General features: G+C 36.6%; 2 protein-coding genes across 3 annotated transcripts; both read left to right on the plus strand.

The window, feature by feature from the left end:
• Window positions 1-8,147: 8,147 nt before the first annotated feature.
• Window positions 8,148-38,039, plus strand: LOC148879543 (ER lumen protein-retaining receptor-like). The gene is made up of 6 exons (XM_088961101.1): window positions 8,148-8,969; window positions 14,616-14,881; window positions 18,199-18,314; window positions 37,438-37,511; window positions 37,620-37,683; window positions 37,768-38,039. Exons 1-6 carry the CDS (start codon window positions 8,879-8,881, stop codon window positions 37,802-37,804), a joined length of 648 nt encoding a protein of 215 aa, XP_088817227.1. The 5' UTR covers window positions 8,148-8,878; the 3' UTR covers window positions 37,805-38,039.
• Window positions 38,040-48,140: 10,101 nt separating this feature from the next.
• Window positions 48,141-62,798, plus strand: LOC148879544 (short-chain dehydrogenase TIC 32, chloroplastic-like). 2 transcript variants are annotated; one of them, XM_088961103.1, is made up of 9 exons: window positions 48,144-48,805; window positions 51,606-51,837; window positions 52,003-52,082; window positions 52,532-52,685; window positions 53,621-53,699; window positions 60,212-60,296; window positions 61,176-61,222; window positions 62,309-62,497; window positions 62,586-62,798. In XM_088961103.1, the coding sequence occupies exons 1-8, from the start codon at window positions 48,700-48,702 to the stop codon at window positions 62,465-62,467; spliced, it is 942 nt and encodes a 313-aa protein (XP_088817229.1). In that variant the 5' UTR covers window positions 48,144-48,699; the 3' UTR covers window positions 62,468-62,497; window positions 62,586-62,798. The 2 variants fall into 2 exon arrangements, with proteins under 2 accessions (XP_088817228.1, XP_088817229.1); XM_088961102.1 differs by having other exon boundaries at window positions 48,141-48,805; window positions 62,309-62,798.
• Window positions 62,799-72,089: the final 9,291 nt, after the last annotated feature.

Raw genomic sequence — 72,089 nt, forward strand, 5'->3', positions numbered from 1 at the left:
TTCTCTTCATGGGGGTTACAATTTGAGGTTCAAAATTTCAAGAGAGTTATTTTCTTCCAAAGCAAAGAGTATATTCAAAATTAAGGTAAGGAATAAAAAATATGAAAATAAGGGAATCAGTTCGTAAAATTTATGAAAAATGTCGACTGATCCGTAGGCGGTGACGAATTATAGTAAATTGTTTCGACCCGGGACATAAACAAAGACAAGGATAATTTTTCTAAAAAGGGACTCTCTAAAGAATTCGATGTACAAATAAAGAATTTGTTTTGACATGAAATGGATAATCCGCATATCTCTAACTCATATTTATGAGATGATAAAATATGGCAAAACCTATACCAAGAATTGGTTCATGTAGAAACAGACGTATTGATTTACGTAAGAGTGGACGTAGAATACCAAAGAGAATTATTCATGTTCAAGCAAATTTCAACAATACCATTGTGATTATTACAAATGTACGAGGTCGAGTGGTTTGTTGGTCTTCTGCTGGTACTTGTGGATTCCGGGGTACAAGAAGAGGGACACCATTTGCTGCTCAAACCGCATCAAGAAATGCTATTCATACATTAGTGGATCAGGGTATGCAACGAGCAGAAGTCATTATAAAAGGTCCTGGCCTCGCAAGAGATGCAACATTACAAGCTATTCGTAGAAGTGGTTTACAATTAAGTTTTGTACGGGACAAAACCCCTATGCCACATAATGGATGTAGACCTCCTAAAAAAAGACGTGTGTAGAAATAAGAATTGAACAGATTTCAAGAAAAATAAATGATTCAATAAGTGTGTTGAATCAAGAGTAGACAATAAGCATATTTATTATGGACGTTTTATTTTGTCTTCGCTTATGAAAGGTCAAGCCGATACGATAGGCATCGCAATGCAAAGGGCTTTGCTTGGAGAAATAGAAGGAACATGTATCACACATGCAAAATCTGAGAAGATACCACACGAATATTCTACCATTGTAGGTATTGAAGAATCAGTACATGAAATTTTAATGAATTTGAAAGAAATTGTCTTGAAAAGTTATTTGTATGGAACTCCCGATGCATTTATTTGCGTAAGGGGTCCTGAATACGTAACTAATCAAGACATCATCTCACCACCTTTTGTGGAAATCATTGATAGTACATAAAATATAGCTAGCCTGACAGAACCAATTGATTTGTGTATTGGATTACAAATCGAGAAGAATTGCGAATATCATATGAAAACACCAAATAACTCTCAAGATGGAAGTTATCCTATAGATAAATAGACTTCTTCTTTTCTTTTTCTTCTAGTTCATTGATTTTCTTAGAGGTGTTTTTATTTTTAAAACACTTATTGGCACAATGACCTTTTTGCCCGCATTTGAAATATGTTGGGGTTGAAGGTTTTCTTGTTTTAGAAAACCTTTTAGATTTATTGTATTTTTTATTTTCCTTTTTCCTATAGAAATTAGTTTTCTTTTTCTTATGGGTCGGTCTGGAAGCGGAAGATTCAGGAGCCATTCCAAACTGATAACAGAAATCTCCCAACTTTCTTTTAGAGTTAAAATTTCCTTTTTAACTTGTCTCTATAGACGTAGATCATTACATAATTCTAATCCTATCTGATTTACTATTTGGACTAGATATCCATATGAATAATTAGAGTAAGAATTCTATCACCTCCTATTTGTCTAATGTAGGTCATAACCTTTTTAGCAAATACTGGTGGGAGTCTATAAATGAATTGTTCTCTCCATAAATCCTGTATGGAGTTGGTTAGCTTATGAACTTTAGACAATAATACATCCTTATACAATCTAAAATCAGATAGGGTTTTACATTTAATATTTATTAATTGTTCTTTTATCCTCTAAGCCATGTCGTAGGAATTTCGTACAAACTAATTTAATATATTAAGGATTAGAGTCATAACCGCATCAGGTATTGGTTAGCCCTGACTAAGGATTCTGTCACCATCTTCATCTCCTTTAACAACATTAAGGATATAATCTCTTTTTGCCTCGGTGAGATAATTGATCCACCAACCTTTTAATTGCCCTGTAAAAGATTCTGTGACAACTGCAATGTTCTAGTTATATCCAACTTGGGGTTTCATTGGCTCTTTGAATAAAAGATCAACTGGGGTATGCCTATGGTAATAAGGATTCTTACTATAATATGAGAGTTTATTTATCTCAAAGATTTTTATCATCATCTGCTGCTGATTCATCATTTGATTTTTCACCAATAAAATTAATTGAATGGGAATCTGATAGATTGTCATCTTTCTTAATTTTAGAGGATCTTAAAGTTTCTCCCTTTTCCCAAATTGATGGGGATATCAGTTTGGCAAATAGTTCTTGATAACTTACTTTTGATAAGTCTAATGGGGGTGTTTCTATTTTCGTATTTTATGAGAAACATGGCATTGTCTACTGATTCATCATTTGATTTTTCACCCATAAAATTCACTGAGTGGGAATCTAATAGATCGTCATCTTTCTTAATTTTAGAGGATTTTGAAGTTTCTCCCTTTTCCCAATTTGATGGGGATATCAGTTTGGCAGATATTTCTTGATAACTTACTTTTGATAAATCTAATGGGGTTGTTTCTATTTTCATATTTTATGGGAAACATGGCATTATTGCCATTGGTTTTCCTTTTTATTTATGGTTCTAGATTTAGAAATTTCTAAGGAGATTTATAAGGACTCTATCCTAATAGTTTATTTACCTAAATCATTTAGGCATATATTTGTATAGTTATTTTGTTCTATAAGTTGAAAATAATGTTCTAGAGAAATTTTTTCAGATTCTTTTACTAGTGTCGAATTTTTTATTGGGCTAACTACAAGTTCATCTTTTCCTATTTTTATTGCTTCCAAAGGTGGATGTATGGATTCCACAAAATTTCTAGTGACTTTTGTCTTCCAGGCTTTAGACAACCTTTTAGTAATGCACAAATCTAATTCTTCAGAGAGGTTTTATTTTTTTGAACTATTTTTGTTTTGCAAACCATTCCCAAAATGGGATATTTTCTTTTAATTCCCTTATATCTTTGTATCATAACTCTCTGATATGATCTCTTTCTTCTTTAGAGAATTTTCCAAAGAACCATTTCTTCTTTAAAGGTTGTGAATTAAAGTCTAACCTTTATAGGCTCATAGGATTTAACTGATTGATTTTTTCTTTGAGTTGTATGATAGTCCGAAGAAGGGGTATACATCATTGGTGTTTCATAAGTGGCATAAATGATGCCTAGAGGAGGGCATGTTAAATCTTTCGATCTTCTCGATCTTGTATCTATTAATTCGGCGTACAATGACTGCGATGATGTCGAGGCTCTTCTAAACCTTAATTTTACCGATCCATCTTGTTCCCTGAATATAGATGCTAATTCAGTAGATTCAATAGGGTTGGGAGGTTCTGCTTTAGTAAGTGACCAATTTTTCGGTAATTTATTTCATTCCAAGTGATTTGCCTAGGAATTGTAACATTATTCCTAGCATTGGTCTAGAATATGGTCTTAAAGTAGACTCTATACACTCCTGTTATCCTGGTTTCATGTTGAACCCTTGGGTTTGAAGCCTGAGGGTTAAGGTTTCATGAATCCCTGAATCTATTAGTGACACAGAGAAGTTTGGGAAGGCATTGAAGTAAATTGGTCCTTGGTGAAAGCTACCTTCTATCACCCCTAATAAGGAGTCACTAAAACTATTATGTCTAGAATCTGTCAAATAGGCTAAAGCGGTTGTTTGTAATCACAGTCTAGTTAATGGTTTAATGGCTACTTGTATTAAGCCAAAGTGTATGAAATTACAGTCAAACGGCCCATGTGCTAGCACAGTATGGCCTGCGAGGCCTTTAGCAGGCCATGCTCGGCCCACCCAGAATTGGGCCCCTTTTTGGGTTTTTTTTTACAGAAATACCCCCGTAATAGCTATAAATAGCCATATTAGGGGGGTGTTTGTGTTTTTTGCTTAAAGGGCTTGAAAAATGACATAAATGCACCCAACAGCTATATAATAACTAGTTTAAATGAGCTTTTTGGGTAATGTTATAAATAACTTTACAATAACCAAAATATCCCTCCTAGCAACTAAATAACAACTAGTTTTTTGGGTATTTTGGGCAATTGAATTATGTTCAATTCCTATAAATAGCCATATGCTCCACCATTGTCATTACACCAATTCAACAATTCTCTTAATCTCTCTCCTCTCTCTCTCTCTCATACTCATACGTTCTCAATTCTTTGCAATCTGAGTAATTCTGATTAGTTGATTGTTTGATTCTGCATTCTCCAATTCTCAAGTCTCAACTTTAAAGAAGTTTTGACTTTCAACAAGAATAATGCTTGATCAACCAGTTCAAGTATCTCAATTTGGGAGGCTTGGACGTTGAAAGGCTTAAACCATTGAAATCAAGTTGGGATTTTGAATCGGTAATCCAGGTATGTCGAATTAGATTAATTTTTATCTTTTTAGAATTAAAAAAATGGTCGGCTCTTTTGAGAATCAATTCCCCAACATGTTCACCATTGATGATATTCAATCGCATCATGATAGTGTTAGCATTGATGTGATTGATGTCGATGGAAGTGGAACTTTCAACCCCGGTACTGATACTATGGGAAAAATGAGGGCCTCTAAGTTGAGTAGCATGGTTTGGAAAATTTTCAAAGTATAGGATATTAAGGGGAAGGGGAAATGGTCCATTTGCCAAAAATGTATGAAGGACTTTAGTTATTATAGCAATGGTGGTACAGGTCATTTGGGTAAACATCATCTGTTCACACATGAGAAAGAAGAAAATGAAGGGAGAGGAACAACCCCAACACAATTTGGGATAGGGGTAGCTTTGGTACTTTCAAATATTCACAAGGAAAAATGAGACAAGAACTTGCTAAGCACATTGTACATGCAAAACAACCATTTATATTAGCTGAAGATCCAAAGCTAGAAAAATGGTTGTGTAGTTCTATAAACCCACAATATAAAAAAGTTTATAGGAATACTACAATAATTTATGCTTTAAAATTTTTTTATTCTTATAAACAAAATTTAATTTATCTATTAGCAAATCTTAATTCTAAAGTTGCAATTATTTTGGATGTTTGAGCATCCAAATTTAATATTAGTTATATTTGTGTTATCGGCCATTTCATTGATGAAAATTGGCTTTTGAATAAAAGAATTTTAAGTTTTTCTCGGCTTGAAGGGCCACATAGTGGCCTAGTTATTGCTGCAAGTTTTTATTAGTTTTGATAATGCTATCAATAATGGTTCTCCAATAAATATTTTAAAATCTCAATTATGACCATGCTTAAATGGTAAATTATTTAATATTAGATGTGCATGTCACATCTTAAATTTATTTATTCAAGATGCCTTTAATATTATTTATACTCATATTTCAAAAATTACAAATTCTATTTTATATATATATATATATATTAAGGGGCAATAAAACAAGAATTTAAATATTTATGTCAAAATTATGATTTAAAATATAAACATTTTATATTAGATGTAAAGCATAGGTGGAATTCTATTTATGCTATGTTAGAAAGTTGTATTTCTCATAAACAAAATCGAATGACGTAACCGTGGATATATGTTAATATTTTATATTTTAATTATAATTTTTAATATTAAAAATTGTGAAATTCCCCATATTTCTTAGTCTAAAATATTTTATATCATAAATCTAAAATTTAAAGTTATTTTTAATAATTGCAATGTATTTTTTAAAATTAAATTAAATTTTTAAGTTTAAATCTTTTAAACTGACTAACCAAAACAAAAAAGTCGACCCAAACTGATACAACTTAAGTGGGTTGGATTTCACAAAAGGTCAATCGGTTTTAGCTGATCAACTCCCCAACCTAACTAAGTCAATTTGGTTGGCCAAATGGCCTACGATCAAACCGAACCAACTCACAAACACTCATAATTTCAACTAAATTAATAGTCACATCTTTGATAAATTAGAATAGTTTAATCTCCAATAATTATTGAAAATTTATAGCAAAAATACAATTATTGAAAATATACTTGATGTAGCGCGATCTGGTCACTCCTAACTAGCACTCACGTGGCTCCTGAGAGGTACCTGAAACGAAGAGGAAGAAGAAGAATTCCCAGGGGGTTTGCCTGGCGGGAACGCTCCGACGATTAAGTCAGTATTCTGTATGAGAAGCAAAAGGAAGGCGAAGGCTAAGAGTGCAGATTGCGTCGATGGTTCGAAGATACCTTGTTCCTTGAGAATGAGCCCCTTATAATAGAATTCTGTCGCATCAGGCCCTCTCGCTTCTGACAGGGCAGGTATAATTGCCACTATCAGTCTGCCATAGCCGTTACAGACAAGGCTAAGGTGGCACGCGCGGGGCCATTGTCGCAGGGTACATGCCTATCAGGTGTAAGACACCTTCTAAAGGTGGCAGGCGCGACGATGCCTGACGAGGGACATGGCTGCTGCCCCTAGATTTATCGGGTACGGGTTGTCGAGCAGGAGATCTTTTGGCAGTAGGCTGAACTACCCTTTCGCGGGTTACCCTGCGCCGGGCTGCCTCTGAGGTGACGAGCTGCCCGTGGCAAGTTATGCCGAGCTGGCCGACCCGAGGTGTCTATGCCTCAGGGTATCCAGAGGTGGATCGGTGCGTTCCCGTCTGGGAGGGGCTCGAGGTCCATTGGGAGGAGCTCGGGCCTTAAGAGAGGTTAGGGCACCCCGAACTCGAGATGCCCCGAAGTGCCTTAACCCCGGGGCGGAGGTGCGGGTAAGGCAGCTTCTGACAAGTAGTTTATCCTTCCAGTTTCCGAGCTGAACTCGATGGGACCTTCCCTCCGAGTTGTGGTCACGTCCGTTGCGTTTTCATGCTGAGTCATTGTTTGAGCAAGGTCACGCCCACGTGTACCCGTGCTGCGAGGTCGGGCCGAATCACCCCCATCAATACTAATAATGAAAAATACACAATTATTGTAATAATTACAATAATTAAAAAAATACAATAAGTAGTAAAAATATATTAACTTAGTCAATAAATAGTATAATCTTTAATAAAAAGTAATCAATAAGTTATAAAAAATATATAATAAATACAATTAATTAAATTTAAAAATTTCAATAAAGGTAGTTTAATATCCAATAATTATTAAAAGTTTTTTGTTAAATAGAAAATAAAATAAATGTTTACATAATCATTAAAAATACATTTATCACAAAAAATAATAAATAATTACTGAAATACAATAAATATTAATTTTAGTATATATAATTATATAATAAATACAGTTTAAGAGTTTAAAATTATTATAAATAAATATTATCTTTTGAAAGTTATTTTCTTGAATTCTTATTCGATATAATTGAAATTAGTTATTTACAATATCATGTAAAAATTTTAAATTATTATTAATTTCAATATTATGTTATAATTATTTTTCTAATATTTAGTTTTTTTTTATATTTATTACATAATATCTTTATTTTAACTATTTTAAATCTAGTTATGCTAAATATTTTGTTATTTAAAATATTTAATTATTTAAATACTTAAATAATATGTAAAATATTTAAAATTTAAAATATGAATTATTTGTTGAATTTAATTATCCATTAAATCACAATTTATACTATTGTTACATAATTTCATTTTTTAATTTTTAATATATTAAATTTTTATTAATTTCAATATTATGTTATAGATATTTTTCTACTTTGAAGAAAATTTTTAAATTTATTACCTAATTTCTTTATTTTAACTATTTAAAATCTAGTTATGATAAATATTTAAATAATCTATAAAATCTTTTTTATTTGAATTTTGTTTATTTAAAGATATTACATATTATTAAATATTCAACAAACATTTAAATTGATAGTCTAGAAAAACATAATTTAAATTGTTAGTACATAATTTCGTGATATATTTTGTAAAAATTATAGAAATATTTTTTTTGTTTTTAATAAATATTTTAAAATTTTTATATATCTTTGTTAGAATACTTAAATAATTTTAAAATTTTTTAGTCTAAACTTTATTTAGATTGATATAGATAAAAAGTGGGGGAGATAATATATAGGAATTAGAGATAATTTAGGAGGGACTCTTCTAAATTAGAGATTGTTTTTGAGATAAATAGGCATTAGAGATAATTTATAAGATAAATAGGAATTAGAGATAATTATGGAGAAAATAGGGATAGTGGGGGAGATAGTTTAAGAGAGATTGAGTACAATTGGCAAAAGGGAGTGGAGAAACTGGGGCCACTTGGAGACCAAACCATATACAATCCAATTATAGTTATGTCAGAGATTCAATAAGTATGGTCGGGTTGAGGTTGGTTCTAACTGGACATAACCCAACCTGATTAGCAACCCCGAATAAAGGCTCAATTTGAAAGTAGTACAAATGCAAATATGTACAATGCAACTACATACAAAATAATGCAAATTACAAGATTTTGCACTCTACGTTTTTTGCATTTGTACTAATTCCAAAATAAATGATCCTTATGCTTATAAAATATAAATACATACAAAATACAATGTTTTGGGCTCTATATATTTGCATTTATAATCCGAGGAGTAATATTTGTCGAGAATGAAAATGATTACAAACAGGTTCCGAAAACTACCACGTTGGAAAACGGGTAATGGGTGTTATTGAAAAATGCCGTTTTTACAAATCGCGTCCGTGTTGTCGGAAACCCTGCAGACTGATGTCGAATGGGATGGGCGTGTCGGGTCAAGGCAGACCACCCGCAGGATCGAATTTAATGAGAGTTCCATCCATTGGAAACGAGTCAAGGAAACCGAAAGTCTGAGAGAGCTTCCGCAGAGCAACTCAGGAGGGAAGGAGCCAGAGAGAGAGAGAGAGAAAGAGAGACACCAAAGATGAACGTTTTCAGATTAGCCGGGGATATGACCCATCTCCTCAGCATCATCATACTTCTCCTTAAGATCCGAGCGACGAAATCCTGCACAGGTATATTCTCTGTCCACCTTTGTCGGTCTTTCTTTCCTTGTTGTTCCCATTGATTATGCGGTTTTTCCTGTTCCTTAAATTCCATTGTTGGGTAGCGATAGAAATTAAGAAAAGGACAAATAATTATTGGGTTTTCCCTTGGTTAGTGCTTCTAAATAATGGATAATTGAGAAGTAGTAACAATGAGGAAATGAGGCTTTTTTTTTTTTTTGAGAAAAAATTGATATCATTCTTGGTTATCAATTCATGTCTTTCTAGTTAAACAGGGAGGTTTCATATAAAATTTCCCATCCGTATCCATAAATAAAATTCAAACAGTTGTAGGCAGTTTCATTGAGCTCTTGACATACAAGGGTTGACACGAATTGCTCATGGATCCAGCTAACTCCCGTGCCCCTGTCATGATATTTCTAGTTCATTGCGTCAAGTAACCTTTTTTTTCCTGTTTAACTGTTTGTTTTTTTCGTGCATATCCATTGTCCAGTTATGTCGATTTAGTAGTGTTTTTGTTGTTGGCTAATATCTGTACCTCCATCGTTGTCTTTTTATTGTTTTGTTTTTCAGCAGTTTGGCTCTTCTGTGCTCTAACTTTAGATTTGGTGAGATTAGTTTTATGTACTCGTTGCATGGGAAAGGCTGCTCATCTATTCTCATTGTTTTTTTTTTTTTTTTTGTAAGCACCGTCATGGTTAATTTTCACCCACCCTTGAATAGGGGCTGAAAACATTGCATTTCTGAAATTGTATCATGCATTGTTTCTCTGGGCTGTCTGCTAACCTGACTAATTTAAATTGCATTTGGATAAGCTTCAGGATTTGTGCTTTTGACGCCCAGAAGCACAAAATCTAGTCCCAATTTTAGCCATATATGTAATTCTTGACAGAGGCTTCTATTACAAAATATTTTAATTTTGTAATAAGGGGTTTTCAGTTTGTATTCAGTTCTGTTGTCTTGCACATTTGTAACGTCTATGGGTTTTAGTAAAGGTAGCCAAAGATGGACCAACCCCAAAAATTTATTCTGCTTTGATAAAAAAAAAGGTTCTGCTGAGTGGTATAACTGTGTGCAACTGTATCAGGCTATGTCTGGAGGGGAAGTTGGGGAGTTAGGTCTTGATTCTATTCCCTACCACACTACTGGGGCTTATAAGGTTCTCAACTTACTGGTCTCTTTCTAATTCTCCATCACATTCCCTTCAGAGCTGGTTCCTAAGTTTTGGTCCATGTGAATGATGCCCCTTTAAATATGGCATTTCTGTAAAATACTATTGGCTCAAGTTAAAATACACAAGGAACACAGTTGCATCGAATTTCAAAATACTTTGAGAGAATCAATGGGTGCTAAGATCATCAAACTGCATGGCTGATACACTTGCAAAACAAGAGAGCAAACGTACTATGCGTCACAAATGAAAGTAATTATTTGTACATAATTACTAGCCCTAAAGAGGAAGCAATTATTTGTACATAAATCATTTGAATACTACATATTTTACCATTAACAAAGTAGTGCTGTTTTTTTTTTTTGATCAGTAACATTAACGAAGTAATGTTACCAATTAAAAGAAAAAAAGAAAAAAGAAACATAAACATAACATTTAAAACACGTTCAAAGTGAAAGTGTGGAAGTGTGGAAGTGAAAACAAATGCATGCTCATTGTTCGAAAGTCCAAAGTGCTTAAAGCAATCAACAATTCAAGCATGTGAAACCTTCAATATGTTTATTTACCTCCTAGCTGCATTACTTAAAGTAGGTAGTATGACATATTTGGATGAGGTGTTTATGCAATCAGGTTTGGATTTTGCAATTCGCATCTGAATAATAATAACTAAACAAAAAATAAAAAAATATATAAAGTTTATAAAAATTTCGGATATATTATTATTATTATAATTATCATCATCTAGAATTGTCATGTGCGAAGCACGTGCATACTTATTAGTCATCACAAAGGTGTAAAACACATTAGATTATACAAAAAAAGTTATATTTAAAATGTGTGTACTTGGGCTGTGGTGAAAAGGCACACCGAGTGTATGTCTTTTGAAAGGGGCTGCACCTGGGTTTAGGTAAGGTATATGCCGTAAAACGTGCCTCATCTATATGCCTAGGTGTGCCTTTTTAAAACACACTAATAGCATTTATTTTCTTTATATGGTGTTAGGTGGAAATCTCTATATAGTGTTGAATTATTGTTCTAGATGGAGTTTTATCCCCAAAGACAAAAAGAAAGAAGGTGCCACCAAGATGCATGTGGGAAGCCATTTTATGGATGACTTGGGAAAAAAGGAAACACGAGAGTTTCCTTAAATACAGATAAGCCTAAGGAGGACCTAATTGACTTGACAAAATCAGGGTTGTACATTGGGCAAAGAAGAGTTCTCACACTTTATTGTTGATGATATTCTTAGAGGATGACAACTGCTAGTGCTAGCTACATTATCCTCCAGAAGGGATAGAGTTATGGTAGATTGGACCCCACCTCACACAACTGAAAAGAAATAAACTTTTGATTGTTGTAAATTGGGCAATCCAGGTGAATCGAGAGTAGAAGGAGCTCATAGAGATCATAGAGGAGATATTCTATTTGCTTTTTCAAGCTTGATAACTTTGGAGAACTCAATAAAGGCTGGACTCCAAGCAGTGGTTCAAGGGCTAAGACCAGTTGGCACTTTGAGCTTCAAGGATCTGCTTATGGAAGGAGATTGATAAATGGTCATTGGATGTTTAAAATCAGAATGTAAAGGATCATGGCACCTTAGGCACTAGATTAAGGATTCAAGACATTTAGCTGATGAAATGAAAGCTGTTTTTAGTTAGACCCATACACCTAGGCGATGGATTTTTTTAAGTAAAACCATACATCCTAGGGTAGTTCCCTAGGTTCCATAACCATCTTTCCATAATAATTATCCATAATTTTGATAAGGGAAGTATAAATTTCATGTTTTAAGTTTAGAAAATCAACATTTTATGAGAAGAAAAGGAACAAAGGAAAGAAAATTCAAAAAATATAGGGGCTGAACCCCTACGTTTGTTATAGGAAAATAAAAGGTGGAAGAAGAAGATCTGTAAGAAGAAAATGTATTAATTAGACAAAATTTTAAGTTCTTCCCTTGCTTATTGGTTCAGGTTCTGAAATCTTTAAGGATTCAATCAAGGATCAAAACGTCGTTACAATACGCCCCATATCGGGTGTATTGTATTGTATCTTTGGCACCCAATACACATGTTTACAGGTGTTTTCGGGAACCCATTTTTTTAAAATAATATATATATATATATATATATATTTTAAATGAAATTGAAAACTAAAGAAATAAAAAAATAGGGGGAGTATCGTTATAAGTACTGATACACCTCTGCTGATACACAGAGGTGTATCAATACTTTGAACCATGGGTTCAATATAGCAGTTAGCAATGCTTGTGTTGATTAAACCCTAACAAATAAGAAAATAATAAAAAGAAATTAGTACATAAACACACAAAATGAATATTCTAGTTTAATAATGCCTATTTTATAATTATAGTGTCAAAAAATAAAAAATCTAAAAGTATTTTATGACATATTGCACAAAACTACTTGGCGACTGGGCGAGGCAAGCCTCCAAGGGCGCCTTGTTGCCTAGGCGTCGCCTTGACGACTATGGTTAGACCCTCCATTCTGCCAACTCTCTAGCTTGACAAGGAGCAAGCAGACAGCACCTGGTTTGGTTGAATACCCTTTTGGTGGAAGCTGTAAGAGGCTGGGAGCCTGGCTCTATATAGACATATACTGCTTGTATGATAAAGGGCAGCCCAGTGCACGAGGCTCCTGCCAATGCGGAGATTAGAAGGGACAGATATACGCTGCCTTACTCCTGCAGATACACAGAGAGGCTATTTCCAAGATTGGAACCCTTCTTGTATGATCCTACATACAAATTCACTATCATTAATAAAATTTTAAGTTTTTTTTTTTTGATCAGAAAAAATTATATTATTATATTAATTGGAAGTGAATAAGTACAAAAATGTCTTCACAGTACATAAGCTGATTTACAAAGAAGCCCAGTACAAATGCTGTCTTACAGCACTTTGTTTTGCTAGGGAGTCAGCTAGCTCATTTGCGCTCCCTCTAACCCATTTCAATTCAGCATTTAGGTCCTTCTCCATCCTTTCTACTTCCTGAAAACATGTTTGAGGGTCCATGGGATATGTCTATTACATCTTGTCCATCATATAATGACTTTTGAGCCCCCTTCCACCTCCACTCGTCTGAAGCCCAATTGTTTTGCAACCTGAGCCCCTGTAGTAGTGCCAAAATTTCTGCCTTCACCAAATTTGCAGTACCAATTTTCCCTGAATATTAAGCCAGTATCCTACTCTCTGAGTTTCTAATTGCACCCCCTATTCCTGCCAACCCCAGGTTACCCAATGAGCTCCCATCAAAGTTATGTTTTATTTTAGCACCTACTGGGGGTTTCCACTCCATTCTTATCTCATCTCTTTCCTTAGAGGAAAGTGCTATCACCCTCCAATTCCTTATAATGTCAGACAGTGAAAAGTTGTGGAAACTGTTCATGGTTTTTACCCAAAAGGCTACCTTCACTTTAATACCATCTAGCATCTCCTCCAGAGATCTGCTCTTTGCCAAAATAATTCTATACTTAAGGTGATAAGGTCTCATTCAGCCAGTGATTCAAAAGGTGTACCTCAGGCATACCTAGGTAAATGGGCGAGGTGCATTTGAGGGCCTGCACCTCGCCTATGCCCAGGCACAGCCCCTTTAAAAAGGTGCGTGCCTGGTGTATATGCCTTGCACCTCAGCCCAGGTGTGCACCTTTTTTTTTTTAATTTTTTTTGTGCATTTTGCGTTTTATATGCTATTTATTTTATTCTATTCTTGCATTTCACTTTAAATATGTTTTATATGTTATGTCTATGTGTTTTAGTTTTAGATAATAGGCTTTTTAAAATATTTAGTTTAAAATTAAAGTTGTATTTTTTAATTAATACCATTTTTATATTTTCTTAATTAGTTTTTAATTTTTTTACATTTTTTGAAAATTTTAAAAATTTTGTGCCTTGCTTCAAAAAGGCACGCACCTTGCCTTGCGCCTTTTGCCTTGGGTGCAAAATACCCTCTGTGATTTTTTTACGTCTTGCGCTTTTAAAACACTGCATTCAACTCAAGGGATGCGGGTTCATTCACTCAATTTGGGGAGTTCTCACTTGCTTGGCCTGACCGGGGGAATTGCTCAACTTTGTAATGGAGGCTTCATGTCCTCGCATGCAAGGATTGCTTAGTCTAGAAACTTTTCTTTACAGGATATGTATTGTATATCACCACATGCATTATGTTTGTCTCAGTTATTTTGTAGCTGTTCTGGTCGTGATTATAGTTTGCTATTATCTGTTTGTGCATATTTTTGTTTTTGTATCCTTTTTTGGTCTCACCAGTCTTCTCTAGAGGGAGTGGATTGTATCTTCCTTTGTTATATTGTTCCCTCCAATGGAATTCTTTTCTGGCTTTCCCATCTCAAATTAAAACATTTTTCCTTGGTTGTAGTTTCAATAACCTTAAGTTGTGATATATTATGCCTTTTAAAATTTAATATTTGCATTTCATTACTAATTATGATTTATTTCTATTTTGCCTCAGGAATATCACTCAAGACACAAGAGCTATATGTTATAGTATTCCTCACTCGATACCTTGACTTGTTCATAAAGTACATCTCCTTCTACAATACTACAATGAAGCTGGTCTTTCTGGGCACTTCAATTAGTATTGTGTGGTACATGAGGTACCACAAAGTGGTCAAACAGACATATAACAAGGACCAAGATTCCTTCCGGCATTACTTTCTTGCTATTCCTTGCTTCTTGCTTGCTCTTTTGATTCACCACGAGTTTACCGTTATTGAGGTATAACATATTATCTTTTTCTTTTGGAATTAGTTTGAATTTTCTTCTTGCAGTCTATAGTTCCTGAAACATTAATTCATTTCTCAGCTTAGCTACTGAAACATTTTAAGGTCCAAATCTAGTCCATGGCAATACGAGGATATTGTCCTTGGATGACTTCACTGTGTTTATTATAATCATTTACATATCTATCCTTTTGTTCTGTACAATCCATCAATAAAGCTTCATCCCAACTTAAGGTCTAATATTTAATTTATTTGCATTATCATGTCTATTTGTGTTTTTAGTAGTTCTACCGTAATGCTATGATCTGTTTGGATACCTTCTCCCATGATCTAGTTCTTTGGGAAGATATTTTTGACAAATGGGGGACTCTGAATTCTTAATCTCAAAATATGCTACTTAGGCGAAGAGTTTGATTTTAAACCAAAAGATGGAGAAAGATAGGTACATTGTTTTTGGGTTAGATGAACATGATTGTGTACTTTTTAATCCTATGTTCTCTATTTGGCCAAAAGGAAGGAAAAAAAGCCTGACCATTGTACCTCCACAAGGCCACAAATTTGGTGCCTGATGGGTTGATATTAACATGAGGTGCTTCATACAAGGAACTTCAGAAAGCCGTAAATGGAGAGTCATCTAGACTGTACCAGTATGAGGGGGCAGGGGGTTCTAGTAGAGGCCAAAAGTCCTCAGGGAAGCTAGAATAAGTGGTGGGAACTCTAAATGCAGTTAGAAGATGCAGAACTCAAAATGGCGTTGGGCCTAACAAGTTGCTCAAAAAACCTAAATGATCTTTCAGAAGACGTCAAGAACAAAAAATTAAATAAATAGTTAATGTGTTGGAATTCCTTTTAGGATTTGGGTGCTTTGTGGGATTTTTGTGAGTTCAGTTAGTTTCTTTTGTTTAGTTTTAGGCGTTGGTGCTTTTGTGCATGCTTTGTTTTGTTTTGTTTGGGTGTTTTTTTTTTCCCGGTTAGTTTGTTGGTTTCGGTTGGTTGGGTCTTTTATCATCTGTTTGCAGGCTTTTGCATTGGGTTGCCACCACCGAGGTGATTGCTTATCACCTTCCTTGTAATTTCTTTTTTGTTTAATAAAATTTTATTTTTTCTTAAAAAAATCTACTGTTCCAATAGTAGGAGGATCTTCTTCAGAAAAACCTAAATGAGGAGCTCCTCTTTGTAGCACCTCAGGGAGATGGAACTAATGGAAGTTCGCTTGGAAACCTGGGTTGACCTATTATTCACGGTGGTTTTTTCATTAACATAGATGGTCATACTGTTTAGGCCTTCATTGGTTCCATTGGGATGTACATTCCAAGGTAGAGGTGGTGGCTCTTCTTATAGGATTGAGAATCACCTCAAAATTCAAGTCTCCTTCCTTGTCCATTGAAGGATACTCAACAAAGGTATTGGATGCCACAGGGGAACAGGTGGCAAATGAAGGATTTTTTTTTTTGATCGGCAACACAAAAGATTTCATTAATGAGAAAAATCAGGTTACAACAAGAAGTAGTGAAAAGAAAAAACCAGCTTTAGGTCAGGATTACATTTGAGCCCAAAACATATGTGTTCTATGTATCCCTTGTTTGGCTAAGCTATCTTCCAAACTGTTGGCAGTTCTCCTCACCCATCTCACTTGGATTTCCATGTCCTCTGGTAGCCATTTAAATCTCCTGAATTCATTCCTTAAATGCCATATCACCCCCTTCCCCTTATGCAGACATTTTACCACAGTTTTTGAGTCTCCCTCAATAATCAGTTTACTAATACCCAGTTCTTTCACCTTCTCAACCCCATATACTGCAGCCAAAAACTCTGACCTTGCCACATCATCTTGCTCAACAGGACTTGAGTATAAAGCAAGTATGTTCCCATCTTCATCCCTAATGGCCCTCCCATACCTGAAGGGCCCAGATTACCCAAACAACTCCCATTAAAGTTCAGTTTCTTCCAGCCATTTATTGGTGGAGACCATGTCTCAACAAATCTCTGTCTTGTAGATGAGGTGGCAAATGGAGGCTTAATGAAATGAGATATGACATTTGTAACCTGACTGTTCATAAACCATTGCATTTCTAGATAGTTGAATGCAGCAGAGAATGGATTATCTAGGTCAGCTGTTGGATGGGTTATTTTTGTACTGACTATTCTATGTCTGTACAGTTTTTCTTCTGAGCATAGAGCTGCAGAATAATTCCTGTAAGAGCATTGGACATCCTCTAATGTGTGTGTGCTGCTCTCATTGGAGGGAGGGAGGGGAAAAGGAAAACCATGTGTCTGGATTCGGTTTACAATTTTCTTATGTTTACATATGAATCTTAGTTGAAATAAGTTTTCAAAATCTTATTTATTATTTTCCTTTGTTAATTTGTGTATAATGATTTGACACAGGATAGGAAGACCATAATTTGTACGCCATTTTAAATAAGGGAACAGGGCATTTACTGATAGGAAGACCAAAATTGCACAAAGAATCCTATAAAATCAAGTTCAACCAGAGAAAACTTGTATCTTCTCAGTCACTTGCCAATCATATGGCCTGCTAACGTCAGCTGCTGGTGATGATGATGTCAGCAGATGGCAGGTATCCTTGTGACCAGAGCCTTGAGCTCTGATACCAACTTGGTAGATTTATTGAAGAAACACAGAAAAAGATGTGGAATAAAAGAATATTGGAAAGGGCAAAAAAGAAGAGAAATAAAAGAGAGTTTGTGAGAAAAGGTGTCTTTCTTGTGTTTAAGACCCCGTTTTATTTTCTTATATAAGAAGCACCATAACTAAAATACCCCTGATTACTCAATGGTCCTCAGATTGTTCAAGGACTTCTTTATGCCACTTTGTATGAGTAGCTAGATCCTTGGCATACAAAATGAATAGAACATTTGGACGAAGTCGGGCCAGTGACGTTGCTTGCTGACTAGCAAGAGGGGGAGTAAGGAGTTCATTGTATTAGGTGCAACCATCCTGTGTTGGTTTGGTTGTTGTACTTTATGATTTAATCCTATCATTAATAAATTCTTTTGGTCTTGTCATTGATATTTGTTTTTAGTTTCTAATATTGTATTAAAACATAGTTTCTGTTTTTAGCATCATTGTTTCTCCTCCAGTTCATTTAACACATAATTTTTCTTTCATTTTCTGCACTATTCAGATTATTTTTTCACTCTGCTATTTCCCCTTCCATATGGCATGTGCACATTGTGAATTAATTCTTATTATCTGTTTTCAATTCCATTTATTGAAGATTTAGTATCATTAATATTATATAATATATTCTGTTATGGACTCTAATAGAAACACAAATTAATGTGATAGGTTTTATGGACATTTTCAATATATCTTGAGGCCGTTGCAATTTTACCTCAATTGGTGTTACTACAAAGGTCAAGAAACATAGACAACTTAACTGGAAATTATGTTTTTCTACTTGGGTAAGGCTGGCATCCTTCCAAATATTAAGTTGTGTTGGTTTAATTTTTTGGTTCATTTCTCACATATATTCTTCATTAGAACTCTGCTAGAGAAACCCTTTTGATATATATACTAATGGTTAACTGATAACTTTATTGTTAAGAAAAAGAATGAGATGATTACAGCTGTTCCCTATAGTTGGGATAAGGCTTGGATGATGATGATGAATGAGATATTTACATAAGTGCCTTGAAGACCCTCTATGGGGGCCCCTATCCCCATCCTACACTCATCCATCATTTTTTATCAGCAACAAACTGACAGAGAAAAATTTTATTAATTAGAAGAAATATAGATACAACAAGAAGTTGTTCAACCCAGCTTTAGAAAGTTACAATTGTGCCCAAAACAGTTGTGTTCTTTGTACCCCTTGCTTAGCTAAGCTATCCGCCAAGCTATTGGCAGTTCTTTTCACCCATCTCACTCAGATTGACATATCCTTTGAGAGCCATTTAAGTTTTCTGAGTTCGTTTCTCATCTGCCATGTCACCCCTTCACCCTTCTGCATCCAGTTTATCACTATTTTTGAGTTTCCCTCAATAACCAGTTTGTTAATACCCAGTTCTTTTGCTTTTTCCACCCTAAATACTGCATCCATGAATTCTGATCTCACCACATCACCCTGTCCCACTGGACTGGAGTAGAGAGGAATGATATTTCCATCTTCATCTCTAATAACCCCTCCTATGCCTGAGGGGCCCGGATTCCCCACACAGCTCCCGTCAGAGTTTGGCTTCTTCCAACCGTCTATTGGGGGAGACCAATTCTCAACAAATTTCTGTTTTGTTGATGAGGAGGCGACAATAACACCCCAAACCCTGAAAAAATCTTCTACCTTGAAATTTGAGAACAACTTCATGCTTTTTGCCCAGTGTGCTACTCTCAAGGTCTTTGTTTCAATCAATGCTTCCTTGCTTTTTTCTCTTCAAATATTCTTGTATTTCTTTTCTCCCAAACAGTTCACAATATTGCTGCTCTAGTCACTTCCACATGATCTTACCCCTCCTTTTAGTGCAACTAATGCTGGTGGAGCTAAATAAGCCGTCCAATCTGTCCAGGAAGACCACCTGCAACCAAAGAGGTATGCAAACCAATACCATATAAAACTAACAAAAGGGCAAGAGATTAGAAGATGAGTTGCAGTTTCACCATTCAACTTACACAGGACACACCAGTTAGGGGACAAAGACCTGTTTGGACTTCCTTTGAAGTAGGTCATAGGTATTAATACAACCATGAAACACTTTCCAACAGAAAGCATCGACTTTAGGGGGAATGGGAGAGCACCAATACATCTGTTCATTAGGGGGAAGTATGTAAAACTCGTACATAGTTCATTATAACATGCATTAATCACCCCCAATACATCTGTTCCCAGTTTATCCCATGTTTTGCAAGTGGGTCAGCCATGCTGTTTGCTGATCTAGGTACCCAGTGAACCGAGATGACCATCTCCCTTATGCATGCTTAATTTCTCTCAAGGTGTGTTGGTACTGCCAGGCTTCCTGATTACCTTTCTGTAGCCAGCTCATTATGTTCTTCGAATCTCCATCTACCACTGTGTTTCTCATATTCAGCCTATTCCCTAATCTTAGTCCAAATAAGACTGCTAGAATCTAAGCTCTTGAGGAATCCCCAAAGTCAATAGGTCCTGAAAACAATGCTAACACAAACCCATGGTTATCTCTAAAAACTCCTCCAATTCCTGACATTCTTGGGTTGCTCATGCTGCACTCGTGAAAATTAACCCCTTTGATATTTAGCCTTATAATCACGTAAAATAACAAATAAATACTCCGATATTGGTGCTGATACTTTTAAAGATGCTCTATGATTTTGTTTTTGCAATGGAGGTGAGGAGATCCTATACTTATTCTCATCAAATCATTAGGTATTGAGCAACTGGAGATGGAAAATAAAATCTGATATTTTGAGAAAATTTCTGTTGAAGGAGCTCATGAAGTACCAAAGTTTGTAAGCGTAATGATTGTTTGTATCCTTGTATATCATACTGATCTCCACATGGAAGGATGGTTGTGTGATCCAAAATTAAAGTGTGACCATCGTATCAATCTCCATATGATTGTTTGCATCCTTTCCTTCTCTTATTTTTCTATTTAACTTTGTTGGGTATTTAATTGGGAATTAAGTACTAAAAATATAGGAGGCTTAATTAAGACTAAATAAGTTTTTTTTTTTTTATAATAAAGAATGATTTTATTAAAAGAAAAGGAAATGGGGAACAAAAGAAGATGTTACAAGTAATCACCTTCAACACACACAACCAAACCATACCTTCCCCCTACTCCTAGTGAAACTTCACCAAGTTGAACACATAACCCCATGGAATTCCCAAACACTACATCCCTACACATTTTATTTAGTCCACTACTCATCCCTCTTCTGCCCACATAACCAACAGCCAGAAATCTCATGCAAACAATCACTTCTCAAAATATCTTTAAAAAAAACCACCTCTCAAAATGATGAACAACCAAAGTGGTGTTTCAGTAATGAACACCCCTACAGCCATGTCAAAAGCTCTTCGAATCAGCATGTATGGTGAGTATAACCCAATGCTCCACTTCTTTCTCAAACTAAAAGGACTCAAAGGCCAATGCATCCGTACAGCTGAAGATGATGTCTTGAGGTGTCAACACAATCTTGAATTGGGCTGGTCAGAAGATAGAAAAATCACCCTTGAAGAGGCAAAGGCTAAACTTGAGAGATGTCTTCTCATGGAAGAATCATTCTGGTGGCGATCTTCTCTGGTGAATGGCTTAATGAAGGTGAAAAAAGCCAAGTTCTTCCACGTTTCCTTTAAAGGAAAATATGGAAAAACTACATATTCCGAGTCAAAAACAGCTATGGACTTTTGGTGCCTTAACATCTCTTATTTTACTATCACCCATCCATATGGGGCTGTGAAGCTGCATTACTCAATTAGAATACAAGGGGGAAGGTGGTGAAGACGATCTTGTACATATTCTTCTCTTTAATTTTTTAACAATTCTTTTATTGACAAGTAAAAGATTTTTTGTTTTAAATTTTTAATATTGAGAGAGAGAGAGAAGAAATGAGAGTACAAGTAGAGTCTGCTGACTGCCTCCAGAGGGAAGGCAATATATAACACAGAAGATTAGGTCCTATTTGGTAATAAATTATTTGGTGACCTGCAAACCTGTTTTGTCAAAGTTTTGACTAGTTAATTGAGGACTGTTTATACATCTGTAGTGAGAATGGGCCCTAGTGTTCTTTATTTCTTTTAAGTAGTGTTTAAAAGTTATTCTTCTTAGTTATGGGCCTTCTTTTATTTTCTTTAATTATTTCTTTAGTGCTGGCTGCCCCATTAAGGGCATCCAAGTAATTGTACTCAGACTTAGAATTATTAATAGAAGTGATGAAAGGGGGCTAGAGAGAGGTTCGAATTCTTCTTTTCTCTCTTCCCTTCTCTTCTTCTTCCACAACCTATTGCTGAAACTTCTTTTCTTCTTCTTCTTCTTCTTCTTCTTCGTTCTCTCTTTGCTTCTTTTCTTGCATTATCTGAATTACTGTAGGTGTAATTTTCAAATACATCATTTATCAATTGTTCTGTAATCAATATTCATGATGTTGCTAGAATGACCAAGTTTCAACTAGGTTGACTGGGTTAACCAATGATTAGTTAGAATAAGAACTTTTAATCCTTCGATTCCAAGGGGTTGAGGCATAGAGGAACATGTGTTTAAGAAGAAACTGTTTGGTATTTACTTTTACATTTCTCATTCTCATGAGGTATGAAACCATCTTCTAATCAACAAGGGGCTATAATCCAAGAGGTTGGATCTTTGGAGTTTCTTGCTGTTCTCCCCATGCTTGGGCCTGTAGGAGGAATGAAACCATTTAGCAACATTTGGTTATTTTGGTGTCTGTTGACTCTGTTCTTAAGAATTTCCAAAGCCTGAAATATGATCACTTTTGTAATAATTATCAAAAAATTTTTGTAATAATGGGATGTTAAGGGGAGTATTATATGCTTTATTGCGTTCTTATTATGTTTCTTATTCTATTCAGTTATTGGGCCAGCCTAGGCCCAACTCAACTTTATTTTATTATTCATTATAGTATAGCCGACCTATTAAGGGCATTATTATCTTTTTGCTTTTTATTGTACTCCAATCGAATATAACAAAGATTAGGGTGCAATCAGCTCAAGATTTGCATTTTCTCACTCAAACACTTGTGTGTTCTCTCTTTCTCCCTCAACCGCTGAACACTTTTCTTCCTTTTTTTTTTCTTCTCTAAATCTTTCATTAATCTTTAATTTTTTTTGTCTTTGATTTCCATACTAAACATGCATGCGTTGTATATAGTTTTATATCATTAACCATGTAAAGTTCTATATGGACTGATGCCTTTTTTTTTTTTTACTAAACTTAATACAATACAAATGTGTAATTATAAAAATGATTAGTTTATCACCAATATATTTTAAACTTTTACTTGCTTGTGTTTGTTTCTTACCATTTAAAATAGTATTATATTTGCATTTGTTTTGTTGTATGACGTGGGTTGGTGATGCAAGCATTGGGTAAAAGAACATAAATCATGGAGGAAGAAATCACCTTTCTCCAACCCCAATGGTAGTTATGTAATTTATGAATTTCTTTTCTCTGTTTAGGTCATTGTAGGAGATGAATCTGTAGAGTCAAAATAGTTTAATGTCCTATTAGTGAGTTCTTAGAAATTATTGAAATTGAGGTTATATGTTTGTCACTTTCCTTTTAATACAATTTTTTTTTGGCTTAAAACTTGTTCTTTTTTGGCTTGATTTGGTGTCACTAGATAGGTTATTATGTATACAATGAAACCGGGATGTTGTTTTCTTTGGCCGTTTTATTGATAGGGTGTCAAATGGTAACATGAATTGAGTCATTCTATTTTTGCATTCAAGACTTGGGTTGTAGTAGGATCAGCAGTAGGTAATCAATTAGAGTTTTTTTAAGAGTCATGATCCTTATTGCATTGTGCTTATGGATTATATATGAATTTGTTTTGATTTTAGCTTCAAGGAAATTAGCAATTGTCTTTTGGTTAGTTTTTTTTAGTCTAAATTGGAGTCTGGAAATGGAGGATTGGCTGGATTTATGAATGAAGATTTAGTGTTGAGTTTACTGCTCAAATCTGTAATCACTTCGAGGGTGATTCAACCTCCTATAGAAGAAATTAGCAGAAGAGAGGTGGCTGACCCAAGGTATGGAAGTAAGATTGCCGTGGGTTAAAAGAAGTGCCAGTTCCTTTGTAAATGCACTTGCTAAACAAGGGGTGGGAAGGGATCGATCTTAAACCTCTTTAGGTTGTTTTTCTCGTTCTTCCTTTTTCAATGCTTTGGTGCTGATTACTAACCTGGTTACCTCCCTTTTTTTTTTTATCAGTAACAAAAAAACTTTATTAATGATGTTAAGATTTATGAAGCTTTAGATACAATAGGGGAGGTAAAATGTCTTAACTCCCCATCAACAGAAAACAATGACAGAAAGTTAAAGATTAGCCCAAAAGATAGTCTCCCTATTCACCCCTTGCTTGGCCAGCCCATCTGCAAATGAGTTAGCAGTCCTCTTAACCCAGCTATATTGTATCTCAATGCCCCTGCTCAGCCAACTGAATTTTTTCTTTTCATTGTTATAGCTCCACAAGCCACTGTCCTCATCCTTCAGGTAGAAATCACCACCTTCGAGTCACCTTCTAGGACCAAACGTCTGATATTTAGTTCCCTTGCTCTTTGAATTCCTTCCTGAGCTACAAGGATCTCAGCCCTAAGAGAATCTCGTTCCCCAATGGGGCCAGAGAACAAAGCAATAACAACCCCTTCCTCATTCCTGAATACTCCCCCAATCCTAGAAGGCCATGGATTCCCCAAATTACTGCCATCAAAATTCAGTTTAATAAATCCAGAGGGAGGAGGGGCTAAGAGTCCTCTTACACAAAGCTGGGGTAGCTAACTCTTTCCAATTTCTTAATAAGTCAGCCACAGGAAAGTCTGAGAGAACAACTCCAAAGTTTTAGCCAATGGACAGCCCTTAAAAGTATTAGGTCTAATAGGTTTTCTAGGGTTCTTTCCTTGTTTGAGAAAATTCACGAGTTTCTTTCTTCCCATAGGGACCAACGTACAACTGCCCTAATGCTCCTCCACATAATCTTCCCTCTCTTCTTAGGCCATCTGAAAAACGTAGGAGAGAACAAACTTTGGACACTCTCGGGGGAATTCCAAAAACACCCAAAGAGGGAAAGAGCCCACTTCCATACAGTTTTAGTGACCTTACAAGAAACCATAAGGTGGTAACCAGTTTCCCCATCAGCTTTACAAAGAGTACACCTATTAGGAAGTAAACAAGAATTGGGTCTCTTTTTTTGAAGTAAACCATTTGTGTTAATTCTTTCCAGGAAAATTTCCCAACAAAAACTACCAAACTGAGGAAGAATGGGCTTGCTCCAGTTCTCTTTAACTGGAAAGGACACCCCAATTGTGACAGGAGGCTGAGTTAAGGTTTCAAAAAACGAAGCACAAGAGAAAGTACCTAATGTGGAATGAGTCCAAAATCTAGTGTCCTCCTTATTAGGATCCAAGGAAACATTCTCCAGGATGGTTAACAAAGATGAAATGCTGTCCAAGTCTGTATCCCTAATTGCCCTTCTCAGGCCTAGGTTTCAACCAAAACCAGAAGTGGAGTCTGACGGACCTAAGAAAGAAGACATAGGTTCATTTTTCAAGTCTAACATAGCATACAAGGATGGGAACTGGTCCTTCAGAGGTGAATCCCCAACCCAAAGTTGTTCCCAAAATTTTATTCGATTACCAGAGTTAAGACCATACCTGATTCAAGGGGAGAAAGATGGAAGCAGATCATGAATGGATTTCCAAGGAGAAGTAGCTGTAGCCCTTGCCGCAAATCTAGGATCCCAATTGTTGTCTTCCAGCCCATGTAGACCAATCAAAGTGACTCTCCCCCCTAAGGAGAGATAATTTTTCCTCTAGGACGCAAGCCTCTTCTCAAATCTCTCCACTACCGGGTTCCAGAAGCTTTCATACTTAGGATTATCTCCTAAGGGGAGGCCCAAGTACGTCAGAGGCCAAATCGAGACTGCACAACCTAAGGCACCTGCATACTCACTTAATTCCCTCTCCTCCACATTCACACCCGCTACACAACTCGTCAAAGTTCACCTTGAGGTTAGACATCTGCTCGAAGAGTTGTATTGCCAATTTTAAATTCTGGATCCAATTTATGTCCCCACCTTTGTAGAACAGGATTGTATCATTTGCAAACTGCAGATATGTCAGTGGTTAGGTGCAATAATGAGGGAAGGACCTTCTTTATCCTGAAAGACAAGACTTTTGCAATTATTTTATACAAGCTATTCACCAGACTGATAGGTCTAAAATCCCCTGGTTGTAATGAGGGCTTTTTGTTGGGAAGTGGTTCTCTGAAAAATTAATACCTTGGAAGTGCTTTAAAGAAAAAGACCAAATTGGTGCTTGTCCCCACATGTCTATAGCCTTTGCTTGAGGAATGGTGAGACAGTGAATCACCTATTAATATCTTGTCCTTTTATTGCTCTTATATGGGATTGGTTCTCTTCTCTCTTTGATTGTAGGTGGATTCCTCCTTAAGTGTAGTAGATCTCTTTGACCCTAGCTTCTTCCAACAACCAAAGAAGAAGGGAAGGGTGATGTGGAGAATAACGGGGGCAGCTATCTTGTGGACAGTTTGGGAAGAGAGAAATAACATGATTTTCCAAGGGAAAGAAAAATCAGTTCCTGAACTTATAGAAGGGATCATCATTAAGGCCATACAATTTACTGAAAACTCTAGACTTGTTCAAGGATGTCTCTGTAGATGATTTGACTAGAGGATGAAGTATAATAGTAATATCTTCTGTTTCATCTTCTACCATACAAGCAGTCTGGTCCCCTCCTTTGCAGTGCAATGTGAAACTAAACTTTCATGGCAGCTTTGTTGGGAACCCTGGACCCTCTAGAATTGGGGGTGTAGTTAGAGATGCGGGAGGAAGAATCCTGGCTATGTATTCTGGTCCAATAGGATTGGGGGATTCGCTTAGAGCAGAAGTGATGGCCCTCCTCCAGGGGCTCAAATTGGCTAAGTAATTGAGTATTCAACAACTAGAAGTGGAGGGAGACTCAAAATTAGTGGTAGATTGGTTGCAAACAAATAGTTTCGGAACATGGTCCCTTAAACAACCTGTAAGGGAATTATTGAGCCTCACAAGGGAGTTGGGTGCACATGTTAATTGGACTAAGCTAATGAAAGTTACCGTTTCTTATAAAAAAAGGGGTGGGAAGGGATCAAATGTTTTGGGCTATGTTGTAATCCTGCTTCTCTATGTGGGGAGAGTTAAGAGAGTTTATCTCTCCCTGCGCCTTTATGTACTTGTATCTTCTTTCTTAATTCCAATAAAATGTTTCTGCTATTGATAAAAAAAGCAGAAGAGAGAAGAGTTGGTAGTCAAATCCTTGAATTCGTATTTCCCTCAAACAACTTTTATCCTTAAGTTACAATTGAGCAAGATTTGAATTGATCTAGAATATTCTAGACCTTTTCTCCGTGGTTCACCGCTATTTTTTTTCCTTAATTAATGAAAGTATTCTGTTATTGATAAATAAAGAACATTCTAGACTTGGATCTAATTAACTTTCTGCCGACGTGTCCTAATTGCATATACAAAACAAATTAGGTGTGATTTTGTGGATGAGGCTGTGGGTTGTGGGTCAGGACCTACATAGGCCTGACTATGGGCCTCACTAGTGTCCATAGAAGGTGGTCTTCCCAGGTTTCTATCACTTGGTAATTGGCTTTTAAGAAGAGAATGAATGGAAAGTTAAATCTTGAAGCTTGTGAAATTGTGCAGTGTGAAGGATTGGCATTCTTGGATTTTCCCTATTTTTATCCTCTCATCCATCTCTTGATGAAATTTTCCTTTCAAATTTATTCTTATTATCTGTACTCCTTTTTTTATCTTCTTATTATCTATACTCCTTGATGTTAAGGCTTTCTTTTTTGTGGTAATAAAAAGGAGAAGATAAAAAGCAACTCCCACAAAAAACCACACTACAAACCTAAGAAATCCAAAACCCAATACCAGGAAATGAAGAACTCACTAAAACTAACAAGCCTGCACCACGAGACAAGCAACCTAGCCCAAACATAGACTAAAAAAACAAATAAACTTCAACCCAATTCCACCCTTGAGAGCCACCCTTACTACTATGACCCAAAGCAACAATGAGGGAAAAAAGCACCCCAACAAGACACAAGTACACAACTAATCCCTCCTTACTTCTTTAATGTTCTCTTGAATTTTAACATCTTGGTTGGTCCAACCCCAAGATGACCCCCCTCTTCAGCCTAGCAAAAACTTTTGAGACCAAGACATCTTTATGTTTCTTCTGTTTTCTAAACCTTTTGAGTAGAGTTCCTTCCTAATTTCATATTATTTCTGAAATTTCAACCCAGCATTATTTTATTTTATTTATAAGTTCAACCCAGCATTATTATCATACAATTTAGTCAACTATGTTTCATGTTTCTTCCACAATCCCACCATAGGCACCTACAAATGTTTGTAATTATTCTAAAATCCCATATCCAATATCAATTTGTCCATTATTTGGTTTAAGTTTTTTGCAATGGCATATAATTGAGTGAGGGACAACAAAATAAAAAAAAGGCATGGAAATAGGAACAGTGAAGCAGTTCTTTTAGGTATTCTTTCAATTGGTGGTGTGTTGTTATAGAGAAGTTACCATATAAAAGGGAATTGCATAAAACAATCATGGTCACACAAATTAGAAACTATTACAAGGGTCTATGAAGAGCAGAGACTGTCCCTGTTCTTAGCCTGTCATCTATAGTAGTGTATCAGTGGGTCACCGGATGGGCGTATCGGTCTGTATCGTTGAGCGCTTTACTTTTTTTTTTTATTTTTTCAAACCTGTTCAGGGGGCTGATATAAGGCCTGTCTACCCCCTGAAACAGGTCAAACCTCGAAACAGTGCTTATAGTAGTGTATCAGTGTGTCCCCGGTACAATATGTATTGGTCGATACAGATTATGAAATTTTGATCCTGGCTATTATATGTTTGCAAATAGGGACAACAATGCTAAATGTTCTATACTTCTATTCTATGCCACATCTTTCGTGGTACATAGATAATGCATTTGCTAGTTGTGTTGTTCAAGGAAAGCTCCCTAAATGAGCCAAGAATCTTTCACATGACAAATGAATTTGGAATCCAAAAGGAGACTCTATAATACTATTCTCACCCTGTATTGATCAAAAGATATCATGAAAAAGACCTCACTACATGTTGAGGATTAACAACTGGTGAATTCAGGGGAATCTCTCAGGTCCTGTGTTACTCAATTTCAGAGGATGGGCTGGAGAAAGTCTCAGAGGGTTGAAGCTAAAAGTTGTCTTTGAGGAGCTCGGGTTCAAAGAAAATCTAGCGGTGAAGATGGAGAACAGGACAGCAGAGGTGTTGTTGGTAGGGGAAGCTATCTGGTGGTTGAAAGGATTTCTAGAGGATTCAATTAGTCTCAGAGAGGTATGAGGATTGAGATCGGATAAGGAATTCCTGAAAGAAGACATATCGCAGAAAGAAAAAGGAACTCAAAAGGAAGGTTCATAGCAATATGGGAATTCTTTGGTCAGGGAAATAAACGTTTGGTTTGCTTTCCTGAAGGAGAAAGGATATAGGCTGGAAGGAGATTCTCAAGGTGTGTAGGAATTTGCAATGAACATGGAAAAAATCTTGCAGTTCATAAAGAAGTGCATGAGAAGGATGATGGAAAGTCTGTGGTTATGGGTATTGTTGGAATGCTTACTTATTTTTCTTTTATGTTTGTATTCTGCTGAGTTAGGGTCTGTTTGGTCTGGTTAAAGTAAGTTTTTTTGTCATTGTTTATGTACTCTTAACTTAAGCAGGGGCATGAGGGTCTTTTCCTTTTTAATTATGGTCGCCCTATATATAATAATATAAGCTGGTGCCGCCAGTCAGTTAGTTGACTCCAAAACCTTTCTCTTCTCTTCTCCCTTCTCTCCTCTCTCTCCCTTCTCTTCTTCTTCCTTATTTCTCCTCTCTTCTTCTGTTAATATGGTATCAGAGCGGTTCTACTGGGTCTGTGAGCAGATCAAACAAGTTCTCTCTTCCTTATCTTGCTGTCTTCTTCAACTGAGATCAGAAAGGCTGACCTGCAACTGGTACAAACTTGTTCTATTACCTTTTTTCTTTTCTCTTGGTCGTGTACCAAGAAAAAACAAATGAATCAAGAATGCTGAATGTCGTCAGAGAAGTTGTGAGGTTCTAACCTCTTTTTTTATGGGTCGTGTGATCCCATACTTGAAAATAGAAAACTTGTAGGTTGTGGATGGCCTGGTTGTGGTGTGATGGTACTGTTTTATGACCCCTCCTGGTTGTCGATGTGTTTGGATGGTCTGGAAGTTGGTGGAGTGTGATTTATGGCAGTACAACACTGAAATCAACCTAAAATCTTGCTCTTTTTTGGACAATCAAAGCTGGTCTGTATTCAGATTGTGTTCAGATTGCAGTGTGTGCATGTGGGCTGCATCTTTGGTGTGTTTCTAGGATTGTTTTTGGTCTCAGGAGGGATCATAAGGTGTGTGTTGAATCAGAAAAGTGTTTGAATCATGTCCTCTGAGAATTCTGCAACTTCTGGAATTTCAGGAGGTCAAAATGGAATGAGTGGGGGGATGGGTATGAGTTTCCCCATGGCTGTAATCCCCTTTGATGGACTGAACTACCTTGAATGGTCTAGGGGAATTAAACTTTACATTACTGCTAGAGGGAAAATAGGGCATATTAATGATAAAGTGAAGGAACCAAAGATTGGAAGTGCTGAACATGACAGATGGGACCAAGAAAATAGTATGGTGATGTCATTGCTCTTGGTTTCCATGTTGCCACAAGTAAGGAAGACATTTATGTGGGCTAAAACAACTTGTGAAATATGGGAACAAGCCAAATCTATTACCTATTCAGAGCAAAAGCATTATGCAAAGATATATCAATTACAAGCTGAATCCTCCACTTGCAAGCAGGGAGAGAGGAGTCTCTCGGTGTACTACTTAGATCTGACGTCAATTTGGAAGGAACTGAATCATTATCAAAATGTGAATTGGAAGTGTGATGAAGATGCAAAGGCCTACAAGTCACTTGTTTCCCAACAACGGGTATTTGCTTTTCTTTTGGGGCTGAAGCCTACATAATCCATGAGGGTACAAATCTTAGGAAGTAAGAACTTACTTTCAGTTCAAAAAGTTTATGCCTTAGTTCAGTCTGAAGAGAGTAGAAGAAGTGTGATGAATTGTACAAAGGGGGAGCCAGTTGCACTAGCTGTCTGAGGGGGTACAAATTTAAATGTTGGAGGTTCTTCTAAAAAGGGTGATTCACAGAAGAGAGTGGATGACAAAGACAAGCTTTGGTGCACTCATTGTCAGAAGTCCAGGCACACTAGAGACACATGTTGGGAACTTTACGGCAAGCCTAAATGGGCTCAGGAATTGAGTAAGAAATCAATAGTTGATCCGAGTAAGAAGCCATCCTAGCAGAGTTAGAAGAAATATAACTCAGCAAATGTGGCATCTCAAGAGACTAGTCCTGTGGTACCCCAAGAGCGACACTCTGGTTCTGACCCTAAGGAAGAGATCATCAATTCTTTTTGTAACCACTTGGAATTATATGGTAAGACACTTCACCAGATGGATTATGGCCCTACTCTTACCTCCTTTGCGTCTACATCAAGTAACACTGCCACTGCTTTCCATGCGTCATCTCATACATTTGATTCCCCTTGGATAATTGGCTCTTGAGCCTCAAACCACATGACTGGTAAGTCAAATTTATTTCAGGCATATAATCTTCTCTCTGGGAGAGATAAGGTGAGACTGGCTGATGAGTCATTTTCCACTATAGCTGGTCAAGGAACCATCTCCCTTCTAAGACTGGATATAACTATTTCATTACTTTGATTGATGACTACTCTAGATATACATGGGTTTATCCTATGCGATCTAGAGACGAAGTGCCAAAGATTGTGAAAGATTTTCAACACATGATTTTCACTCAATTCCAAATTGAGATTCATATCTTCCAGTCGGACAACGCAAAGGAGTACTTCCATAGTGATCTCACGGAGTTCTTTGCTTCGTGTGGATCCCTTCATTGGAGCTCTTGTGCTAGGACACCCTAACAAAACGATGTCGCTAAAAGAAAAAAAATCGTCATCTTCTCGAAGTAGCTTGTGGTTTATTACTCCATATGAATGTTCCAAAATGCTTTTGGATGGATGTTGTTATGTGTGTTGCATATATCGTCAATTGTATGCTCGATTGCTAGAGTATAAGGCCCCAGTGCCCCGCATAAACTTTTGTTTCCTACGACACCTTTGTCTCTTATTCTAATGCGTGTTTTTGGGTGTTGTTGCTTTGTTCATGGTTTGTCTCCAACTCGTGGTAAGCTTGATTCTCGTGCCATTCCCTATGTGTTTCTTGGTTATCCTTTATCTTAAAAGGGCTACCGTTGCTATGATCCTGCCTCACACAAGTACTATGTCTCCATGGACGTTTCCTTCTTTGAGAGTCAACATTTTTTCTCGATTTCTCCTTAGGGGAGGGTAGGGTTGAGGAGGAGAAACACACCCAAGCTCAGACTCAATTACCTCTGCTTCCTGATCATCCCTCATTTTGTGTCTTTCTTCACCGCCATAAGAGCCAATAGAATTCAAAAGCCGTGGAATCTGAAACTATGCAACCAACAACATCAGGCTCTCCAGAGGTAGATCATCCTCATCAGCTAGGTACACTTGTTCCCATTGATATGCCTGAACCTCTTGATATTGATCCCCCTATTATTAATGATCTTGATGTTCCTATTGCTAAGAGAAAGCTTGTTAGATCTTGTACTACTAATCATCCTATCTCTCACTTTGTGTCTTATAGTCATATTTCACCTTCATATCGTGTGTTCCTTTCCTTCGTTGATAGTGTTTCTGTTCCTAAGAATGTGGCAGAGGCTTAATCCAAACCTGAATGGACAGGTGCAATGATGGAAGAAATTAATGCCTTACACAAAAATGACACCTAGGAGTTGGTGGATCTTCTTGAAGAAAAGGAACTAGTGGGATGCAAGTGGGTATTCACAGTAAAGTATAGGGCTAATGGTTCAATAGAAAGGTACAAAGCCAAATTGGTGGCCAAAGGGTTTACACAAGTATGTGGAGTAGACTATGAAGAGATCTTTGCTCCAGTAGCTAAGATGAATTCGATCAGAATCCTCCTTTCACTGGCAACTAATCTTGATTGGGAACTTCACTAGTTGGAGGAGGAGGTTCACATGACTCAACTTCCAGGTTTCTATGCAAAGGTAGTGAGCAGAAGGTGGGTAGGTTAAAAATATCGTTTTATGGGTTGAAGCAATCACCTCGGGCCTGGTTTAGTAAGTTTCACTTAGTTGTACAACAGATGGGGTTCAAACAATACTAGTCAGATCATACTCTGTTTGTGAAGAAAGGTGAAGGGAAAAAATGCAATTTTAATTGTGTATGTTGAGGACATAGTGGTCACAAGAGATTGGAAGACTGAAATACAGAAGTTGAAGAAATTCCTAGACACTCAATTCGATCTAGGCCCCTTATGTTATTTCCTTGGGAGTGAAGTCATCCGCTCTCAAAAGGGCATCTTTATTTGCCAAAGGAAATATGTACTAGATCTATTAGAGGATGTAGGCAAGTCAGGAGTGAAGCGAATTGATTCACCCATTGAACCCAACCATTAGCTAGGAGATAGTCAGGGGGAGCTTTTGAAAGATGTGAAGAAGTTCCAGAGACTTGTAGGGAGACACTTATATTTGTCTATGAGCAGACCTGATATTGCCTATGCAATGGGTGTCCTTAGTCAGTTAATGCATAACCCTAAGACAACATACTTTGAAGTTATAGAAAGGATCCTTAGATACCTCAAAAAGTTCCAAAGAGTTGGTTTTCTATTCTAGAAACATGGGCATTTGAAAGTGGAGGTGTATACAGATGCTGATTGGGCAGGGGCAGTCGATGACAGAAAATCTACCAGTGGGTATTGTACCTTTGTGGGTGGAAACTTAGTCACCTGGAGAAGTAAGAAACAAAGTGTAGTGGCTAGATCCAGTGCTGAAGCAGGTTACTGAGCTATGTCTCATGGAGTTGTTGAAATCATGTGGATAGAAAACATTTTAGGAGAGCTGGGTTTTACAGTTAACAAACCTATGTCACTCTATTGTGACAATAAAGATGCTATCGATATTGCTGCTAATGGATAACCTAGTCCTCCATGATAGAACAAAACATATTGAAGTGGACAAGCATTTTATTTGAGAAAAAACTTGTGAGCGGAGAAGTGTGTACTCCATATGTTAGTTTAGAAGAACAACTTGTAGACATCATCACCAAGGGCCTTCATCATGTGCGGCATAATAATTTGTGTGACAAGTTGGGCATGATTGACATCTATGTCCCAACTTGAGGGGGAGTGTTGGAATGTTTACTTTATTTTTTATGTTTGTATTCTGCTGAGTTAGGGTCTGTTTGGTCTGGTTAAAGTAAGTTTTTTTGTCATTGTTTATGTATAGGGGTCTTTTCCCTTTTAATTATGGTTGCCCTATATATAATGATATAAGATGGTGCCCAGTCAGTTAGTTGACTCCAAAACCTTTCTCTTCTCTTCTCCCTTCTTTCCTCTCTCTCTCTCTCTCTCTCCTTCTTCCTTATTTCTCCTCTCTTTTCTGTTAATAGGTATTGTGGGGGAGATTAAATTGGTGTTTAATACAGGAAAGGAGCGATGCGAGAACCACTTTGTGGTTACAGAAAAAGAAAAGGTTGAAGATTGATATGCAATCGGAGAAGCATTCAATAACTTCTTGAAATTGAAAGGCTCATTAATGCTAACTCCATTTGATGAGAGCAAAGTGATTCTTGATATTTTGGAAGATGAGGTAGAAATAGTAACTTCCTCTCTTCAAACAAAGTGTGGCCAGTTTTTAATGTCACAATGGGGTCCTGGTTCAACCCAAAGGATCTGCAACCTGATGGTGGGATAACAATAAGGATCCTGGGGTTGCCCTTTCATTTCAGATGCTTTCAACTTTTAAGGCAATTGCTATAGCTTGTGATGGCTGTCTAACCGGTGTCTTTGCTAAAGATCTTCATTCGGTGGCTGTGAGATTGATGGGAGTGAAGCCTAAAGAAATTCCAAGAAAGATGGAAGTATTGTTAGACTGCACATTTCATAGTATCTAGATTGCAACTTCTGTGGAAGCTGCTCTCTGGAGTGGAGGACACAGGGTGAAACATGAATGGTTTGAAGAAGATGAGTTACGTGGAAGGAAAAGATTGGAGAAATCTTTTTTATTGGATTCTTGTTTGGAAAAGGGCGTGGAGAATTTGTATTAGCAGGATGTTATGCACCATTTTGCTAACTTTGGTGATACCTCAAAAGCTGGAGCACAATCTGGCAGCCAAACCTACGCACAGGCATTAGCTGGTGGGATAGTTGAACAACACCTTCACAGAAAATGGACAGCATGCAGGGTAAAGATTGGGGAGGTGAACCAATATAGTTTAGAGGGAGATCTAAATGCAGATGGCAATAAGGTTGATTTTAAAGCTGCTCCAGGTAACCACGTAATCAAAATTGGTAAGGGGTGTTTTGGGCTTCGTTGAACCATTTTATTTGAACCGGTCAATTTAACACTTCAAGGTTTAGGAAATAACATGACCCGGTTGAGAGTCTTGAGGGAGGATATTTATTCTTCCCCATTTAAGCCTCCTGTGAACATTTCAGATGATGAGAAGGGCATAACTTCTGGATAAAATCCTTCAACTTCAGACCCTGGGATTGGTCCGAGAGATGGAAAGAAGATTGATGGGAGAATGCAGATTTCCCTCGATGGAGGTCCATGGGAAACTCGAAGGTACCTGGTAGACTGGAGAAACAAGGGTTAGGGAATAATTCAGCTTCTGATGAAGTTTTGATGAGAACTTCAAAAGGAAAACCAAAGACACAAGTAAAGAAGCATGTCATGAGGAGAAAAATCAGACTTGGGAAAGCAAACGACATTTGGGAATGGGTGACTACAAGGTATGTGAAAGAATCTGAATGGTTCTTTTGGTTGCATGGACTTCGGTGGTACAAGGGAGGCTGAACTTCTGACAAATATGATCAGTGAGAGGAAAGTTTGTGCAGTACTGTGGGAAGAAGAGGTTGAACAGGTTGGCCCTTTGGAGTCGGTGATGGAATGTGTTGATGGAAGTTTTGGCTAAGCACAAAGGGGAGGTGGAGATTGAAGGTGGATTTCAAGAGGGAGTAACAGGCGAGCTAGCGTTTAGTTATCAGGAAAGAATTGAATATTCTGGGAGGATAAAAGGGAAGGTGAAGTGGGAGATTGAAGGGTTGGAGAGGAAAGGGAGATTGGGACAGGCAGTGGTGTGAAGAATCGTCAGATGCAAATGTGTACAAGAGAAAGAGGAGGTACAGAACATTTCCATTTGGCACAGATGAGGAGAAAGAAATGGAAACGGAAGCTGAGTCTTTGAAAGAGGAAGGTGAAGTCATCTTAGATGAACCTCATGAAATTGGAAGGAAGATGAATATGGAGAATGTGGTCAACAAAGGAATGGAAGTTAGTAAAATATTGGGTTTGTTTTTTCTTGGAGGAGAGGATTTTGCCAGGGAAACTTTCAGGGAGGTGGAAGAAGGCTTTTACAGGGAAGTGAGGAAGAAGCTAAGGTAAACTTTGATCGGGGGTTGTCACAAGCAATTTGGAAAAGAAAGAAACGTTGAGAGGCGCTCTAAAACTGAAGTGATTGCATGTGAAGATCCTAGAGAGGAGGCAACTCGAATCTTTGGAAAAAAATGCTACGTTGGCGTCAGAGAGATTAAATGTGTAATAAGGTAGTAGCAGTTAGGGATGAGCTGCCTAATGCACTAATTAGATTTAGAAACAAGAAGCAACTTTGAACTGTTCAAGTTTCGACGGTTTTCAGCAGGTTGTAGTTGGGGCTGCTAGGGGGTGGTCCTAGAAAGAAAATTAAGAAACCCAGGAAACAGAATGTGTTTTGTTTTTTGACCAAGGAGAGGTTTAAGAGGCACCACAAGGGGTTTGGGTTTGGAAGTTCTAGTTGGGTGAAGGCTGGGGTTGGGGTGTTGTTTGATTCTTAAGTGAATTTAATTGGGTCCATGGTCAAATTGAGGTGGCTCGTGGCTGTGCATTTTCTTTAGTATGAAGGGTTTTTCTATGTTTTGGGTGGGTTATTATTAATGATATTGATTGGTCTGGTTTTGTAAGATTTTGGTGGTAGGCACAGTCAGGTGTTGGTAATATCTTCTTTATCTTTCTTAATAAAATTTCTTTTTTTATTTATCTTAAAAATAGGATGGTTTAGGTATGCCAAACCATCCTTCATGTACCAGAAATAGGGTTGGTTACGTAAAGAAGTCCGGTCCCTACTTGACCCAATTAGGAAACCTTTTCCATATACACACACATTGCATATTGTTAAATTTAGCATATATTTGTTTTGTGGAATGCATAGGTAGTGACTGGTTGACACATCTAAAGGAGAGACTGAAAGGCTAGTTATTGCATCACCAGATTTTTAACATGGCACAATTAAGATCATCTCTAATCGAAAATAAGCAGTGCGAAGAGCACTATCTTTAACTCAGTAAAAAGGATGTATCTGCACGGTCCCTTGTTTCCTTGGAGTTTCTGTAAATTCTTTTGTTGGTTTGGTTTTGGTTTCATTATCAAGATGCAGTCAGGCTTTTTCTTTCATAATCAATCAATTTTCCGTATTTTTTTTTGGTAGTAATCAATTTTCCGTATTGAAGCAGACACATGTGACTATCATTACCAGGAGTGCTTTTGTTAAATGTCCAATGAATCTTGTGATTAATTTTTATGTTTTTGGTCACATCTGTAGTGCCTAGCAAATTCTATAAGCGGTAACATTTCTTCTTTGGTAACCTCTGTAGTGCTTACCGGGCCCTATATTTGGTCAACTGGGTTTATCGTTACTTCACAGAGAATCACCTGGTCCGGTGGATACGTAAGTTCTTCAGTCCACTAGTAGCATTTTCTTGACCTTATCCCTCTTTGGCTTAAACTGTATGCTTATAAATGCTAACAATGGTTCTTTGCCTGATGCAAAATGCAGCTTGGTTATCAGGCTTGGTTCAGACAGCTCTTTATGCCGACTTTTTCTACTACTATATAAAGAGGTATCTTTTCCTTTCTACCATTATAATAATTTCTAAAAACTGCATCCATACTTACAATTTTTCCTTTTCTTCTTTTGTGTTCAGCTGGAAGAACAATGAGAAACTCCAGCTTCCTGCTTGAAGAGTAGCTTCTTCATTCAGATTTATTAACTTACTTTACAATCCAGGCACAACAAAGGGGACTAGATTCCTATGGTCATTGTATCGTCTTTCATAGTAACTAAATAGATAGCACCATAGCACATACTAATCTTATCAGGGCCTTCATTTTCTTTGTGTGGGGCCTTTCTACAACAGATACATTTGATGTTTGTTGTAACCCTTTTTTTTTGGTAATCTATGTTTATTGTAACCAACTTTTGTTTCTTGCAACTAAAAATCAAACAAACAAGAAAGCGGAGCTAACAATCCCTTCAAGTATCACGAATTTTCAAAAGACAATGACTTAGATTTTTAGTGTATGGAAATAATGGCTCAATGGACTGTCTCGATTAAGGAGGCTTCACATTGACAGGGTGGTTTTGTCAATTTTCATCAAATTCGAAATTTGTTTTTACACTACATTATAGCTCATAAATCTCGTCTGACAACAAAATTAATGGACTACGGGTGTCACTCATGTGAGGAGCTCCTTGTATCTCCCTAAATCCATATTTTTCATGGATTTGAGCAAGCTGAGCTAGGTGATCAAGAGCCCTTTTTTTGGGTAAAATACAAAAAAACCTCCCTGAAGTTTCTGATAATCATACAAACTTCCCCTATAATTTCATTTTAGCAAATACCTCCCTTGAACTTTTGAGAAACTTGACAAAAACCTCCCTTCTATCACCTTTCCATACGAAAACATTAGACTGATGCACCGGTTTTTTTCCAAAGGCCCATTCTACCCTTTTATAAATTATTTTATATACGAAATTATTGAAATAACCCTATTTTAATTTGACAAAAACCTCCTTTAATGGTCATTTTTTAATGTTTTTGTTGAGTTAAAATAGGGTTATTTTAGTAATTTTATATGTAAAATAATTTATAAAAGGGTAGAATGGATATTTGGAAAAAATGGTGCATCAGTTTAATGTTTTCGTTTGGAAAGGTGATGGAAGGGAGGTTTTTGTTGAATTTCTCAAAAATTCAGGGGAGGTATTTGTTAAAATTAAACTATAGAGGAGGTTTTTATGATTGCCAAAAATTTCAGGGGAGGTTTTTGTATTTTACCCTTGGGGGGCGGGGGTGGGGGGGCTTCAGCTTTGTTTGAGGCATTGAGCTGTGTTTGGAAACAATGCAAATGGAGTGTAAACCCCAATTCAGGGTAAATTTGCACTCGGGTTCACTTTTGTCTGTGTTTGGCAACATTACATTTTTGCATTAACGAATGACAGAAAACACATTTTTCAATGCATATTTACATTGATAATAAGATGTAAAAGTACATCAATAAAAAAGAAGTAATTTTGCATTCAAGTGGGCTTTTGATAAAAAAAAGGCATATTCACATTTTTCATACTTTTTTTAAGAAGATTCTACCATTGGGGTCTACTTGCATTTCTATCAGAAAGTTAAGGAGAGGTAATTGCAATTACTAAACTTTTGGGGATATTTCAACAATTTACCCTAGAATTTATTATTGTTTTTTCTTTGAAAGTGAGAACTTGCACCAATTTCATCATTAAATAAAAAGTTAGAGTGAATTACAAAGGCCCCCTATATTCTGGGGTTAGTGACAAATACCCCCTAAACATTCCTTTGCCACAAAGGCCCCCCTTAAACTTTTACTTTACGACAAATACCCCTGATCATTAAGTAAAATGATAGAATGTGTTAAGTTACCAAAATACCTACCTAAACTTTCCTTGTTTTCTTTTTCTTGTCCTTTTCTCTTAAACCTTAATCAACCAAAAATACTTCCATTTTCTCCAAGTGAAACCATCTAAAATAACAAGAATCGTTTCATTGGCATAGAAAATATTTTTTTTTTTTTTTTTTTTTTGATTCATTTCACTCACATGAATGTCTCTCTTCATCTTAAAATGTAAAAATTATCCACTCATTTCTCCAATAATTCAAGAAAAAACAAACGAAACCATAAATATGTATCTATTAGAAGAAACCTCTAACATTTCATATGAATATTGAGTCTAGCTAAAAGTCTGCAAGGGTCTATTCAAGCAATCAAGAGGGCTTCAATGTTATATTTAAAAAACTAATTGAATCATAAATCATTCAAATAAAGAATGGTAGTTTGGGGTTTTAAATAAATTAAACATCTGAATGAGACTCTTTTTTGAAGTTAACTGAAGGAACTCTAATGGAGGGAGTATTTGTTGCAAAGTGAAAGTTCAAGGGGGTCTTTGTTGTAAATGAAAGTTTAGGGGGCATTCGTCATTGACCCCATAGTGCAATGGAGTCTTTATATTTTGCCCTAAAAGTTATATTCATATAGTTGAAGAAAAGTCTCTCAAATGCAATATTGGTCGATTAGGCTTCTATAAAAATAAGGTAGGCTTGCTTTACTATTTGGACAAGATAGGCTTAGAACTAGGGTTCAAAGTATAATTATATTTTCAAGTATGAAGCTTTATTACTTTTTCATGATGATATTTTATAGTTTCAAGGTTAGGATTAGGGTAAGATAGGGGAGTTCACATTGGCTCCCCACAAAGTACATCACACAACACATCCTAATTGTGCATTGGGAGTATGGAAGTTGTTCTCAATACATGGTTGGGATTTGCTATGGGGCGCACTCTGTGGGACACTGGCATTGGGAGAGTTGGGATCTCTTGACAACAAAATGTGTTCCAACATCATACCAACATGATCTAATACTACACATCTTACCATGAGATAAGGTCCCACTTTTATGAGATGTGAGGTATCAATTGTTCATTTTGGTTGCTGGATTTTTTTTACATTACATATATACATGTGCACATCTACCCATCACCCTAGACCTCCCAACTCGTACCCCCCCCCCCCCCCCCAAAACTCAATGGATTAGATTTTCAAATTCTAAACCTTCTTGCACATGAAAATGCAAAGGCCTCCCCAACCCTACTCTCCCTACATTTGAGGGTGAGGTGGGTCGCATTGGCTAGTTAGGTCTAGAAATGGCATCTAATATCTTATTATAAAGCAAATAAAATAGCATGAACAAACATAAAAAATTCTAATTATTTGATTAAACATGTAAAGAACAAATTGGAATTTGTTCCTCACAGGGCGTGCCTCGCACCGACTTCACAGTCACATCACACTCTGTATTTGAAACATCTCCCCATGAATAATAAATACAAGTGCGGGAGATGTTCCTGATGTGCGGCCAGGACATGCTGTGAGGTCAGTATGAGGTACACTCTGTGAGAAGCAGATACAAACTCATAAAAACACATAAACTATCAATTATCCCTTACATAAAATTTAATTATTATTATATTCAACACCTAGCACATAAGTTCATACACCTTCCAACAATTTGTTGTAAGTAGAGAAGGGTCGGGTTTAACCTAATACTAACACCCTATCCATACCCACAAGGTTATTGATGATGTGCAAAATTGCCTGCTTCCCTGTTGGAGGACAACTTGGAGTGTCTAGGGTTTAGACTCAGGGTGAACACTTTGATGCTTAAGTTAGTCGATCTAGTAAATCAAGAAAGCAAGAAAACAAGAGCTATGCTTATATTAAATTGTGCATACCTTATAAAGGTGGGTCAAGTCTCTTTTATAGGAATCGAGGTCTGAATTCCGTGTCCTAGATATTCGAGAACATCAGACATTATCGGCTCGTTATCTTCGGGGTGCATCTTTCCCGTGTTGGTGGAGATCCTCATCCAACTCTCCAAGTTGTATAGAGATTGGGGTTATCCACACTAAGTGGTCAATGTGCTACCACCTGACTTGGAATAGATAGGCATGTTACTTCGGATAAGGTCAACCTTCCATGCGAGTCGTCAGGTTAGTACCCCAGAGGCTAGCGGCTGCCCGGGTTAGAGGAGTGTAGGTCAAAGGAACGCAGGTTGGCCTTTAAGGTCCTCTTACTCCCAAGGTGGAAAGTATCGCCCTATTATGAATGTAGAGACTGATCTATGTCTCTTACATCTTCTTTCCTTTCACCATCCCAGTGTGTTGGTCCTGTATCAAACAACCCTCATGGGAAAAGGAAACAATGTTACCATCCTCAACTAGTTGACCAACTGAGATCAAATTAGTTGTAAGTTTAGGAACAAAGAAAGTTTTAGGTAGATGAAAACAAGAATTAACAGATGTAGTTAAGGACAAATCATTACAACCAACAATATCTACTTTTTCTCCATTAGCAGTAATAATATGTTTATTTAAGGATTTGGGTTTAACGAGCTGACTAGTGTGAGCCCCTGTCATATGGTTAAAGGCCCCGAAATCAATGATCCATAAGTGGCTAGGAGAGGAACAATAATAGGATGACTCACCCGAAAGACTGATGACTGGAAATGCAGAGGAAATAGCTGAGGATACTCGCTGCCACATTCTTTCTTCTGTAAGATTCCAAGAATTTTCATTCATTCTAGCTGAAGTTGTACTCCTTGTGTCTATACCTTCAATGGTTGTTTGGAAAGCCTTGTGTTGATTCTTCTTAGAGCTTGAACCATTCCCCTTTGCTGGTTTGGTAGGACACTCAGGAATAATATGTCCATGCTGTTTGTAGTAGGTGTAGAAAATTTTCTTCTGGCAGTGTGAAACAACATGTTTGTATTCCTTTCATTCATAGCATTGTAAACGAGACAAGTCCTTCTCGAGCTTGGATTTATTCATCAGAAAGGCTGTCTCTATTCTTGAATTAGATTTCGACCTCAATGTTGATTGAGTAATGAGTCTAATTTCCTCCCTGAGAAGCTCTACCAAAACTGTGTCAAGTGTGGGAGGAGTGCCCCTACTGAAAGTGTTGGACCTTACAATTTCATATTAAGGTCTCAGATACAACAAAAAATGCATGATTTTCCTCCTATCAAAGTGTTCTTTTAGACTTTTTATGTAGCAAGCAGAGGTATTTTCACCCATGTGAACTAATTCATACTCCGTCCACAAGTTCACAAAACCAGCATAGTAGTCTTGTATTTTCTTCTCACCCTCACACCCATGTGAACTAATTCATACTCCGCCCACAGGTTCACAAAACTAGCATAGTAGTCCTGTATTTTCTTCTCACCCTGACTGTAAGAAAATATCTCTGTCTTTGTCTGATACTAACATGAGATGTTGGACTGTTGATACACCTTTTCCATGTAGGTGAACATCTCACTATCAGTTCAATAACTTCTCATTGGAATAGCAATCTTGGTTTCAACAGATCCGAGAAGCTAAAACACTACTTTGGCATTGTCGATCTTCTACTGTTTCAACCCCTTAGAATCAGACTCATCTGGTTGTCTTGTGGAACCATCCACAAACCCCCATAATCCATTTCCTTCAACATAGAACTGGAAATGGAAATTCCAAAAGGCATAGTTTGTTCCATTGAACCATACTGGTAGAATGTCTCTTCTCCATGGCCATTTCAGCAAAGTAAGCAAAGAAAAACTGAGAAAATAGAGCAGCTAAAAGTTCAAGAAAGTCCAAAACTTGGTGGAATAGGTGTGTCTAACCACACGCCACATAGAGGAATCAAAATCCAATAAAGAAACCAGTTACACAGAGATCTCGAACTGATAACAGTCCAAAAAGGTAAGTTTTTTGGACTGTCGAACAAGAAGAGGGGCAGAACACTCTCCAAAAGGAATCCGAACAAAAAAATTATAGATCTATGTAGATCTGACCTGGGTGACTTCAGATCTGTAGTTTCATAGTGATTGGAGTAGCTGATTGAGAGAAAATGAAGAAACCCTATTTCTGATGATGAGCTTCTAGAGAGATGTGTGTAGATCAGTACAACAACATACGAGATCCAAAGCTGAAGAAGATGGGTCAATCTCACAGATATAAAAGGATCTCAATCAAGGATAGGTTGAAAATCCTGCTCTGATACCATGTCAACTCGGATCAAAACAGATGATAAAGAATTGAGAGTGAAAAGGGTGTGTTCTGTCTTGAACATCACGCCTAGAAAAGTTTAACTTATATATGAGATAATACAATGTTATGGAAAGGACAGTTATGTCCTTGTCTTACAAGAAATAATAAAACAAAAGATAGTGTACATAAGTTACAACATAAAAGGGTGGTCCCAAGGGCTAAAAAAGGAAAGAAGATGTAAGAGACGTAGATCAATCTCTACAGTGAGGTATCCGGTTAGTCTCCTTAGGTCGGGATATACATCCCACGTGGCATTGAGGTGTCATCAGATGGTTCAATGTGCCACATTTCGCTTTGTGATTAGCCTATCAAATCACCATCCATCATTTGCCCGTACTCCCAAGGTCGAGGTTAGCGAGCTCAGAAATGGAGTAGTCTGATCTAGGCTGAATGCGGCTAGAGTTCTAACATAGGATCTTCAACAGCCCACCGGTTCAAGGTTGGGCTGATCTGGTTTATGTTGAACTGTCTAATAGGTCACGTCCTAGGCACGCACAGACATCACACAAAAATTAAGCCATGCGGACGTCAAAAACACGCTCAATTGGTTTGGCGTCAGAATATAAACTATCATGGTCTCTTAGTCGTTGGATCACTTCAATCTCAATCGTTCGTAGGTTGAGTTCCCCACCTATAAATAGGGGCCCCTTAAGGGGTCCTTCAGATCTGTTGAGAACTTGAGTAAAGTCGGAGCGCTTGCAACCTTGACCTGTTCGGTGTTCTCATCCGGTTAGGTCGGTCTTAGTTGTCGTTCTCTTAGTTCGATGAATCTTCTACCTCTCCTTTTTCTTTCTTTTATTTTCATCATGTCGGGTGGTTCATCTGAGGGAAAGGACCAGAGGGGCACTTGTGCCGAGGAAGGGTCCTCGGCACAGGAGTCGCGAGGTCCTTACAATGGGCTTTGTCTTACTTAAGTCAATTATCCTTGGGTCTTCATAGGATGGTTGAATTCAATGATAATTTAAGTGTAAATGTTGGACCTGTTTTGAGCCCATAGTGATGTGCTCAAGGGTTTACTACGTAGCAGTGAATTCGACCAGTCCTTTTCATAGAGGTGGGCCGAACCCATGTGGGCTTACGTGAGGTCATTGTGGGGTTCCACACCATACAAATTAGGCTTAAGTTGGCCATGCAACACCATTGGGTTGTGAGCCGTATAGTTGATGGGCCTAAAGCCCATAATTAATATGATTAATTAAGTTACCAAATGATAGATTAAGTTGTCATGTGACATGGGGTGAATTTGTGTTTGGAAATGGGTATGGAGCACCCATCCTCTTAAGTGGATAAGGCTTATCTCTTAATAGAGTCTAGATCCAAATTAGATTTGGATAATCTCCTAATTTGATTAGGAGAAGTGCTCTATAAAGAGATAAAAGAAGAAGAGGGCAAACTGATCAAGAACTCTCTCTATTATGCTTTCTCTTCTTCTTTTGTCTCCCAAGAAATCCTAGTTTGACCATAACTATTTTGGGACTGATATATATCAATTTTCTTCTGATTTTTACAAGAAAATTTCAGAGGAATTTCGTGCTCACCTCCCTAGTTCGATCCAAGTAGTTGGATTGCAATTTTGTTAAAAACTGCATTGCTGAACTAGCTTCAAGAATACACTATGCCATTTTTAGTGGAGGTTGGTTTTAGGACTCATTTGGGAATGAACTTCCACCTTGGGATATGCATTTGTGGCATCCATATCAGGTATACATCTTCCTCTTTGGTTGGTTTCAAATCTAGTCTGATTCAGTGCAAGACCGATCCTGAAAAATGTTGTTTTTTGAAACATAGGAAATTCGATTCCCGAAAGGATAAGGAAAATTTTGAAATTTCACCTAACCATCTAGCATGGTTCTGCCATCCATATGATGGATCCTAACCCTTGGTCGGTGTTCAGTCCCACCAAGCTCATAAGCAACAAAGTCCTTAACTTAGCTAACATCTATAGGATTCCAAACGAGTTTGACCTCATACTTCGTGGTGATGACCAGCTCCCTTAGAACCATAGGAAGAATGAGCTTTGTGTCGTTTAGGAGGCATTGGTGGCTAGGCTCAAGTTCTCCCTTCACTCGTTCATCCCCAAGGTTTTTCAATAGGGATGCAAATGGATCCGATGCAAAATCCGATCCCATTAGGTCGAATTCGGATCACCCCTATTTGAATATTTGTATTAGATTAGAATGGGTAATAAGATCCAACCAGAAATGAGATCGGATTTGGATCACCCCTATTTGATCCGAGAAGATCCGATTTGATATATGTTATATATTTATTTATACAAATATATATACAATACATATATATGCTATTTATTTATTTATATTATATTTTATAATTTTGTTATATTATTATTTTTTTATAAAAACATGTATATATATTATGAAAATAATTAAAAAATACTTGTATTTTTTGTTTTTTCTTTATTTAAATTGGTATATTTTATTTTTCTTTTAATAATTTATTAATTTATAAAGAAAACAAGCTAGACCATATTAGATATGAAGATCCAACTTACCAATTGGATTCGAATTCAGATCAGGGCCTATTAAATCCGATTGGATTGGATCTGCCATGAACAATGTAAGATCAGATTCAGATATACCCTAATTTGACTTCAGTCTAATTTGTCTGCATCCCTAGTTCTTGACTATTACAGGCCACCCTTGGTAACCTCACCACAAATTCCATTAGGACCTTGGTTAGGACCATCTCCTTCTACCACCATTTTTGAATTCCCCTTGAACCTAGAAACCTTTTTGTGATCCCTGAGGAGGTCACCGAGCACAACAAGAAGCACCCTACCGTCACCGGTAGTGTCATCCTACACCATCTCATGGCAGTAAGTACTTGAGCTCTTCCTCATGCAATGAGGTCATTTCCTTCGGGAGGTAACTCACTTGCTCATGTTTTGGTCGGTGTTTTGTGCCAAATTCTCTGTTCGGTGTTGTGTCGGCAACTACTACTTTTGAGGTCGGCATATTGATCTGCAAAGGTGAGAGAGAACTAGAATGCTTGGGGGTTTAGACCCGAGGTGAGCACTCCAATGATTTAGTCAATCGAGGATGTAGAGCAGGAGAGCAAGAAAATGAGAGCTATGTTTGTACTAAATTGCGCATACCTTGTAAAGGTGGGTCGAGTCCCTTTTATAGGCGTCAAGGTATGAATTTTGTGTCTGAGATATTTGGGGATGTCAAACCTTATCAACCCATTATCTTTGGGGTGCGTCTTTCCCACGTTAGCAGGGATCCTCATCCAGTCTCTCCAAGTTGTACGGGGAACACCAAGTGGGCGACGTGCTACCACCTGACTCAGAACCGATTGGCGCGTTCCTCCGGATAAGGTCAGACTGTCACGCATGTCATCAAGTCGGCACCTTGGAGGCTAGCTGTTGCTTAGATCGTTGGCTGCCCATGTCGAAGGAACACATGTCAACCTTCGAGGTTCTTAGCTTTTACTCTCAAGGTGGAAAGTGCTGCCTTGATGTAGGGGTATCTAGTTATCTGGTTGGTCTCCCTATGTCAAGATATGCATCCCACATGGAAGGTATCATCAGACGGTTTAGTGTACAACATATCTCTTCGTGACTGACCGGCCAAATCACCTTACATCAATTATAAAATTTGAAAGCCCATCCTCCTCGAAACCAAATTCAACCGGTGCAAGCCCCATTTGAACAATCTTTATAGCCTTGCATTGGGAATATCTCCTCATGAAATAAAGCATAGAAGTACGAAGATTTTCCCAATTCAAGGCTGCTCAAACGGAGTTTGCACTAACTGAAGTCGATCCCATCCTCCCCCAAAATTCATATTTCAAGAAAAGAACTCTCGTATACAGCTAGTGCAGAAATTGCCATCCCAAACGAGTCTGGATCTCCTGCCCACACAAACTTTGCCTCACAAAACATCATAGCCACACATGGAGAACTTTTCATCCTTCGACATAGTATTATGCAGGGGGAGATGTTCCCAATTCACGAGAGTAGTGTGTTGTGGATAGACATGGCAGAGTTCTCGTGGGCAGGTGATCCGGATTCCGGATTCATCCCACTCATCCTTTGCATGAATGACAAAATCATGAATTAGAGAACAACCGAAAGCAAAGTGCCGTTGATGTGGAACGCGCTCTAGTGAACAAATCGGATCTCCATTCTAAGTCGAGTCGGAACGGGATCAGCATCTCACAAATGGGCGCCTCACCGACACATCCCGTGAATAATAACAAATAAGCACATCATATGTTCCGTGAATAATAACAAATAAGCACGGGATATGTTCCCACCAATGTATGATAGAACGTGTGAATGAGGCGCCAGTGAGGTGCCAGGTGTCAGGAGCAGATCCGGGCTCAGTCGAGTCTTTAGTTTAGCCGATCACAATATCGCATATAATCTCCCTACACACGGCCCCATATATTGATGACGTGAAATGTTTTAATTGATCCAATTCCTCTATTAACAATTCTATGACTATGATACCTGAAATTCATTATACCGAAAAGAACTTGTAACCAATCAACCGGTATCAATGAAAGTGCCAACCAATCGTGTGGTTCTTTATCAAAATCAAATTCAGCAGAGGGGGTGATGGTCGAGAGTCGATGGTCGAGAGTCGACAGGTCGAGGCCCTTTTTCCAGTATCATGTGTTTCCGGCAGCGTAGATTTTTCCATTATTCGATGATGATTTACTTAGTTTGACGAGTTTGTCACTTTGTCCTCGTTTATCAGAGTATGAATTTCTTCCACACACACACACAAAAAAAAAAAAAAGAGTCTGAATTTCGGTGGCTGGATTTTTTTTACATTACGTTTCCAATTTTTGATTGGGGAAGAAGGACTTGTGCCGTTGCGCGGAGGCTCCGAGTGACTTTGATTGGTCTTTGGTTTTCATTTTCTGGTTTCTGTTTTTCCTAGTGTCAGAGGAATCTTTCTCCTGTGAAGTTTGTAGAGTGTAGCTCTGTAGGCAAGAAGCTATGTGGTTGTTTAGCAGGAAAGGACCTTCTGGGTTCTCATATAATTCAAATGCAGAGGAAGTAACACAAGGAATTAATGGTACTGGCCTCAGTGCCATTGTTACAGGTAACTTCGATCTGGGTTTAATTTTCTTGTGCTTTATGGTATATTGCTTCTCTCTCCATTTGTTGATCTTGGTATTGAAATTGGAAAAGAATATATTATATTTTTCTTTTTTTTTTCTTGGTGCTAATTGCCGTTCTTTCAGATGAACTCAGTAGGGGTTTCTGTTTTTGGTTGCTGGGATTTTTTCTTGCATTTTAAATACATCGACGAACTAATTGCCACTTTTCTGACGTTCTAAATCTAAACAAAATTGAAAATTGTGCTATTCTGTAAGTGGATTTTCGTGAAATTCTATTTTTAGTCACTGGGTTTGGTATCACTTTAGCTAAATCCTTATCGATCCTATATGCTTGTTATGTTAGTTCATGTAACTACTACTCCTTAGATAGATTCGAAACCCCCAACTTGATGGAATAACACACACGCACGATGATGTTCCAGTAGTTTGTTACCTGTTTGAGTTTACTTCTAATAGGGTTCATTTCTAATGGTAGAGTACAGAAACATTTGTAACAAACACTGGTATTACAGTGCAAATTATTTATTCCTGTTATGGTCTGATATCCTTGGAGTTAGCTCAGTCATTTTCCTCAATTTTCTGGTGTGGTTGTAGATGCTTGAGCTGATGGGAGTTGTTGCAGCTAAACTATGAATGAATTCAATATTTGACTAAAAGAAACCAATAAAAAGAAAGTGTTGAATAAAGGAATCCTGTATATAACAATCAATGACTGTTCAATAGGGCTTAATCTGGTGTTTGTGTCTGCTGTAATTTCTCTACACTTTGTTTGTAATCAGTAACAAAAAGCATTATATGTACCGTTGACAGAAATTTTCTTTCTTCTACTTGATACTGAACTATTGAGAGTTTTACAGATGGAAATGAGGGATAGATTCTTCACATTGTACCTGCTAGAAAAACTGGTTTGTTACAAGTTGAAGGGGCTAGAAGAGAGAGCTAGGGGCAGACCAAAGAAGGACTTGGGAGAAAGTAATAAGAAATGATTTTAAGTGCCCATAATTTAACAATGGATATGATACTGACCAGAATGGAATGGTGAAACAGGATTCATGTAGCTGGCCCCATATAATTGGGACAGGGGTTAGATGATGATGATGAATACTGTCTAAAGACCAAAACCAAATAAAACTTTCTTTCTTTCTATCATTTTTTTTCACAATATACCTATGTGTGCTGTTTCTTATTTCTAGCTACTCAATGAATTTGTTGGTATGTGAGAGTAATCACTTTTTCAAGGATTATTTACTAGGAGAGATAAGTGAAGTTTCAAGAATTGTATGTGAACTGTTTAAAAGCATCTGGATTTTTTAGCAATAGTTGTGACGATTTCCTTCTAGTAATTGCAAATTCCATGGGATTTAGTTCATGGTCACTTCTTCCTTTTTTTAATCCAAGGTCTCTTGTGGAGATCCTTTAAATCCTATCCTCTTATGTGGAGTCATATTTACTTAAGAGAAGGTCCAATGTTGCTGAGGCTTCACATATCTTTTATGATTTCCATGTCACTTTTCATCAGGGAGTTGAATGAGATTTTGCCCGACTTGACCTGGAATGACAAATGAGTCTGCCAATTAAGACCCAGCTACTTTCAGATTCCATTTGAGGAACTCCTATATCTTCTTCCAACATTATTAAATAAATAATTTTTAAAAGCTATTTTGTTGCTTACATAATGACTATTGCAAGGTGTATATGAATATCTGTCTTTTTTCCTGAAGAAGGTAAAGTATTGAATTGCATTAATGGAAAAGCCAATTACATCAACCTATGTACAATGAGAGCCTGCACAATGGGAATATACAAAAAGAACTGACTAATCACTCAAAAAAAGGCCCAGATTGCAAAAAAGAAATAAGCTGGATACCCTGAAAAGCTCTTTGTGTACACCCAACCAAGAGCATAAACAACCTATAAGGTTGTTCTTAACTGAGTTGTCAAAAATCTAAAAATTTGTTGTAAAAAATGCGACTATTTCTTTCTTTCCAAAGAGACCAAAAGATAGTAGCCGGAAAGGTCCTCCATAGCATTTTGCCCCTTTTGTTCAAACCCTTGACTTCCCACCCATGCAGAAGCTGAAGAACTGATTCATATGGGCAAAAATGAACACCAAAACAGGACTAAGCCATTGCGCACACTGATAAGAAAAGCTACAGTGGATGAAAAGGTGATTGGAAGACTCAGGAATCTCATTGCATAAAGGATATAAGATACTAGGAATATGCATCCCCCTTCTTAGCAGCTGGTCTGGAGTTAAGCATTTTCCATGAGCTGCAGTCCAAACCAGGAAGGCTATTTTTGACAGGATGTGGGAGGACCAAATTAAAGCCCAAGGAAAATCAAGATCTTCTCTAGCTGAGAGGTTGCTGTAGAAAGATTGAGTAGAAAAGGAACCTGAGTTCTCCCAATACCAAAACCTTTTATCATCAGCTTGAAGATTAGGATTTATACTTTGAATGAGGCTTAACAATTCAGTCATACTCAGATACTGTGAGTATCATCAGACCAAAAATTAACAGATACTTTGAATATCTGTTAATTTTTACTTATTCATGTCCTACTCAGATAAACAATACATGATGAATTTTTTATATGGTTTTGTTGTTTTAAAGAGCAGAAGTCTGTCTCTATCAAAATGGTGGGAATGCTCATTATTTACTTTGTTTTAGTTGTCTTAGGTTAATTCTAATCTGCATGAATGATTTGAATCTGTTCTCGACAATTTTGTGACTTGTGTTTGAGAGCATTATGTTCATACTTATCAAAAGAATTATTCCTCAGGAGCATCAAGTGGTATTGGCACTGAGACCACACGTGTTCTGGCACTACGTGGAGTACATGTAGTTATGGCTGTCAGGAATGTTGATGCCGGTATGGATGTCAAAGAAACAATCCTTAAGGAAATTCCTGATGCTAAAATTGATGTTATGGAGTTAGATCTCAGCTCACTGGCATCAGTAAGGAAATTTGCATCAGAGTTCAATTCCTCAGGACTTCCATTGAACATCCTCATGTAAGAAATGGATGCTATGCTTTTAACATTCTTTTATCTGTGCATTTAAGAAGTGAAGTTACATTGGTATTGATTTGATTCTGGTTGTTGTGAAGACCTTGTAAACCTTCTTAACTCATAGATTTGGTGAAGAGCAATGTAATTTTCTTTCTCCTCTTCTGGAAGTAACAATGCAGGTGTTATGGCAACCCCATTCAAGCTTTCCAAAGACAACATAGAACTACAGTTTGCAACAAATCACTTGGGTATGCTACCAATATCTAGATGAATTGTCCATCATTAGATGATCTATGTAAATGTGTTTGTGAGTCCAACAAACATCTTCATGGGAGTGGCAACTTTGAGCTGTCGAAATTTTTGTTTTTTATTATTATTTTGGAACTCCAACAACCAACCTGCAATTTTTTCCAATCCTTGGAAGATTCCATTATACTGTTCTGTTGTCATATTGAAGGAGGTCAAAAATACTAGATACTAGATAGCATGAGTAGTTTAACTTCGCCATCTGTCAACATGGCTTGATGGATTGTCAGTATTCAAAAATGAAAAAAGAGAAAAAGAAAAGGGAAAAAAATCTTCATAATTCAAATGAAGCACAATTTGTTGATTAGGTAATATACTTATATGTGCTATATTCTGTATGCCTTTCATTTCATGCATCAAAGAATGATGTAGAGTTTCTGTTGTTTTGCAGGTCATTTTCTCTTAACAGATCTCTTGTTGGCAACCATGAAGGTTACTGCACGTGACAGTAAAAAGGAAGGGAGGATTGTCAATGTTTCATCAGAGGCTCACAGGTTTCCATATCGTGAAGGAATTCGTTTTGATAAAATCAATGATGAATCAGGGTAAAGCTTTCAATATTATTCATGATTGCATTGCTCTATAACTAGGAAAAGTTAATATTATGATTTTCTGGGATAGAAGATCTGCAAATTAATAGCAATTTCTTTTTTGGGGTCGGCACCCCTTTGTCATGGGATGCTTTGCATATTGTACTCAGCTTTTAATTTTTGAATGCAAGTAACAATTTCCAGTAAAAAAATCAGCACTAGTTATGCTTGTTTTCTTTTGATGATTTTTGTGATCTTAGGATGTGTATGGATCGGAGCAGAATTTGAAATGGGGCAGAATATGGATTGTGAATGCAAGTAACCATTTCCAGTAAAAAAATCAGCAGTAGTTATGCTTGTTTTCTTCTGATGATTTTTGTGATCTTAGGATGTGTATGGATCAGATCAGAATTTGAAATGGGGCAGAATATGGATTGTGAATTCCACAGATCTCTGGATCCCTGAAACTAGGTCCATTTAGCAGTGGACCAGGATTTGGCAAAACATGGAACTTAATCTTCAAATTCCATGTTTTAGCAGTGTGCATAATCTGGGGTAGTCATTTCTATTCCATGGGATCAAGGCAGGAATAGGATCCAAACACATGGTCTAAATAGAATCTTAATGAATTTTAAAATCTAGTAGGGGTATGTGGCAGAAGCGTAGTTACATCTTTATCATCCTTCTAAAGGAAAAAAATTAACCTGTTGGTTTTGTTGTTTTAATAAATAAAAAAAAAGTGACACAAGTTGCAATTGCTTGATCTAATTGTTGGATTCATTGTTCCTGTCCATAATCATGGGACATAGGTGCTCCTGTTCACTTCTAGTGGTTTTTAGTGTTATTCTCTATTAATTTTCCTTTTTCTATAATGGTATTGCTATGTATTTTATGTTCATCAAATAGAGAACAATTCCTAGTTATTTGTCTTTCAACTTGTTAATCTGCAGGTACACAAGTTTCTTTGCTTATGGCCAATCAAAGCTTGCTAATGTATTGCATGCAAATGAACTTTCTAGACGTCTAAAGGTATAAAATCTGTTTGCTAATAACAAGCAATTTCTTGACATAGTAAAAGATAATTGGTCAATGGCATTCTTTACCTGCTTACAAGAGTTCTAAGATGATTATATTATCTTGATGTGTAAGAAATTGCTTCAATACAGATTTAGAACTGCATTGCAACATTTATCCTTTTCTTTTTCACAAGGATTTTTTATTAAGAGAAAAAAAAAAGAGAGCAAAAAAAGGGCTCCATTACACTTGAGCCAATAACCACAACACCCCTTATGCAAACCCAATGCAAAGCATGGGATATACATCAGAAAGATTGTGATTAATAAAAGTAGGATATGTACTCAACTTCTGACCAGGAGTTTCCCATGATATCACAAGAAGGCGATCTACTCCCCCCTTTCTTATTCACACTCGTGGCTGATGTCTTTAGCAGGTTGATAACAAAAGCCGATAGGGTTGAGGCAATAAGTGGTTGGAGGATAGGTAGAAATGGTGTGTCAGTGATCCACTTGCCGTTTGCTAACGATATCATTATTTTTTTGGTAAGGAAGCAACATTGAAGGTGAGAAACCTCAAAGATTTAATTGTCTATTTTCAAAACATTTCTAATTCGAAGATTAAGTCGGACAAAAGTTGTGTGGTGGGACTCATATCAACTCTGTTGCAAGTTGCCTAGGTTGTTCCATTTCTTCCTGGTTGCTAAAGCACTTAGATCTTCCCTAAGGAGCCAGCCCAAGGGAGAGTAAGATTTTGGGATCCAATGGTTGAAAATTTTGAAAGGAGATTGGCATCGTGGAAAAAATAATTACATTTCCATAGGGGGAAGGGTTACCTTGATCAAAGCCACCTTAGTCAATATACTTGTTTACTACCTATCGGTTTTTAGAACTCCATCTAGGGAGGCCAAGAATCTAGAGAAACTTATGAGGGATTTTTTGTGGGAACTAGGGGAGGAAAAAAAGGACCATCTAGTCGACTGGGAGATAGTGTGTCAAAGTAAGGAAGAAGGTGGTTTGGGTTTAGGGAATTTACGGATTAGGAACTCTACATTGTTGGGGAAGTGGGTATGGAGATGGCCTTTAGAGAGAGACAAGTTGTGGCATGAGGTAGTCGCAAGTATTCATGAAGTCTTGGGAATTGGTTGGGATGCTAGCGTCTCTCGTCATGCTACTATGGCTACACCCTGGAAAGCAATTCGCAGTATCCTTCCTCTTTTTCTCAACTTTGTGAGGTATAACGTTTGTACTGGTGACTCTGTACTTTTTTGGAATGATATTTGGGTGGGTAATCAGTCTCTAGAGGATCTCTTCCCATTTCTTTACTCCATTTCTTTGATTAGGAAAGAGGTTGTTTCCAACTTGCTCTCTCCTCACCTATTCTTCCTTTGTCACTGACTTGGGATTTTGGCTTCAGGAGGGGGTTGAGGGATGCTGAGGCTTCTTGTGTTTCTGAATTTCTGCTTCTTCTTGATAGTGTTTGTCTGGACCCTTCCAAGCCCGATAGAAGGCTTTGGTCACCTATCCCAAAAGGTACCTTTTCTTGTGCATCCTTTTTCAAGGCCCTTTGTTCCCACCCTATTCCTAGGGTGTTCCCAGATAAGGAACTTTGGTTTAAGCCGGTGCCACCCAAAATTGCTATTTTTTGTTGGGAAGTGTTTCATTGTAAGATTAACACTTTGGACAACCTGCAAAAGAAAAGACCTTTCTTGTTCTGTCCCCTAACTGGTGCTTTTTGTGCAATGTTAGCGGGGAGACTTGCTCTCACTTGTTTCTATCTTGTCCTTTGGTTGTAGCTATTTGGAGTTGGATTTTCTCTTTGTTGGGTGCAGGTGGAACCTACTGGCAGATGTAAACTTACTTTTTGATCCAGCTCTATTTGTTTGGCCCACCAAGAGGGGGAGAATTATGTGGAAGAGTGTTAGAGCAGCCACCTTTTGGACAATTTGGGAAGAAAGGAACAGCAGAATCTTCTGTGAGAAAGAAAGAAGTCTCTTAGAACTAAAGGAGTGCATTTTAACAAGGGCAATACATTGGTTGGGAACCCTTAACTCACTTCACTCTTATACATTTAATGATCTATGGGGAAACTGGTTGGTAGTGGCTAATAGCTCCACAAGGAGCACTAGAAGTATTTCAGATTGGTCTCCACATGTGGATGGGCTCATAAAATTGAACCTTGATGGAAGCAGTCAAGGAAATCCAGGGTGCTCAGGTGTGGGTGGGGTCTTGAGGAATGAAGCAAGCAACTTATTATCCCTTTCTCAGGCCCAGTGGGATCAAGAGGCTCTACAAGAGCTAAACTACTAGCTTCTGGTACAAGAAATTCAGATTGCAAGTCAACTGGGCGTCAACAGATTATGTATTGAAGGAAACTCTAAAGTGGTGGTAGGGTGGTTACAGGATCTAGATTCTGCTATTTGGAAATATGTGGATTTATTAAGGAGAATTAAGTGGCAAACAAGAAATATGACAATCAGAATACAATGGGTGAGCAGGTCAGCCAATGCTATGGCTGATGTCTTGGCTAAACAAGAGGCTGTAAGCGAGTTTCTTTTTGTGGCTGAGTTGTAATACCTAATTTTTTAGTTCAATTTTCTGTTTTTGGGCTCAAGGGTGTGGCTGCATCTCGTGCCCCCCAAAGGGGGCTTGTACCTGCTTTAATCTCTTGTCAATAAAATCTATTCATGTATCGAAAAAGAAAAAAAGAAAGAAAAGAAAAGAAAATCTTCAATGAACATCACCCAGGGTCCTAGCCCACAAAGACCATCTGTACATGAAAGATCAGTAAGTTCAAAGTGCATTGGTGCATGCACTGCTATGAAGGTAGTCGAGCCCCAAAATCAACAGCAAAAGAAAACAACACATCTTTATTCAAAGTTGTCAAGGTGTCTAAGTGATTTGGGGTTATAGTGACTAGTGGGATGCCTAGTTACCTAGTTCCCTAAGCATTAAGCAATAAGAAATATAAAATAAAAACTAAAATTTCGCTAGTTCCCTAGTTTTATATACAAATAAGCATTCACATTAATTGAAAAAAGTAACAATTCTCTTTATTATTAAGAACATTAAATCTCCTCTCAAAACATTGCAAACCATTATATCTAAAAGTTATCAGTTCAATACTTCACTTATAAAAAAAATCAATATTTTCAAAATAATACTAATATAATAGGCAATAGAGCAATTTCATATCAAATTAGCAACTAAAGAAGGCTATAATTTTATATGATAAAAATTTAAGATAGAGATTAAGTAAAAGAGAAAAAGAACAAGTTTGAAGCTGCTATTTTATTTAATATAAGAGAATAGAAAAAAACAAAAGAAAAAGAAACCTGTTTATTTTTCTTTCTCTCTTTCTTTTCTCTCCTCAAAACCTTTGAGTCTTTTAAGTTCAACAGTATAACTTCAAAACATATGAGTGATGTATTATTATATAATTGAATGTATTAACAAATATATTAATAGGATGCACCCATATTAATGATATTATAATAAGGAGCGTGTCTTATTATCTTTGTTGCCTAGGTGGGCAACTTGTTGCTTTAAGTCAAGGCATTAAGGTAAGGTGCCTAACCATGGAAACCTAGTCAAGTAGGTGTGTATGAACCCTTTTTATCTCTCATTTTTCTTGTCTAATGATGATATCACCTCTAGATGGAGGTCATGACAGATGAGAAAAAAAGACCAAGAGGTAGGAAACTGATCTGAACAAAATGAAGTGGCAAAATAGGATTCATGTAATATATAGTTGGGACAAGGCTTAGATGATGATGATGAGCATATACAAGGTGACAAGGTGAAGCTAAGCAACAGGAGAGTGTGTAGACACTGGAGTTGGAAACAAAATGTGAATCCTGGGTCAATTCCCTAGGCTTTATAGCAAGAAGTTCTTCCTTACAGATTGAGATTTTCAGGTCTTTAAGAGTTCAAGGTGGCATCCATCAACTTGTTTGTTGATCTAACCTTAATAAGTAAGAAAAAAATAGAAATAAACTAGTATTTGAAAATATTATAAACCCACAAACTGAATAATTTATTGTAACAATGTTTATAATATTATAGATTCATAAAATGAAAATATAAAAATATTATAAAGCACCTTGTATAAAAACAACCAGGCTTTTGGGCAAGGTGACCCAGTATGGGCACTCAGTTGTGGAAGATGATCTATCAAATGACACCCTGAAAAATAAGCTTAAAGAAAAAAGGTGTCATTGTATCTTAAACTTAAAGTTCTAAAAGGTCTTAATATATTTAGACTATGTTTACCCATTTAGATGATTGACCAAAATCTTAGTCATCCAAAAAATTATGAACTTGGCATTGGATAAAGAATCATGAGGACTGATCAAAAAATAAAGAATCATGAGGAAACTGATTTATTTCTCCATGGATTCTTTCCTTGTTTTCATGTCTGCATCACCATATTTAATCCCTTATACCTCCTTTGTCTTTCTCTGTACACACCTTATCCCACCTCAGCAGGTGGAATTTCTTTCTCTCTTCTGGATTGTCTCACAAGAAGTCCCTTATTTTCAGGGACATTATCTACAAAATCTGGTATAGAGAAAAGTGATAAGCAATTGATAGGTAGTTTAGGTAGAGCTTTCTTCTTCAGTGTTATTTTATAATAGTTATTCTTGAGACTGCTATGGTATTTTTGTTATTTATTTACCTTTTATCTATAATCGGATTATCCCTCAAGTTGATTTTGTTTCACTTGGTATGCAAATGTAACAAGGGAACAATCAACAAGATTATCCAAGTGCCCTCTTATCCTCTACATTGTACTGTAGCAAAAACTAAAATTTCTTTTTTTTTTTTTTGAATTTAGTTTCAGACAGCAATTATCCTGATATAGTATAGCTAGTCTGCTTCTTAAGATGTGACTGGGATCTGAAGTTCCATATAAGAATCTGAAACCATAGGTAAGTTTATTGTGAAGTATGCCTTATAGTGAGTAAATGGTAAGCCTTGAATATTGAAACAGAGGGAACAATCCTGAAAAACCATGGACTTTTTTATTATCTATATATGGACAAGTGATCTGTTACAAGTTGAGGGGCTGAAAGAACTAGAGGGCAGACTGAAAAGGACTTGGGTGGAAGTAGTAAGAAATTATTTAAGTGCCCATAATTTGATGATGGATATGGCACTGAACAGAACAGAATGGTGAAACAGGATTCATGTAGCTGACCCTATAACAAGGGTTAGATGATGATATGGAGAGTGTACACAAACTAGACCAAGTGAAGTCTTATCCTAACTGTATATGTTCAGCTATACCAAATCTCATTTCATGACTTGACTCTGTTATATCCTCCGTCAAATAGTGAGTCTTTGGATCTTTTCTTACAACCTCTTCTCAGGAGACCTATCGTTTTTCTCTTTTCATTTTCAGTAAGACATACAGAATCTTGTGTATTGCATGCATTACATGGTTTCACAACACCCTTAACATGTTTTGACTACACTTGATGTCTCATAAACATTATTAATTTGTTGGAAGTTTGCTTATTATCATGCAAATTAGAGTCATAGTTATCAAGGTGTCTAGACGATTCTAAGCGACAGTGGGGTGCCTAGTCACCTAGGCGATTGGCATTTCATAAAATAAAAACTAAGTTTTTTGTGGTTTTCTAGTTTTATATACAAAGCATGCATATTAATCGTAAAGTTAGCAATTTTCTTTATTAATAACATTAAATTCATCTCAAAACATGATATCTAAGATAATAGTATTTCAATTATATTCATTTCAATACTTTCAAAAGTGATGCTAATCAATTGTACCTGGCTTTATTATAATCTAGCTTGTGTAATTGGGGGGGGGGGTGCATCCTGTAATCAATTGTACTAATCTTCTTATAATCATTTTAATAAAATAACTTTTTGCTGATAAAAATGAAACTAATATAATATGTATGTATTAAATAGAGCAATTTCATATCAAATTAGCAAGTAAAGAAGGTTATATTTTATATGATAAAATTTAAGATGGAGAGCAAGTAAAAAGAGAAAAAGAACAAGGGTGGAGAGAAGACTTCTTTATATTTCTTTTATTTTTTATTTTTCTCTTCTCAAAACTTTTGGATCTTTTAAATATCAATAGAAAAATTTTAAAACAAAGTATAAATGATGTATATAGTGTTATTATATGATAGAATGTAGTAACAAACATACTGGTAAGATGTAGCAATATAAATGATTTTGTAATAAGGCACCCACCTTGTCATTTTAGTTGCCTAGTGGACGCCTAAGTGATGCCTTGACAACTATGTTTAAGTTGTTTCTGTAAATCTGTAATCCATTCCTGAAGGATATTTACTGATGTCTATCAAATTCTCTTAGCTTTTCTTTTACTTCTCAGCCATGATTTAATGAAATTAATTTGATATGGAAACCAGTATGGTGCCTATACACTCCTATGAATCATGGTTGTCAATTTTGTTTATTTTGTAGTAGTCTTTACCATGTTAAGCAGAAATGTCCTTTATTTTTGTGCTTTGCCCTTTGTTTGATCAGGAAGAAGGGGTGGACATAACAGCTAATTCACTTCATCCAGGATCTATTGTAACCAATCTTCTGCGTTATCACAGCTTTGTAAATGGTAAATCACTCAAGTTTTTCACTTTCCAATGTATTTTCAATATTTCTTAAAGATATGCTTAGCAATTCACTTCCATAGATAATCTTGCATTGTTTTGGTTGAATCCTATTTAAAAAAGACAATGTCATCATTAGCAATACACACTACCAGGTATCATTACTAAATCCTTATTTCATCAGTATTAGATCTTAGATTGCAATGTATCATAGTGAGATATGGTCATATGTACCTTTATCTTTCTCCATCAGAGGGGATCATCATCAGGTTCAGTCCCCTTCATCTCTTGGAGCGAGCAAGCTTAATTTTGATGAATGCTCGTCGGGCAATCTGCAACCATGGGCAGCAGGAGTTTTCAAGATCCATGAAGGAGAAATTCTAGAAGTGTATTCTTACCTAGTGAGTTTTGGTTGTTTGGTGGAAGATTCACAGGCCCCTATGAACAATGTATTTGGGAAATAGGATCAATAAAACCTAAGGAAATGATGAACAAATGATCTAGAAGATCCTCAGCTGAGAGTGGCATAGGGAGGATGTAGGGACATGAACTTTACATTGGAATTGACCCATCTGAAATAACTTAGCATTGGGGTGTATGGGGGCCTGTGATAGGCAGCCCAGGGGGTAATGCGATTTTTTTTCTACATTTTTCAGTTGATTGTACTGGTGCTTTTCTAATGGTTATAATAAAAAATCTTTGAGCTGGTTACTGATAAAACAATAGCTGTGTATGTGGTTCAGAGGCTCTAATGTTTATTTTATGCTTCAGATGTTTTAGTTCCCCCCACCCCCAGCCCCATTTACTTCCCTTTAATTAGGCAGTGGTTCAGATTCTCTAATAGTCAACTCTCTGTTTTTTTCTCTGTTGCTGCTTTAATGCAGGTCTTGTGCAGAGGTTTGGCAAATATGTGCTTAAAGATGTTCCTCAGGTATGTTTTTTTAAAACTGTTATCTGATCCGTACATCAGAACCTCTTAAAGAAAAGTTTAACATATATACCCAAATCCTCCCCCAGTGCAACAAGGTTTGGCTTCAACCATTTGCTTGAAATGCCAGGTCTGGAAATGCTATATGCCTCTGTTGGTCTCACCCTAAACCCAATAGAACATGTGAAACTTTCAATCCTGCCCCATGGTAAGCCCCCTTGTACCAACTGGATGACCATAAGGAAGACCATTTTCAGCTATCCATTATTGGAGAAAGAGGGGGGGAGGTGGCAGTTCGTAACCCTTCAGAGGGAATTTAACGTTCTGTCATGGTCATTTCTTGTGAATTTTTGTTTAAATGATTTCTGTTCTGCAAGACTTTATATTTCCTTATTCAAGGTTGGGCACCCTCACTGAAAATCTTAAGAATTCTCTACCACTTGTCCAAGTGTGAAAAACTTTTCTATATTCCTGCTATGGTACTGAAAAGGTGTGGGATTCACAACCAGACTCATTCAAATTCATGTGAATTTTTGGTTTAAGTATTCTAGGTACTGTATCTTTTTGGTACCATAGAAATTGCCAATAGATTCCTATTGGTGAGGCTCCCATACTGGGCTTAGATGAGCTCAAGTCCAACCTAGTCAAAATACTAAGGTTTAATTGGGTTTAGGCAATTTCGACCATAGTGGCCTAATCTAAACCCAGCTCAAATGAGGTGGAGCATGTATTATGTTGTGCTCAAGTTGGTTTGTTTGGCAATATCTTGAATTAGAATTTCATATATGGACACATGCTCATATTCCCACTGAATTTGGGTTCAAACAGGCTTGTTTTTACTTGGGGCCTAACCCAGGTCTGGAAGACCATTGTTCTAACATAATGCACCTCATATATGCGTGCATAGCTATTAACCATCATTCAAGAACAAGTGAATGATAATTAACAAATGAACGTGTTAACTATCATTCATTTATTCTTGATTCTATGCACTTGTTTTCTTGAGGCTCCAATTGCAGTATATACCTACCAAGAGCCCCATGCAGGATTGGAGCCTGTGCTTATGCATTTTACCGGACTTTATTGCAGGGGGCAGCAACGACATGCTATGTGGCATTGCATCCACAGGTCACAGGTGTAAGTGGCGAGTATTTTAGTGACAGTAACATAGCCAAACCAAGTAGACAGGCTAAAGATGTGGAGCTGGCACAGAAACTATGGGATTTTAGCCAGAATCTTGTCAATTGATGACATTGGAGCCATGAAGAGTATGAAAACGTAAGAAAAATGTTGTACAACATATTAGATGTTGGGATGAATTCCCATTGTTTTACATGTTAATGTTAATTGCTTCTTGCCTCATTAGGGGCGATGATGAGTGGATGACAATCTGGCAAATTTATTGGCTGATGTTCCCCAACTCTAATCCTGTTGGCATCAAGTCAGTGTTTTGTATCTCTCTCCTACTATCCAACCAGATAAGGATTGATTATGGGTGAGCCCGTCTTGTGTTAGACTGTTTGTCATTGAGATCGGATTGCAATAGCTAATGAATCTAGCTGGTTCAACATTGTGCTGATGATCTCTTTACTTTCCTCAGTTCTCTGCCTGACTGTCTGCCGTGCTTGTGCTTACTGCCCATTCCCACTGTTATTCATGGGACATGTCAACCTAGTGCTAAGTCAAGTAGAACGGGCAGGATTCAGGTTGCACCAAGGTGTTTGCATCAATGTTTTTTAACCACCGTTGACCCGGACGGTCAGATCGTTCGGCCTGGGAACCGTCCAGGCAACTGGTTCAATTTTACCCCAAACCCGGTCCCTGGCCAAAAACCGTTGAATTGGCCAACGATTTGTTGTCCTAAGCGGTCAAACTGTCGAACCACTCGACCCATTCAATGATTTTTTGCTGTTTTTGTATTTTAATTGTTTTTTAATTTTTAAAATTTGTCAGAATGGGTTGCCTGTTCAAACCGGACAGTCAAACTGTTGACCCAGAAACCAGTGGTCAAAACAGCTCCGGTTCTGGATCGGTTTTTAAAACATTGGTTTGCATCCCCAAGTCGATGTAGCAAATAAGTTCCTCTGATGTCTGGAGGCCAATCTAAACATTGTTTCCTTTTGAGCTTAACCGAAAGATAATCCTATTTGCTTAACAGATAAAATAGGGCAGAACAGGATAGAACGAGCAAGGCAAGGAAAGTGTATGGGACATGGATAATTGAATGCGTCTCTAACCTGATTAGTGGAGATACAATGCTTCTGGCCCATTCTCTATCCCCATTTTTGGCTATTTCTTTTCTCCATTTGGTTGCACTAAAACAATTATTACAATTTTCCATGCTCAACCATTGCAAATTGATACTTGACTGTCATGAACCATCACAAACCCATGCTCAACTATCATAAGCCAATATCTAACTGTTACAAACCCTATACTTGACTATTAGAAACTGATGTCAACTGTCACATTCACAATCGAAAAATATTTCCACTGAGCTACAGCATTACAATTTGTCAAGATAAAATGTGCTTTTAAGTTTTAACTTTCTAAGCCATTTAATCAACTTTTTCTTATTGATAGTATATCAACTAGAAAACCCATAAACATGACATGATTAATTGATCATTTAAATCAATGATATTCTTCATTTAAATCATATTTTAAATCTCCTACCATTTTCCTTGGCATATCCTCGTAGTTCAAAATTTAGATAAACTGTTGAAGCTTTTTTTTCTTTACGTGCATATATGCAAAAATTGCGTACCCATAGTTTCTAATAACTGATACTCTTCTTTTATTTTATTTTTTTTCAGTTTGATAAATTCAGAAGTATATTAGGTTAGGCATTAATGTTTAAATCTACTAAAAAGCCTAATTCCTGATAGTTAGCATTTCACTGGCCCTACAAAACCAATATATCAATACTTTGAACCATGATATTATGTATATATACACCTTATTTTTAGTTTTATTAATGTATTTTTGGGTTTTGTTTGAATTTTTATAACTTATCCTTATTTTTCAACTGTATCCATGTGTATATTTTGATGTATCTTAATATCATGTTTTTTATGCTTTGTGTTTCCGATATTTTGTATATTGTTCTCAAAACTCAAGGTAATGCATAGATTCATAGTCATTACATTCAAACACACCACAAATATCTTATATATGAAAAATTCATACCCAAAAGTCATAGAAATTGTTATTAATACTCAGTTTGGAAGGAGTACAAATGCAAATATGTACAGTGCAAAATCTTATATTTTGTATTATTTTATATATATTTGTATTTGTACTCTTTCCGAACTGAGCCTAAAGTAGAACACCAATTGGTTGGATCCGATACAGGTTTGGCCCAGCCCCAAACCCGATTCCAAGCCACATTAACCCAATTGACTCAAACCAAATGATTGAAATGGGATTACCAATTTTGACCTGCCCAGCCTTGGAACATTAACATTAGTCTTGGTAAAGGCTATATTTATATAATTTTACAATGTTAATTATATCAACGGGCTGGGTCTGGCAGAAGTCAAGTTTAACTGAAACTTAGGGTAAAATTCAAAAACCTCCCCTAAGGTTTCTGACAATCATAAATACCTCCATTGTGTTTTTATTTTAATAGAAACCTCCCTATACTTTTTAGAAAACATGCAACTACCTCCCTTCCTCGGTTGAAAAACCGATTTAATGTGCTTGTCATTTCTCTAATAGATGGCGTATTCTAACGACTACAACGTCCATTAACATAAGCCTTGACACCAAGCTTCAGAAACTAGCTTTGTCATTTCTCTAATAGAATGCGTATTCTAACGACTACAACGTCCATTAACATAAGTATTTGTTACAGCTTTGGACCAACCTGTATATATTCTTTCTGGCTGTTTTTACCATTGCTTTGATCTTCTCCAACTATGCTCCTTTTTTTAGTCTTATCACCAGTTCCTACATTCCAAGAGAAAATACATTTTGCTGTTAAAAACTGTCAAAACCAACCAAAGTCTAACTGTTTAGAAGATGATTCTCACCTTTGCTCAGTTGATGGGTGAAAGAAGAAGAAGAAGAAAAAGAATCATCTTTGTCGCTGAAGTCGAAGCCCATGAGATTGGAGATGGGGTCAAATTTCGATTAGTGGTCTTGCAACGCCAAATTATGACTATGCTTCACATCAATGAAATCGGAGATGATAGCTCCTCTGCACGTATTTGGTTTAGATAGAGAAACAAATATCAAAATCAAATAAACCCAGAGTGATTTCCACCACACACGCCTTTCATTTGTAATGCATCTGTTATACTTAATCCTTGAACCATCCATCCAATAATACTAAAAACGAACAAAATCGTAACTTTGCTTTTTCTTTTTGGTGCAAACATCTCTAATGGAGGGCAAATGAAAGGACGAAGAAGAAGAATACATAATGTATGATGGAGATCATGGGTGATGAGGAGGGGCATGTTTTGAAAATTTAATCAACAAGTAAGGAAATTTTTGTCTTTTACATGAGAGAAGACTGGCAACTCTAGTCCTGAGTTCTCGAGAAAAAAATAAATAGTGTTTTGAAGGATATTTTAATAAATCTACATCTAGGCTTAAGGGCAAAATAGGCATTTAGAAAAAACAAGCACGTTAAATTGGCTTTTCAACAAAGAAAGGGAGGTAGTTGCATGTTTTCTAAAAAGTACATGGGAGGTTTTTGTTAAAGTGAAAACATAGGGAAGGCTTTTATGATTGTCAAAAAACTCAGGGGTGGTTTTTGTATTTTACCCCGAAACTTAAATAAGGTCAACTTGAACCAAACATGGTAGAGGGTTTATCGCTTTACTCAAGCTCTTTGATAACAGGCTCTTTGATAACAGCTAAACTTGCTAAACTGAATGACTTATTAATTTGTCTTTTAGTGGATAAAATAATTAAATAAAAATGAAAGACAGTCTTGTGAAAAATTGAGTGAGCTCAAATCGACAATCATTCATTTGCTTCAACTTCTTTGTAGGGTGTCAGCGGTGTTCGAAAATTTGATTTTGAATTCGAGATTTGACATAATCGAATTGAGTTCGGATAATTTAAATATCTAATTGGTCGAATTTGGATATCTTATTCATATCGAATAGTTAATTGGATTTGAATTCAGATATGACCTGATTCGATTCGATAAATATCCAAATTCGACCGATTATTTAATTCTTATATATAATATATAAAATATTTAAATATCTTATATAATTTATATATTTATATAAATAAAATATTTATTAATTACCTAAAATAATTAATTAGTTGAATTCGAATTCGAATATTAATTTTTAATATCCGTCGGATATATAATGGAATTTAGATATTGAATTTTCTAATCGAATTCGAATTTAGATATTACTTGATCTTATTCGAATTCGATCCGTTTACACCTCTACTTCTTTGTAGCTTATCTAAAGCTTTTTATGGCAAATTTGAATTAACATAATGCTTTAGTTGTTCAACGGACTTTGGAACCAATGGCGAGGTTCCACGCTAGTAATAAATTTATGATCCCCACTATAAAAGATCTACACTAATAATAAATTCATGAGCCCTACCGTAAAAGATACGGGTTCTATGTCTTTAAACACTAGCACGAAACCTTGTCATGTGCTGAATAGCTAAAGCATTCAGTTAAACCTTGCTCTTTTATGGCGAGTTCACATTTGCGCCCCACAGTGTCCCACAACACATCTCCGCCGTGCATTGGGAACACATCCCGGTGATGGTACCTGTCTCGATGATGTCTGAAGGATGAGAGATCCATCATATGGATGGTCGAACCCTACAGGAAGGTTGGGCGAAATTTCAAAAATTTCTCTCTCTCCCATGTGGAAATTGAATTCCCTATTTTAGAAAATTGCATTTTCAATAATCAATCTTGAAACCAAATCAGACTAGTATCTGAAACCAAAAGGGAGGAAAGGGATATACCTGATACAGAGTAATAGTAACCCCCAACGAAGGTGTTCATGCCCAAGGAGAAAACCAAAGACTGCTTCCACCGAAGATAACACGGTGTGAGGTGAAGCAAAATCAGCAGGATGGCTCTTTAGCAAGAATATGATAGAGGGCTGGTGAGCACAACTTCAGATTGCCTCTTCTAGCAAAAGACAATATCATGAACCGTTCTTAATCACTCCTATTGGTGGAGATTGAACTAGGTAGGGGCGGCAAGAGCAAAAGACAAGAGCAGACAAACTGTAATGTCTTCTCTCTATGATCTGCAAACTTTGAATTCTGTATTGTTGTTATTGTTGTATGTTTGGAGGTTCGTCCTGCTCTTCTATTTATAGCCTTAAAGAGAGGATGTCATAATCCCATTAGCAGTTTCCTAATCCAAATCTTTTATTTGAATCTGGACTATCTTTAAGAGATAAAGATAATCCCTTATCTTATCTACAAATAAAAGCTGTAGTAGAGAATCAGAGGCGGTTACTCCTGATTTGACAGGGCATCAGTATATAAAGGTCCCGATTTCCAAGGGGCAAGGTAATTGAAAATCGCACATCTTCACTCTTAGCATTTATTAATTCGCAACTCTCCCAGTTTTTCGCCGAGTTCTAACTTAAGCATCGGAGTGTACCCGCCGGGCAAGCTCCCCGGGGATCCTTTGTCTTCTTCTCCTTCTCAGGTGCTGTCCGTTGACAGCTAGGAGCGAGGCCCCTGCTAGCTAGGAGAGACAAGATCATGCTACATCACTTGTGATGCAATTGCAAATGATATTAAACCTTGCTTGTTATCATAGGGTTCATATAATTTACGTACAATAACTATTGATAATGTGTAATTTGCAAATGATGTAGTTGTTTGGATTCTTAAGAAAATATTAACCAAAAAATGGTTTGTTATTTAATGATGATATTGTTAAAGATGGGGATTAAAGAAGTTGGGGACTTAATTAGTTATATTCGTAATAGCATCAAACATGTTAAGAGTTCCCCATCTTAAATGTAGGAATTCAAGTTGTGCATTAATAATTGAGGATAACAAGTAAAAAATCAGTGTTTTTGGATGTTAGCACCCCATGGAATTCCATATGCTTCATGCTAGAAAACTTCATTGGAGTTCCAAAGAGCTTTTGAGCACTTATAAGAGAAGGATATAAATTTTTTGGTTTAACTTAAGGATGGTGCCCCTATTGAGTTTGATTGGGGAAGAGCAAGGATTTTATGCATGTTTTTGGATGCTTTCTATAAGGTTACAAAACTATTGCTATGATCAATTTATGTGACAACCAATTTGTATAATCATGAGATGATTGGAATTGAACATTGTTTGAGTAAATTGTCAAAACATGATGGTCGTCCTTTTTTTTTATAGCATTGCAGTAAGAATGAAGCAAAAGTTTAACAAATACTAGGGTAACATTGATAAAATCAATGTTTTGTTGATCATTGTTATTATTCTACACCCATGTTACAAAATAAGAAATGTGCAATTTTGGTACTCTAACGTATATAATGATGAAAACATGCAAGGTGCTTGGAAGCGTGGACGCTTTTTGGGACCAATTTTTAAGAAAAAATGTCCATGCTTCCAAGACTTGTTTTTCACAAAAAAACAATTCTACCACGTAGGCAGTGAGCAATACTATGCTATTTGGTAAGGTGGTTTTCATCACCGTTTTTTCATGTATGTGCTGACAAGTAAGTTAAGCACCACGTAGGATACACATCAGTCAACCGTTGGGGGAAATCGTTCACCAATTTTTCATGCATCGGTGGGGTCCCGATTTTTGAGGCATGCTCGGTTTTTTAGTAATCAGCTTAACCAAACAATGAGATACATGATCGTTTGTTGAAACGCCTATGTGAATCCGATATGACACCGTTTTTTTTTTTTTTTTGAAAAATGGCCACGGTTCCAAACATCCCCATGGTTAATGGTGGCTTGACAAAATTTAGAAATATTATGGACCACCTTTTTTCAATAGTATAAGGATGTTTGTGCAAATCCTAGAATGCTAGTAGAAAACGCCATCTCAAAATAGTAAGGAAGATTCTGAAGAGTTGAATGATGATCAAACTGAAATGTTTAAGTTAGAATTTCATAAAGTTTTGAAGAACGATGAGATATGTGTAAAGTCAGAATTGGATCACTATTTGGAGGAAGCATTGGAAGAAGATCATGTAAATTTTGATATTTTGTGTTAATGGAAAACAAATAGCTCAAAATATCGCATACTTTCTTATATAGCTCGAGATATTTTGGCTATTCCTGTGTCTACTGTTACATCTGAAAGTGCATTTAACTGAGGGGTTGAGTACTTGATCAATTTTATAGTTCATTGACACCAAATGTGGAGGATTTAATTTATGCTCAAAATTGGTTAAGATAACCTTTACATGCAATTCAAGATGAAGAGAATTTGGAAGTGCTTTGAGAGAAGGAGAGAGGTATCTCATGAATTTATTTCTTAGTTCTTATTTATCTAGCAACACTTCCTTTTAATCTACAAATGAAGCCCCTACTTCCACTCCACTCTTAATTATTCTAATGGTATGGCATCATGTTCCATAACGTTGAAGCATTGCATAGAAATTTTCAGGTTTGGAAATTCTAATGGTATGGCATCATGTTCCAAACAAGAGTAGGTCAAACAATATGAGTTAATGTTTTGATGGATCGACTGGTTTTCTGATTTCTTACTTGTGTATTTATCTAGTGAGAATTGAACCTCCTTATTATTTTTCACCATAAATTTATCAAATAATTAAGGGGAAAAATAGCTAAAAAGAAGAAACAACAACAAAAGGAGGGATGAAGGGGAGAGAGAATTCTAATTTCTAACAAGTAGAGAGAAACATGAGAGAAAAGAAGAAAGAGGGTGGTTTACTTGTTTTCATTTTGGGCCTACCTCCTACATTAGTATTGGTCCTTACAAGTAAAGTCAAGGTGGAATGTTGGAGATAGGGTTCACATTACTATCATCAGTGCAAGTTCACTATCATACGCCTGTGGAAGCTTTTGGCCTTTTGGTTAAAGGGTGGCTAGCGTCACCATTGATGCTTCGGTTCTCTAAGTGCAACTTCAAGTTTAGTTATCTAACAAGCCTAGATAACCTACGGACTCGAAGGTGCAACTTGGGTGGGCCCAACTCAACCCGAGCCCACCCCAAGTGTGTTAAATTTAAGCTCGGGTTGGGCCGGGTCTGATCCTTTGGTTTTTACTTCGGGCCTGGTAATATTAAATTTAGTGATTAGGAATTGAATGCGTTGAATATCTTAAAATTACCTCCTTTCAACTCATCTAATATGAAAAGCCCATTACCCTATGTGCCCCCATTTTTTAAATTCATTTCATGCTTTTTTAAGATAGTATAGATATGAGCATATATATTTAAATTGTAAGAAATCAAATTATATCGGATTGGATAGGGAGATAATATTCATTCCACTTATAAACAACTTGAATTCATAACACCTGTATGTGATTGGATTAAAATTAAAATCCAGTCTATCAAATTACTATTTACAGCCTTGGGCTGGACCAGACAATGGGGCCTAACGAAAAATAGAACAAATTATATTTATCTTTTTTTCACATATAAGGGAGTGGTCATTTAACTTTTCTTTCCTTTTTTTTTATAATTTCATAGTTACCCTTTTTTTCATTCCCCTCTTTTTTTATTATTTTAAATAAATATTTGTTAACAATGAATATTTATTAGTATCATAAGAGACCCATGCGGTGCATGGATTGGTGTTAAATGTGTAAGTATGAAAACATCCCTAAATCTCGGTTTGGAATGAGTATAAATACATAATACATACATACATACATACATACATATATATATATATATATATATATATATATATATATATATATATATATATATATATATACTAGTAATTAAGCACATGCATTGCACATGAGAAAATTTTCTTCATATTAATTACTTGAATTTTAAATATATCGTAGTTAAGATAGAAATCAAAAAATTAATAAAAATAACACTGATTAAAAATAAACTTAAATATTTATTATTCAATTATGACATCACAGGGATGGATTATTGACCCACCATCTAGATAAGAAAATAGCATTATTTTTTATTAGTTTTAAATTAGGAAAAATTATAGTTGGAGTCGGATGTACATTTAAAATTAGGCTACAAGTTGGTCCACAAACCAACAAAACCTTGACATCTGGCTCTACATTTCAAATTATAAAAACCCTCACCATGTCATTGGAGGCTTATGTGGCTATTGCCAACATGGGACTCTTAATCCATATTATACATAACAAAAAGCTTATACTGAAAATGCCCTTTAATGTTGGGTGATTGGAAAATAAAAAAATAGTGTTTTTAGTTTCATTCTCTCTCTCTCTCAATCACCCTCACACTCTCTCACTCATAATCATCTTTATCTACTCAACAATTATGTGATTTGAAAATAAATAAAAATGGTTTTTGGTTTCTGTATTTATGTTCTCTATATCAATTTCTCTTATTATTCCTTAATTCCTATCATTCTCTCTTAGTTTCTCTCATGCTCTCTCTCATTTTTTTTTCTTAAACACTTATACGGTATTAATCAAATCGTATAAAAGAACATGAGACCAACTTGGTATGGTTAAAAAATTATTACACCAATTTGATAAAAATTCTCAATAAACTCTTAGTTATGAAATTTACACCAATTGGAGAACGATAGAGATTGAGGGAGAAGGAGATATTGACCGAGGGGGAGAGTGAGGGAAAAGAATGAGAAAGATTGAGGAGAACAAGAGAGAGAGAAAAAGAGAGAGAGAGACGTCTTGATTTGGCTACAGACTAAAGCTAAGAGAGTGGGAGAGACAGAGGGAGCGGGATATCGAGAGATGACTGTGAAAGTGA

This window comes from Nelumbo lutea, chromosome 1 (assembly GCF_056320005.1).
Source record: "Nelumbo lutea isolate HS-2025 chromosome 1, American lotus-T2T, whole genome shotgun sequence".
NCBI lineage: Eukaryota > Viridiplantae > Streptophyta > Magnoliopsida > Proteales > Nelumbonaceae > Nelumbo > Nelumbo lutea.

What these genes read in the sequence shown, in the direction of transcription:
- LOC148879544 (XM_088961102.1), top strand. Translation starts at nt 48,700, where the DNA reads ATGTGGTTGTTTAGCAGGAAAGGACCTTCTGGGTTCTCATATAATTCA. An exon ending in AAAATCAATGATGAATCAGG is followed by an intron (nt 52,686 to 53,620) that starts GTAAAGCTTTCA and finishes GTTAATCTGCAG; the next exon opens with GTACACAAGTTTCTTTGCTT. An exon ending in TTATCACAGCTTTGTAAATG is followed by an intron (nt 60,297 to 61,175) that starts GTAAATCACTCA and finishes GCTTTAATGCAG; the next exon opens with GTCTTGTGCAGAGGTTTGGC.
- LOC148879543 (XM_088961101.1), top strand. Translation starts at nt 8,879, where the DNA reads ATGAACGTTTTCAGATTAGCCGGGGATATGACCCATCTCCTCAGCATC. An exon ending in AGCGACGAAATCCTGCACAG is followed by an intron (nt 8,970 to 14,615) that starts GTATATTCTCTG and finishes ATTTTGCCTCAG; the next exon opens with GAATATCACTCAAGACACAA. An exon ending in TTCTACTACTATATAAAGAG is followed by an intron (nt 37,684 to 37,767) that starts GTATCTTTTCCT and finishes TTTTGTGTTCAG; the next exon opens with CTGGAAGAACAATGAGAAAC.